Genomic DNA, 72,089 nt, shown 5'->3' with positions numbered 1-72,089 from the left:
TGGAGTCATTTTTAAATTCATTTTATTCAGAGTGCTGATTCATCAATGAATCACCTGGGGTAGCAAAGAAAACCAAAGACAGGGAGGGAGAAAGAAGGAGGAAGGAGGGAGGGGGAGAGAGGGAACCTATGCATCCAAATTAATATTATCCTTCTACTGTGTTACCCTGAGATTACACATTCATTCTTCTGTACCTCCGTTCCCAAATATTTGGGGGAAATTTCTATCTGGAACATATATATATATTTTTTTTAATTTTTTGTAGCAGTCTTTCCTGGCAGTAGGTCTAGCATGGGCTAGACCATCACTGATGCATCTATATCACACATCATGATAAAGGTTTAATCCTGGAAGGGACTTTAGAAGTCATCAAGTGTGTATCTTTAGATAAGAAAACTGGAATTCTGAAAGTTCAAGACACTTGACAAAGTCACAGAGCTCTCATTTACTTAAAAAATCAATGAGAGGGTAAGAAAGGGGATTTGAATCACTGCCACATTGAATTATTCAAAGTATATCATTCTTTTTCATTGGATTTTCTCTTTCATTCATGCCACAAATATTTACTGCGAGCCTTGTGTGTTGGGGGCACTGCCAGGGATATAGCAGTGAACAAATAGACAAAACATTCCACACGTTCATGGAGTTCATGTTCCAGGGATTCAATGTGATTTAAATTCTTGATTCTACTTTCCAATTCAGAGGTGGCTATTTTAACGATTTTCAGGAACCACCTAATTAGAATCAAAGATGCTGAACAAATTCTCTATTGACACAACTTGGTGAGTGTAGGAATTGCAAATATGAGTCAACTATTGATTACAAAGAGGAAACGGTGTACACACAAGTTTTTTAGGGAGAAATAATTAAGCCCCATGAAAAAACAGGGCTCCAACATGACATTCAGATTCAGCCGCCACATCTAAAACACAGGGAAGGACTGTTGGAAATAAGAGAAAACTAAGCATTTTTAAAGGCTTTACATCCGAGATAAGAAGACATTAAACTTTTGGCAAGCATCCTGGCAGCTAGCAGAATGGAACCACACACTGCCTGCAAGTGTTTAGCCCACAGCTGTTGGAAATGAAGAATGTCAAAATACCCAAAAGCAAGAATCCATGCACACACATCAAAGAAGCAACGTTCTGGGGGACACCCAGTGTCGAGTGGATGATTCCTGGAGCACCAGAGGAAAGGCAGGAAGGGGAGGTGCTGGACAACATAGAAGATGGACCAATCTTGATATCACATCTCTAACTTCAGCTGTGTTCATCCCCCCTGTACCACCGTGGAAAGTTGTCCCAGACATTTGAAAATTCATTTACTAGGACCCAAAGCCTGTTGCTGTTACTTCATTCTGCAAAAGGTGTGTTGTTTACTCCATGATGGCATCATGAAAACTCAGGCTGGGGTCCCTTTTCTCTTTTTCTAAAAGTTCTGCTCTTTTCTTTTTTCTTTTCTTTTCTTTTCTTTTTTTCTTTTCTCTTTTTCTTTTCTTCTTTCTTTCTTTCTTTCTTTCTTTCTTTCTTTCTTTCTTTCATCTTTCCTTCTTTTTTTCTTTCTTTCTAGAGTGGTGGGGAGGGGCAGAGGGAGATAGAGAATCTTAAGCAGGCTCCATGCCCAGTGTGAGCCTGACGTGGGACTTGATCTCACAATCCTGAGATCATGACCTGAGCATAAATCAAGAGTTGGGTGCTTAACCAAATGAGCCACCCAGGTACCCTCTTTTTTCTCATATTTACTGCACCAGTAGAAATAGTTATTTTTTAACCCTTAAATTAACCTTATATTATAAAGAGAAAACATTGTTTATTTTGAGAAGCCAATGTTCTGAAAGTTCACAAATCTATAGCTGTAGTTCTTTGGTTTAAGATGAAACATCACATTCTAGCCACAAGAGAGCAGCAGCTTCACAAAGGGGGCAAACATTTGTGTGACTTTCTAGAGGACAGTTTGAAGATTATGTCACTCAAAGCAGTATGGTACTGGCACAAAACTATAGACATAGATCAAAGAAGATTATGTCACAACTTGGAGAAATGGTGGGGTTATTTTTCTATTTTTCTATCTTTATGGAATTAGACAATGTTGGTTTTATAATTTCAATAAATATTTTCTACGAAATAAAACGGAGTGAATCTCTACTACAGCTTAGAATATGTGGCATGTGCCAAGCTACAGCCTTTCACATAAAATGACAAAGGAAAGTGGCAAAGCTGGAGAAAGCAGTGGAGAGATTATCCATGGACCAACTAAATCAGAGGACATATGCAATAGAGAGAGGGAGAAGGTGGTATTTTGTAAATTGCTGAGGAGAACCTAGAGAGAACACAAGACAACTATAGTCACAAGGCATAAGAGCTGCAGGTTGCAAGAGGCTGAATTAATACAGGTCAGCATGGCTTCCCAGCCACCGTGTATCCTGCCCACAAAAAGTCAGCTGGCAGGATTTGTATTATGTAATAAATTCCCAGAGGACAGCTTGACTACATGTGTAAAAACCATCATATTATCCTTTGACCCAATAATTCTACTTTAGTCAGAGAAGTACATACTATATATAATCACAAAAATTATTATATGAAGATGTCCATTTCAGGGTTCTCTATACTATGAACAAAACGGACATACTCTAACTGCCTCACAAAAAAGGGCTTAGTTGGGTAATTAAGTTGTGTCTGGATGATGGACTCTTATGCTCCCTTTCAAAAGGAATGTGCAGACCTAGAGTCAGGGATATGGAAATAATTTCTATAATATTCTGTTGAGCTAAAGCAAGCAGTTTGGGGCCCCTGGGTGGCTCAGTTGGTTAAGCATCTGCCTTTGGCTCAGGTCATGATCTCAGGGTCCTGGGACAGAGCCCCACATGGGGCTCCCAGCTCAACGGGGAGCTTGCTTCTCCCTCTCCCTCTGCCTGTTGCTCCCTCTGCTTGGGTTCTCTCTCTCTCTCTCTCTCTCTCTCTCTCTCTCTCTCTCTCTCTCTCCATCAAATAAATAAAATCTTTAAAAAAAACCAAGCCATTTATAAAATGGTATGTGTGGTATGGCTTAATTTTCACCTAATAAAATGTACAAATGCCAGGGAGACATCTGAGAGAGTGGTCTCCAGTCTGTTGATGGTGGTGACTCTAGGTGGAGAATTTAGGAAGATGTCTACTCTGTTCCTCATCCTGCCCCATGTAGCCTGAACATTCTAGAAGAGTCGGTGTGGTACCGGAAGGAGGCCTCTGGGACAGAGCTGCTGGGAAGTCCTGAGAAACCCCAGGATAACGGTCCATGGAGGCCCTGTGGATGGATTTGAGGGTGGCAGAAAGGCGTCAATGATGTGGAAGCAAAGAGGGATCCAAAGCAGTTTATGGCAAGAGAAAGAACTGTGACCAAGCAGAATTTCCGGGTGATTAGACCTAATTCACTGGGAGGCTGCACGGGATTGCGTGTCCCATTATTATTCATAGAATTCCTGCCATCATAGAACGCAGCGCGCCACTGGCACGGTCAGGCTAACCGGGATTTTTCTCAGTTAGCTTGGGGCTTGTGCAGGGAAAGGAAGTAGCAAAGCTAACTTTCTCAGGAGACACCACAGTCTTTGGAGGTGGGACAGAAATCTTTCCAAGCAACATAGAAATCGTTCCAACCCGTCCAGGTCCACAGTAGGCTGAAAACTATCTTGAATGGTGTGTGTCCAGCACTATGAGATATAATAAGTTTTTCTTTCCTAAAAAAGAGGGGACTATCCCTGTAACTATTATACTCAGCTTTAAAGTCCTCATCAATCAAAGATGTGAATAGTTATCTATTCTAAAATAGACTAGTTTAACGGTATAAACTTTTCTGTGGGGGAGAAGCTTCGGTGGCCCAATTACTAATGTGCCTGATTGAATGTTCTCTTTAGAGTAGGTGGAGCTAGCAACAGAAATGAAAAGCGTTCTCTCCTTAAAGAATTTCCAATACTTCAATAACACAGTTTATATCAGCTAAGTTAAAGGGAAAAAAGGCATTCTAAAAATATAACCTAAGTACACATTAACAGGAAATTATCTGCAAAATTTTTACCCCAAAGAGTTCCAACTTAAATGTCTAGGGAAGTGACATCCTAATTTCTAGAGGGCTTTCCTCCTTGATCATTTTAAAATTTGACTGCCAAAAGAAATAAAAAAGTAAAACCATAAAGCAAGGCCAAGCTGCAACAAAGGATCCTCAAACATTGATCCCATTTAAACATTTAAGAATGTCTCCAAGTGAAAAACAAGCATCTCTGCTCAAACCTAGTTAGAAAATGTTTGATGTTACAACGCAGATTTTCTATCATGCACTTTGCGTTAACACAGAGATACAACTTAATACAATAAGCATGGCTTCTCCCATTTGGGATTCTTAGAACATAAGAAATGTAGCATGCCGGCTATTTATTTGGTTTGAATGAATAGTGATGTACATATGGGATATGATTAAGATCAAGTTAGTCTATGACCATTTGCTGCTTGAAATTTTCCCATTCAGCAGAATCTATACATTGCTGATGTTAAAAATGAGAGGGTTTTTGTGTGTGTGACCCAAAAAAAAAAAAAAAGTATTTGTGTAATCTTCAAAGTGTTTAATTTGTATTAAAGCTAAATCCAGAGGCTCTGAAACCTTAGGGGCTCTCGATGTGGATTTTTGTTCTGGTTCACACACCTTGAGACAAAGGCTCATAGTCAAGATGTGGAGGAAAAAGACGTTTTTTTGTGTGCGAGATGCGGGGCAAATTTATTCCGCAGGCAGCCTGGAATGGGCTTCAGAAAATGGATAGAGTGTCTTCTTGAAGAAAGGGCCTCTAAGTAAACTCGACTGCCATTCAAAAGATTTGCTCTGACACTTAACAAGTAGTGCAGGAAGAAAGGAAAATCTGTTGTCAGGTTTGGGGTGTTTATCAGCCCCCCTCGAGACACTTGACCTAATGCTGTGGCCCCCCTAATCCGCTGATCTGCATGCCGTGGCCTCGCGAGCCTCAGCCCACAACTGCCAGCAAAATTGCCTGGAACACTTGTTCCAACACATTGATCCCTCAGTATATTGTGTGCGGCTCACCTACTCCCCCTCCTCCCCTCCCACCCTCCTCCTGCGGCTTCCCCTAAATTTAATTCTGCTCACAAATTGTGAAATAAGTTGTTTGGGCTGGATTTGTCGAGTGAATTGTCCCACTAATGAAACAGTCTGTTCATTATACAGTTGTAGGACGGAAGATTTAGCGCTCCCATACCCCGGGACCCGGGCAGGTTAACGTTTTTAGACTGACAGTTGACAAAAGAATGAATAGCTCTCTCCTGTCAAATCAGGCTTACAAACAGCTTGGCATACAAACAGTTACTGCTTGTGTGCATGTGGATTTAGGGTCCCCGCCTGCTAATGCCCCAGATTTGTAAGTACAAATTGGTTAGTCTTCAAACTGTTTGCGAAAGGAATAAAATGACCAAAAATTAGTTTGTTTTAGCCTTTCCCCCTCCCCTCCCCGCTCCTGCAAGTGAAACATTAAAAAAAAAAAAAGAAGAAGAAGAAGAAGAAAGAAAGAAAGGAAAGGAAAGGATAAAATAGTGTGTAGTGGTCTCATGGAATATTGTTGGGTTTTTGCTGAAGGCATCAAATTAAGCAGGACCATTGTTTGGCAGGAAACATTTTGTTCTGCTTGGGCACCCTGCTTCTCGGAAAGCAGCTGAAAATCTAATGGAATTAATTTAAGACGTGTGATTTTAAAAGATAGAGCAGAGAGAGTGGAGGGAGAGCTCAAAAACTTTCATCTCATTCATTTTAGTACCTGTTACTTCAAACGGGTTATAATACCTCCCCTCCTTCTAACTGCATTGATCTTTCAAAATGGGTCCTTTGGATTTCTGAATCTTTTCGTAGGCAATTATGTGTAAATTAGCCAAAACCCGTTTTATTTTTCTATGGTAGTTTGAATTGTTTGGTGAATAAGTTAAATTCCTGCAAAATCTTCGAGGATGCTGTATAGGGAGTCAGGTGAAGGTTTTTCTCACGTTATTTATCATCAGTAAGGTGATAGTTTTCATTCTGGATTGGGTTAAAAAAACTCGTTGGTGTATTATGACTATAACAGAATAGTAGATAAGAGTAATATATAGTTCTATCACTTTATAGGAGAAACAAACAAAAAAGGTAACAGACTAAGAATTTTTTTTAGATTTAAGGTTGATCTAACACCTCTGAGTTCAAAACTCTCCCCTTGGTCAGATACAGCCCCAGGATGGCCAACCCTGCAATACTAGGAGCTATCCTTTCATATATCAGGAAGTTCATTATCACATGTTTCCATGTGATAGGCCATTTTTAAAAATCAGACTTCTAGGCAATGTTGCAAGCAGAAGTGATGAGTTAATTCAAACATTCCTTTAAACCTTTTCCCTTATTGGTGCCTAAAACTTGTACTGATATTTTGAAGCATTAAGAGCTTCCAAACTCATGGGGAGTCTGCTTCTCCCTCCGCCTATGTCTCTGCCTCTCTCTCTATCTCTCTCTCTCTCTCTCTCTCTCTCTCTCTGTGTGTGTGTGTGTGTCTTTCATGAATGAATAAATGAAATATTTAAAAAAAAAAGAGTTTACAAACAGTAGGTATGATCATACCTCATTAATGTTCAAAGTCAGTGACAGCTGGCTACTGGCGATCTGAATAAAGCAAAAGCATGAGAGAGAACAGTGGATCAGCCTCCATCCCAAATAGGGTGCAGTCGTTTCATATGAATTCATCCAAGCCTACAGAGTTTGCTGCACATGTGAGCCCTTAAGCCAAAACTGGTCATTTAAATCTGGGGACACGAGTGGCAGAGAAAACTACAAACAGCTCAGAGACAACAAACTACCCTATGGCTGCACATAGAATAGACCTCTTCCCAGTTTCCAACACTCGCTACTATTCCCAGAGCATTGCAAACATCTTTCTGTAGCATCCATCCCTTTTTCTTCAAATGTAAGAATTTTTCCCTACTTCGTCAGGATGTTTTAGGACATTTCAAAGACAGAGGCCATGACTCGTGAAGAATTGGTCTAAAATATATTGCATATGTTGAGTGCAATATTTTTATTTTTTATTTTTATTTTTTAAAGATTTTATTTATTTATTCATGAGAATACACAGAGAGGAGAGAGAGAGAGAGAGAGAGAGAGAGAGAGGCAGAGACACAGGCAGAGGCAGAGGGAGAAGCAGGCTCCATGCAGGGAGCCCAATGTAGGGCTCGATCCCCTGTCTTCAGGATAAGGCCCTGGGCTGTAGGCGGTGCTAAACTGCTGAGCCACCCGGGCTGCCCAAGAGCAATATTTTTAGAGAGACATGGCATTTCCCCATGAATTTTGTAATGCAGTGAGCAAGCTATCAGCAAAGGCAAGAAGTTTTAGTCATCAGTCACCTGCTTGGGGCAGGCTTCTCCCTAACAATCCACTGAGATTGAAAAGAACCCAAGGATGATTGAGACCAAAGTTGACCCAAGTTCCATGCAAAGATTGAAGAAAAATGAATCAGTACTTAGGGCTGCTTATTGTCTTAGATACATAAGCTGCTAGCAGAAATATATTTACATAGCTAACAATAGGCTAAAATACAAAGCATTTTTAGTAGTTCTAAAAAGGTGACCCAACACTAAAAACAGAAAGCTAGATAGTTAGCAGGGAGGGATGGGTGTCGAGTGTGGGTCTCTCTGCTGAAGGAAATGCCATTGAACTACACATGCAATCTTCTGTGGTAGCAAATTGACTCTTCCAAGAGCTTCCCTGCCCGGTTGTAAAGTGGGAAAAGTAGTATCTCACACTGTTGTCGAGTTGAGTAATTTATGTGTAGCACAGTCTTGGTTGCCTGGTCCAGCAATCAAGAAATAGAAATAAAAACATATATTTCTGAGAAATCTCATTTGGCCGAAATAAAGAAATACTAGTGTTGCATGAGACACCCAAAAGATCCAATGGAAAGCAGAGGGCCATGACTATAGCTCATAAGCTAACCTGACTGGTAAACTCACTCGGCTGCTGCATTGCCAGGTAAGACTTAATTCATCGAATGTCAGTTCTGGATGTCTACCTCCTTCATTTCATAGGTGAGGAAACCAAGGTTCAAATTCACAAAACTCCGGCCTCCTGACCCCCAATCTAATAATATTCTTCATGCACATTCATTTAAAAGGAAATGCTGTGAAGGCTATATCCTGATTTGTCTTTTCAATGCATGATTCCTACTTTGTATGAAATGGAACATTTGGGTGAGTTCAGAGAGTTTTCTGAATTGACATTGTTTGGCTTCCCTTTGCCTGTTAGGTGTGTTTATGGATCTGTAAGAGCTATTTTTAGAAATTAATTACAGTGTCTATTTTTTTTTTTTGTCCACTTCACTGCAGAGGTGGTGGTTATTATTTTGTTACTTGTGAAGCCAAGTTAATAAAGCAAAACAAATCTGTTTGTCATTTAAAATCTTTTAAAAATGTAACATCAGAAATACATTTCTCTCTCTCACACATACACACACACACAAATGTATGTGTGACTTGAGAAAACAGTCCCTAATCATGGCCCCAGGGTGAAATGAATGGTGAACAAGAATGCCAATTAAAACAGGTTGTCTGAGAAATGTACTTGCACAGGTTTTCCAAGATCCTAAGTCCCCCCTGGAAACCTATAAAGGTTTTTGTTTTCTTCTTTGACATTCTCCTTCTGGGAAGGCTGCCAGACCAGCTTCACTGCAAGCACCAATTCAGCATGTAGACAAGGCGGCTGAAACAACTACCTCTCAGGGTTCAGGTTAGGCCATCAGCAGTTCCATGCTTGGGCTACCTCTTGCCTTGATTCGACACATTTCTCCCAAAATGCAAGTATTACAAACATCACAGATCGGCAGAGACTGTCTTTCAGAAAGAGAAAGCTAAAGGCCCCAAGACAAATTTCATCATTGGCCTAGTACCAGCCCATGGAAAATCCATGTAAACAGAGACCACTCTTGAACTAAGGATGGGGCCAGGGAATTAAATCTTGAATCAAAAGGAATATAATATAGGGATTGAAAAGAGAAACAAAACCAAAAATCAAGTAGATCGTGCAGAGAACATGGCTTTGAACTTTACTGCTGCTATGGAGAAGCTGTGCGATTTCTCTAGGTTATTTGACGAGCTTGTGCACTGGTTTCTTCGTGGATCAGGTGGGGGTGATAATACCTACCATGAGGCTGAAAGTAAGGATTAAACAAACATGCATAACACAGAAATAAGGTACTTATAAGACAGACTCTAGGGTTAATAAATGTTAACTGCTATTATTGGATAGTCTCAAGATCCTCCAGGGTCTTGCTCTTCAAAGTGCGGTCCTTGGACCAGCAGTATCGATAGCACGTTGCCAGCAATGCAGAATCCCAAGCCCCATCCCAGATCTGCTGAATCAGAATCTGTTTCAGTAAGACACTCTGATGATTCATAGGTACTTAAAATTTTGAGAAATGCTGACTACTTAGTACACACCTCTTTCTACACTTTAAACCCACCCCTTGAGGCTTGGGTTTGTAGAAACGAATGGAAGAGTCTTTGGCTAGGATCCCCTGTTTGCCAGAACACTACCCAGCAGTGGGGGTCATCAGGCTGGTTATTTAATGAGTTTTATGATACATTAAATCTTCTAGACCCCACGGCAATTTGACCATTAAAGAAATAACTTTTTTGAAGGTAGCCCAAAACAAGCCAACTCAAGCGAATAATGGGATTAGCGTGGTGATATTGAAATCAGAGTTGTACCACGTGAGTCTCTCTCCATCAATCACAACCGCTGTCCTCACGGCTGATTATGGCACATTGTTTCATCAAATTAAACACCAAAGGGATGTTGTAAGGACAACATATGGTCCTCTTTCAAAAGTCATTAGCCCGGCATTGCACGAGCGGCCTCATCCTGGCTCCCCTGAAACCTCCCTACATCAACACATTGAGGGTATTTGCTTTGGCAAAACAATGTCTCATAAAAGTGGTCGCTTTTAATGACAGGCTTGCTGTTGGCGGAAGCATGGCCAAGAGGCATGAGAGGTGAGGGAGTGGTGGAATCAGGGTAGGAGGGGAAAATCAGCTGCTCGTCTTTTTCTGGGAGAAAAGATGGGCGGATACCTGTTCTCATTTCTGCCATTCAGATGGGTACTGAGCCGCACGAAATCTATTTTTCACACACCCTGTTACACAGAGCAGACTGGGGATTCGTTTTAGAATCAAAACAGAAGTACCTGCATGTGGCTAAAAGACTGGCTGAGAGGATCAGGGAAATACAAATCAAAACCACAATGAGAGACCACCTCACACCAGTGAGAATGGGGAAAATTAACAAAGCAGGAAACCACAAATGTTGGAGAGGATGCGGAGGAAGGGGAACCCTCTTGCACTGTTGGTGGGAATGTGAACTGGTGCAGCCACTCTGGAAAACTGTGTGGGGGTTCCTCAAAGAAATAGATCTGCCCTACGACCCAGCAATTGCACTGCTGGGGATTTACCCCAAAGATACAGATGCAACGAAACGCCGGGACACCTGCACCCCGATGTTTCTAGCAGCAATGTCCACAAGAGCCAAACTGTGGAAGGAGCCTCGGTGTCCGTCGAAAGATGAATGGATAAAGGAGATGTGGTCTCTATATACAGTGGAATATTACTCAGCCATTAGAAACGACAAATACCCACCATTTTCTTCGATGTGGATGGAACTGGGGGTTATTATGCTGAGTGAAATAAGTCAATCAGAGAAGGACAAACATTATATGGCCTCATTCATTTGGGGAATATAAAAAAAAGCGAAAGGGAATAAAGGGGAAAGGGGAAAAAATGAGTGGGAAATATCAGAAAGGGAGACAGAACATGAGAGACTCCTAACTCTGGGAAATGAACTAGTTGTGTTAGAAAGAGAGGTGGGCGGGGGGTGGGGGTGACTGGGTGATGGGCACTGAGGGGGGCACTTGATGGGATGAGCACTGGGTGTTATTCTATATGTTGGCAAATTGAACACCAATAAAAAATAAATATTATTTAAAAAAAAAAAAGACTGGCTGAGAGGGAGAAGATTTTTCTCTAAGGATCAGGAGACACAGAGGATCATGTTTTGTGGTGGAAAGGCCCAGCCGAAGGGCAGCTTGGGCAGAAACCTTGTGGCTCAGGTGCCACCAAAAGGTGGGACCAGCCCAAGACTGAGTTCCAAGAGAAAAGTCATTAGGCAATATTAGCAGCAATGTTTGGTTGTTATTTTGCATTTATGTGGCTGGCCTTTCCTCCAAGGAGCATGAGCTCTCACCAAGGTGTAATTAGTGAACAGCGAGCTTCACAGCACCCCTGCAACCCAGCGTGGAATGGTGTCAAAGCCACCAGCCACCTTCCTCTCTCTCCCTACTGCAACTCTTTCTGCCACCCTCCCCTAAAAGCGCCCCCAAAGTAAGACGGCTTGGCCAACCCGGGCGCAGGGGTTCCATCAAGTCTGCCGCAGGGTATGTCAAGTCACACTGCCATATATCCTAAGCTTCACAGAGCTAGCTGTATGTCCGTTACATTCCAATAAAACTGGGGAAGATAAAAGATGACCATGGGGCACCTCCTACCTCCTGGTCTGTAGGTAGCCCTTGGTCACGTCTCACCGCACAGCTGCCACCAGCCCCAGGGGGCAGCTCCAAGTCCATAGCCCCTTCTGTGTCTGCTCGGAGGCAAACATACCCAAACACAGAGGGCATCTTTGAATCAGAGCCTGAAAAAAAAATTGTTTTTGCATTATTGAAAAGTGAGACTTGGTTGTTTTTAAAATTTTTCAAAATAAGGGCGCCTGGGTTGCTCAGTCAATTAAGTGGCTGACTCTTGGTTTCAGGTCAGGTCACGATCTCAGGGTCCTGGGATTAAGCCCCGCATCGGACAGGGAATCTGCTTGGGATTGTCTCTTCCTCCCTCTGCCCCTCCCCCTGCTCGCACGCACTTCTCCATTGACTGTCCTTCTCCCTCTGTCCAAGAGCAATGGCTGTTACTGGCGTGTCATGTATTCTGAAAGGGGTCCTGGATGGTGCTCATCAATGTCCTGGTAGATACTGGAATCTCCTCTATGATGCTGAGAATGAGCCAGAATGTGCCTGCTACATCAACCGTGGGGGGAATATCTCACACATACCATAACCTTTTCCCTTGGAAATTCAGAGGTTTGGGTTTTGTCTTGATTTGTTCATTTATTTATTTTTAACCCTGGGAGGATTATACAGTAGGGGTGCTATTTTACCCATCATAAAATGCACGTGATAAAACTCACCACCTTCTTACCAGGGAGGCAGAGAAAGCACTAAATAGATAGGTATCCAAGACAATAAAATCCAAGAGAGTGGTAATTTCCGTGACCTCAAAATTCTAAGTTATTTTCCTCAACCGATTGGAAATTTTTCAAATAAGCAGACATTGAAAAACAACAGGTAAGGTTGCTATCTGCCAAAGAAGCTATTAATAAAGTAAAAGGGTTCTTTTAACAAAAACAAAACAAAAACTCTCATCCACTGATCTGATTGAAATAGTTCAGCGTGGAGAGATTTCATTCTAAACTGGAGGGAAACATTGCATTTCTGCTGGGATAACACATGCATCTTAGAGTGGAGAGTGAGCCTTCCAACCCCAGGTTTAGAACACTACACAAATCTATGCCCCCAACTGTGACAGGGGCAGGACCTCGTGACCACGTTGTTCCTGGTGCAGGATTCATGGGAGCTGGTGCCTGTGTACAGTCTCTGTCACTCAGCTATAATAATGGATATGCTTAACCAGTTTAAGTGACCTTAATAAAGCTGTAACCCTGGTGTTTTGGCCACTTTGGGATCTACTGTCGCTGAAGCGTAGCAAACAACCAACCTGCTGGGGGAAGGTGCTACTCAAAACACCCCTGTAACGAGTTATTTTTTGGTATCAATTTAAAGCCCAAACACTGATGCAATTTGGCCCTCTTTCGAGCTGGCCTTCATCAGCCGCTCTCCCCATTAATTAACGTGAGTTGTAAGATGTTGCTAATGGCTACACATCTTGTAAACATGTTGGACTGGGCCTGCCCCTGAAGGCCCCACACTGTTAAGTGATATCTCAGCTGGGGCTGGCAGAGCCAAGATCCCCACCAGGGAACAGCCAAAAGGTGTGCAGCCTCCATTCAGCATCAAAACATCATGCTCCGAGAGCTTCCTTTCTGCTGTTGCTCCCATAGAGGTGACTGCCTTTTGGTAGTAATGAAAGTAATAATGAGGAGAATAAAAATAAAAAGAGAAGAAGGAGGAGGAGAAGAGACTTGCACTTACACTCACTAGGGAATGTTTCTGCCAAGGCTGAGTGTTGGGACTATGGAAATCCTGGTTTCTTCCCACTGGCATGAATAGAGATGTCAAGACTTGCAGAAAAGGAAGTCTGTGACTGTTCCTCAGTCTGCTGAGGTGGCTGGTCAGCTGCTTTTATAGGTTGCTACCTATAAAAAGCTAAAATCATAGCAGTGGCTGTTTAGAAACAGGTTTGCAAAACAGCTTTCAGACAGGAAAACTCTAAGCATGAAGAAAGGATGAAGAGGTGAAGGCCCAAGGGCTGCCATTTTGTTTGCTAACTTCATGCTTGAATTCTGCTGCAGGAGTGTGTTCAGTTTGGGGTATTAAGTGGTATATCAGGAAAGGTGATTGTGGATACCAAGCAGGGAGGAAGCCTAGAGTTACTGGAGGTGGACTCACCCAGTTTGCGTGAACTCTGATGGTTTCGGCACTGGAAATCAGGTGTCCAGGGAGACTCTTTGGTCCCAGACAGACCAGAGCAGTTGGTCACTCTACCTGGAGTCATCACCATGCATGGGTGAGAGAGACCCTAAAGACCATCCCGCCCAACTCCTCATCTTACATAAGAGGAAACTGAGACCCAGAGGAGCCCATGAGGCAGCGTAGCATAGGACTTGGGTCTTCTTGATAAATGATGAATATATCTACTGTCTTGTCATATGGGTAAAGTCAACAGACATTACTAAGTACAAACATGGTACAAGACAAAGGACTGGTCTCCAAGTGAGCTGACAGGGATTCTAATCTTGGCTTTGCCATTAAATAGGAACCCCAAGTATGGTAACTCCCACTTGCCTACCACCTTCAACTGACTATTTCATTAACCTGAATGATAGTTCTTTGAGGGAATATTAGAAATGGGTTCAGAAGTCAAGTAACTCACCTAATGTCCCAATAAGACATGAGATCTGAAGGCAAGTTCTTCTGACATCATGGCAGACGTTCTTCCCAGAATGGCACACTGGTACGAAACTGTGGACAACTTCCAATAGCTCATGGCTCCTACCAAATGATTCACCAAACGGGAGTGGCAGTTTGAAAAAGGATTATTTTCTATTTGTGCACTGCAGTTGGAGAGGTGCCCAAATGACTATATACTAAGAACTGCCTACTTCCAAGAAGGATTTAGATTAGCAGGATACATGTATTGACCTGAAATTTCTTTCCCTTTTTTTTCCTTTGTGACAAACTCAGCATCTGGTAGACTTTTTAAAATGTTAAAGCCACCAGTTTCTTATCTCCATCAGAGTCAGAATCTTAACTACATGAGGAAAGAATTTTGTTCACGGCAATAACCCCAGGGCACACATGCCTGGCACATAGTGGGGTTTCAGTATATATCTGTTGAATGAAAGAATGAATGTATAAATGAAATTTAAAAGGCAACATAAGAACAGTAAGTAATTTTATTATGCATTTTTATTTTATAATGTACTTCAAGTTTGATCACAAACCTGTTAGGGAGGAGGTTGATATCAAGGAGGCAAAGATATATCTGCCAGAAAAGATTTAACCAAAAAAATTACTGAATGGGATCTTAAACATATGTATGTGTCTTTAATTTCTGTAAATTAAATACTTTTAGTTATACTGAAGGAGCTTGCTATTTAAAGGAAGCATTGTGTGCATATATATGTGTATGTGTGTGTCTCCCATAATGAAGAATCTTTTCAGAAAAGGGACAATGACCATAAATTAATTTTCTAAAAAACTTTAGGGTTTATACTGGATTTGCTTCCAGTGAGGGGTTTTTTAAATGGTTGAGTTCAGTCTCACTTCTCTTTATGTGGTGACACACATGTAGGGAGCACAAAACTGAATGATGTATTTTATAATTATTTTTGCCTCTTACATATTTATCAAGCTTCTATTGTCAAAACAACATTAAATAATCAGAATTCTCCAAGCTGATTTTTAAAATAAATCTGTAGGTCTTTTCTATATGATTAACATTATTTTTCATTAAAAATCCTACAAACATATACAAGCACCTCTGCTTTTTATTTTTATTTTTTTAAGATCTTATTTATCTATTTGACACACAGAGAGAGAGACTGAGAGAGAGAGAGAGAGAGAGAGAGCACAAGCAGGGGGATCAGGAGAGGAAGAAGCAGGATCACCACTGAGCAGGGATCTTGATGAGGGGCTCAGTCCCAGGACCCTGAGATCATGACTTGAGCCAAAGGCAGATGCTTAGTGAACTGAGCCCCCCAATGCCCCACATCTTTGCCTCTTTTTTTTTTTTTAAGCATATATGTTATATTCAGGATTCCTCTGATACTCTAGATGAACTGGGTATGCAGCATTAGGGGTTTGGAATTTATGGGTAAAGCTTTCTACCACTTTCCAAGTTCTATGTTCCCTAACTATGAGTGCTTGAAAATGGTAACACATCTTTGAATAATGCATGTTTGACAGTGGACGATAAATAAGAATAAATCACAGAGCTTCAAAAATGTTGTTACCATTGTCTCAGCTCTTAAAGCACATTTTAGATGAAAAAGTAAACTCTTATAGAGAGTTAATCATAATAAAGCAACATGTCAGGTTTGATGGCAGGAGATCAGAAAGTAGGCTTAAATGTAGTATATGGTGTTTGGAGTTTATGTATAAATGTAATGGTCTGAGAAATAACTTTCTGATTGGATTGTACTGCCCTTCTGTGTTAGATGTGCTATTAAGATAATGATGGAACATCTTCTTTCTTTGTGGACACAAGAGGTCTAGTACCATAAAGAATTGATTAAATCTGTGACTTTTTCAAGGCAAACAGTGCATAAAATACCCATACTACAACAAGGAAATGTATCTAAGCCAGGTTAACAGATGCATGAAACCATATGAACTCTGCTTCTTTTGGCTTAGTCTTTATGTCTCCCTAGAACTATGACTAATCCTCTTTATTTGAACAACTTCAAAGACTCTGATTTGACACACATGGCACACATATAACAGACAAACTTAGTTCCTGCCAGCAGGTAATCAGAAGCAACAAAAAGGTGTGTCTTCATGAAGAATTGCCCTGTTGTCCAAGCCACCACTTCAGTTTCTCTGACAGAAATCTGCCCTGTCACAGCCCACTGCTCAAGGGCAGAAAGAAGCCCAGTTTGCAGAGGCAAAAAAATCAATCTAGTCTATCAGAAAACTTTTTGGAAAGTCATCAATTGCATCTCACGGTATTTCTACAAAATCTTGTTTATAATTCTCACGGTATTTATTTAAAGAAACCTATTAATTTGTGTATAACTATCTTTGTTACCAAGCACCTTACTTAGTTATCTTGTTGTTTCTAATATAATCTGCAAATAATTCCTTTGTCATATTTGTAGAGGTTTTGTTTTTAAGATTTTATTTATTTATTCATGAGAGACACAGAGAGAAAGGCAGAGACATAGGTAGAGGGATAAGCAGGTTCCTCGAAGGGAGCCCAATGTGGGACTTGATCCCAGGACCTGGGATCATGCCCTGAGCCAAAGGCAGATGCTCAACTGCTGAGATATCCAGGCATCCCCAGGATTATTCCTAATTAAAACTTTTAAAATTAAAAAAATGACTTAAATTTTGATGAAAAGCTCTTTTGGCCATCAAGAATATAATCATGGGATTGTTCTCTAAATTATAAATATAGCGAGTTTGGATGTTAGAGTTCATAATATCAAACTATCCTTGCACTCCTGTGATTTTCGCACTTTAATAAACTCCTGAATTCTATATGCTAATGTTTTCCTTCAGAATTGTACCTAAGGATATATAATATAAAAGAATAGGATTATCCCCCTCCATACTGATATTTCGATTCTCTTTGGCACCATAGGCAGGGGGGATGCTAGTAATAACTTTAGAATTTAGAATTGATTTGCTGAAAGCAAGTAATAGTAATAATTGTAGCTCACAGTTAGATAGTGTGTGTTCTGTGGCAGATGCTAGTCTAACAGCTTGGCATGTTTTAATGTTTTCCATCCTCAGAGCAGCCCTATGAGGAAAGCACCGTTGTCCTCATTGTCATGGTCACCATCTCTGCTTCTCAGATGAGGAAATGGAGCTTGAGTCATGTATTCAAGGTCACACAGGTAGTAAGTGACAAAGTCCAGGCAATTTGGCATGAGAGCATATGCTTTGATTCCCTAAGCCACTCATTTACTCCACCTGCAACGTGTATTTACCGAGTGACTCCTATTTTGAAGGCACTACACAATATTTTGCTTTTAAAGAAGCAAGTGAATATTGTGATGGATAGTTGAGTCTAAGTTATGTGTCTAATGCTTGCATCTCTTTTATTCAGGTAATATTTGTTAAAAAAAAAAAAAAAAAAAAAACTTTTCTTGCAACATTTCTGTCCTCCCTGATCCCGTGTGTCAGACTGAGGAAATATTAAGTTTAGCCCAAGAGACTAGCTTAGTCTGATGGCATCCTAGCAGATCCTGTGCAGGTATGCCCACAGTAATGAAGGAGAATTAAATATCCACATGAGTTTGATGGAGAGGCTGCAAGCAACACTGCCAGACACAAGACATCTTGTCTGGTAAAACTAGATCTAGTTAGATTAAGATGGACAGCAAGACACACCTGCTTGATCAGGAGAAAGGTAAAACACGGGGAGAAAGTGGTTCTTCCTCTCTGTCCAGAAAATCACTGAGCGCCAGCTCGAGGCAGAGCATGAGTGGGACAGTGTCTGGGAGGTGGCCTTCATCCCATATGTCTTTCCCTGCCTTAGAGCCCCTGTGGCATTTTTGAAGTGTTGGTCTTCGATCCTTCTATTACCTGGTTTTAATTAACCTCCAGAAGCCCCTTTGTCTGGGTGGCAGTGTCAGCTGTGAGGGCAATGAATAGAAGGCACCCCTGTCAATATTTTTTGGAAGGAGCCTTGTGAATGGGCCTGATGAGCCGAGGCTAGGGGGCAGGGCGGGGGAAGGAATGTTTCTTCTTTAATCCGGCATTTAATCACTGGAGCGGAAGACAATGAAGGCTCCTTCAGCCTCCCCGAGCCTGATTCCATTTGGCAAGCCCAGCCCTCTTTTGTCAGCCTCCCAAGGAGGCCCCACCTCCCCATGCTCCACACAAGATTCCCTTCACAAGTGTCATTGGGATGAAACAGCCAGGATATGTGGGGCTTGGGGACTGCCAGGCCCAGCCTCTGCTACCAGTGCTGGCCCATCCTTCACAGGCTTTGTTACTCTCTAGATCCATAATTCTATGAAGGCCATGATTTAATTTCCAGGCCCTTTCCTAGTTAGGGAGTCTCTCGTAGGGAGTGTAGCCCAGTGGGACCATTTTCTCTATATATTATTTTCCCTGAAAATTCTCATTCCACTAAAGGAGCTAAAGATGCCAGCTGGCTCATAGCATTGTGAAATTATAAACACAGTGGTACTAAAATCCAAGGACATCTCTCAACGACTTAAATGTCTGCCTTCCTCTTCCAGTCCTTACCTACTCTGCCTGTCGAGTTCTATATAATAATCACAGCAAGGATGCATCTCTGTTCCTTGTGGGGGTTTTTAGCCAAGCACTTTTTCATATTGCTATGTTGCTTCCATAATGACGATTTCAATGGCTAGATATGTATTTTATCAAGTTCATATTGTTGACCTTTACGCTCCTGCTGGACACATATATGAAGGAACGTTACACTACTGGTGAGGTGGCCTCAGCCCTGGTCTGCCTTTTTCCAACAGTGTAATCTGTGTACTTTTACCACTCTGAACATGAGGCTCTTCATTTATGAAGTGAGGGTAACAACAACACCTACTTCCCAGGGCCACCGTAAAATCAAAGAGATGATGAGCGTGAGAGTTGTTTCTGAAGCAAAGAGCCCATACAAGTGGTAGCTATGGCTAGCTGGTTTCTTTATGCCCCACACTAACAGTAGGATCACACTGAACATTTTCAAACACATACTGTTCAACTTCTTTTTAGTTCTTTGCCTAGGAGAGAGTCCAAGAAGTCTGATGACTGGATCAAACATGAACATTTTTATGATGTGAGATCTCAACCCTGAATCGCTACCTGATTTTCAGAAGACTTGTACCAATTTTCACTATAACCAGCTATATATAGATACAGCATTTTCCAAGGCCTCACCTGCACAGCAAATTTCCATTTTAAAGATTTTATTTATTTATTTATTTATTTATTTATTTATTTATTTATGAGAGAAAGCGTACACTCAAGCAGGGGGAGAAGCACAGGGGGAGGAGGAGGGAGGGGAAAGAATCACAGCACAGAGCCCTAGGAGGGGTTAGGGTCCTGAGCCGAAACCAATGTCAGTTGCCCAACCAACTGCATCACCCAGGCGCCCCACAGATTTTCATTTTAAAACATGTTTGTGGGGCCCCTGGGTGGCACAGTCAGTTGGGCGATTTTGGCTCCCATTGTCATCTCGGAGTCATGGGATCAAGCCTCACGATGATCTCCATCCTCAGCATAGAGTCTGCTTGAGATTCTCTCTCCCTCTCTCTCTCTCTGCCCCTCCCTCTCATGCTCTCTCTCAAATAAATAAATACATCTTTTTTTTTTGGAAAAGTAAAACATGTCAGCTAATTATAGAAGTAGCTGCCATGTCTGCTGACTACTAGTGAAGTCTGAATTTTTCATGAGTCCCCTTATGAAAAATAATTCCTCCTGTTTGTGATTGCTTAGCCATGTGTCAATAAGTGAGCTTTATTTTATTTTATTTTGTTAGATTATTTATTTATTCATGAGAGACACTCAGAGAGAGGCAGACACATAGGCAGAGGGAGAAGCAGGCTCCCTGCAGGGAGCCTGATGCAGGACTCAATTCCAGGACCCTGGGATCACCACTTGAGCTGAAGGCAGATGTCCAATCACTGAGCCACCCAGGTGTCCCTATAAGTGAGTTTAATACAGTATTAAGACCATTTTTAAGAGAATGTAAATTCCCCAAGGTTAGTGAGAAAAAGACTATATAAGGTAGAGAAATCCACTTGAGCTTTAAAATGTCACTCACAGGGGCACCTGGGTGGCTCATTTGGTTAAGCATCTGCCTTCAGCTCAGTTCATGATTTCAGGTTCCTGGGATTGAGCCTCTCATCCAGCTCCCTGCTCTGCAGGGAATCTGCTTCACCTTCTCCCTCTGTCCCTCCCCACCCTGTTCCCGTTCTCTCTCTCTCTCTCTCTCTCTCAAATAAATAAAATCTTAAAAAAAAAATAAAATGTCACTTACATATAAAAATGTTTGCAATATTCTGCAGGCATGGAGCTCCCAAAACCAAGATTCAATTTTCAACTTCTTTCCTGGCATGCATCCCTCTGCAATGGCTTATCCAGAGGTGGTGCCCGACCTGGCATCTTTGGTCCTTTTCTATAGTGTGGGTGTGACCTTGTGAGGAAGGTCAATGACACATTTAGAGTCTGACATTCTACCTGTGAGAAATAGGTCTGGAGGCAGAGGGACTGCACTTTAATTAATGGATTGATCGACAGGATTTATTAAGTGTTTTTAAGCAAGCATTAAAGCGTGGTTTCTACTCTCAAAGGAAACAATACCTGCCCAAACAACAATGGGAAACCATCAGAGAACACTGAACATACTTGGAAGTCCAGTGGTGTTGCCTCTTGGCACCACTGGAGACCAGGAGATAGGGAGACAGTGTAGCCGGAATGAGCAGCAAGTCTTCGGAGAGGAGACAAACATTGCCCTACCTTAGACCAATGACAACAGAAGAACAGACCTGAGGAGCTGGTCCACCTGAAGCATTTCATGGTTGGCCACTGTGTTCAGCTGCCCCTGTCCATGAGGAACTTCATATGGAGGGTAGGACATGGAGTTTGACAGAGACAGGGTTTGGAAATAAATGCAAATCATAAAACAGAGAGATAACTATGACAAAGCTCTGAAGATAGTATTATGGTTATAATACATGAGTGGTAGTTCAATGATATAATATTTGAGCATGGTATTATGATTATAATATCTGAGAATTTGCATTTTTTCATACTATTTGAGTAGAGCCTTACAATATGTGAATATGGGTACTACAGTATAAGATTGGACATGCATTATAGTATGTGGACATTGGGACTATCATAAAGCATTTGAGTATGGTATTAATATGATAACATTTGAGCATTAGTATCTGAGTATAAACATTTAAGGATTTCATTATAATTATAAGATTTGGGTTGCATCCTAGCCGTCTGACTTCACCATAACATACCTGAGTGTGTGTCTTCATTCGTGGGAGTGTAGTATTTCCTTGCTCACCAGGCTGATGTAAGAAAAATATGCATTGAAAGACACGTTTGTAACATTTACTTAATGCATTACCATTTTTTAAAGAGATTTTATTCATTTATTCATGAGAGAGAGGCAGAGACATAGGCAGAGAGAGAAGCAGGCACCCCACAAGGAGCCCGATGTGGGACTCGATCCTGGGACTCCAGGGTCACTCCCTGAGCCAAAGCTGACACTCAATCACTGAGCCACCCAGGCGTCCCCTGTATTGCCATTTACAAAGCACTTCCACTATCCCCTGGCTTGATTGAGCTTTATGTTTCATTTTACAGACTAAAACACTGAGGTTCAAGGAAGTCCTATGATTTGCCTAAGATCATAGGAGCCAGGTTAAACCTACCAGAAGCCTACAAGTCTACATAAAATGGTACTTTATTTTGTATCTACCATGTATGTGCCAAGCACTGTGCCAGCCTTGTTCCTTGCAACCTCATGCAACCCTCCAGCCTCTCTCGATGAGAGTTTGGTCCTGCTCAGCCCTGGTTTGTAGAACAACACCAAGGTTGAGGGAGAGAGAATCAGTTGATGACACAGCAGGAGGAGCTCAAGTCTGTCTGACTTCAAAGCCTGTGCTCGCTTCACAACATAACCAGCCTTCCTGGGAGATGATAAATCATATCTTAGATGAGTGATGCCCAACTGCTGGACTGCATGGGGAGAGCCAGTGGGCTGCCAGGCCCACCTGAGGGAGGGGCTCTCTAGCTCTCTGCAGAAAGAGTGGGCTGGAGACCACAGAGGCCAACAGCATTCAGCTATAGTTCAATCCCAGCAACAGTTTGGCTCTGAAATGTGCGTCCCCACCTACACCACACATCAATGAAAAAGGAGCCAAAACCCTGCTACTTCTCATTTCATTTGGGGCAGACAATAAAGGTGAATCATGACCTAAAAATGTTTTACCATTTGAGCTAATCAATGAAACTAGGTTATTTGTTCAAGGTAATAATTCTATTTCTTTTTTTAAACCTTAAAATACACATACACAAACAAAGTATGATCATTTATGAGTTTACTGCTAAATCAGTTTAACACAAGTTTCCGTTTCTTTGTGTTTGGCTCTCTGACTATGGTGTGTTTTGTAAAAGTCTAGCAAAGTAAAGTAGCAGTGAACCAGGTAAGATGTTTTTAGTAAAAATGTAAATGTTCTCACCTTCTTTAAATACAGAAATTGTATCCTTCGGGTTTAGAGTTCTGCTTTTAAAAATGTGTGATTTATTAAGAAGGACTTGTCTTTTCACAGAATTTCATATTAATTTGCATTCCTTCCTTTCTTGGGGGTCGCAGCAACATTTTGATTGTATTGATCATCTGAATTAAATATAACATGATTACTGATTTTTGTTTCATTCCTTAGCACGCAGTACAATTTTAGAAAGGCCATGTTTGAGTTATGATAATTGCAAATGACTCTAGGTAAACATTTAATATTTTAAAAACTCAGAATCTTTTTATAAGATTTCTTTTTTTAAAAAATTGCAGTTAAACTACTAGTTCTCCCATATCCAAAGAGAAGCTGTTAAAATGTAATTTGCAGTTACAAGAGGAAATTGAGGGTATACTAAATTAATATCGTATGATACCAAATTAATTTGAAATATATTATCAGTTTTCCTTTTATTTACAATTTACATTTTATTTACAATTTGGTGGCTTTTTAAAATTCTATTTCTCCACGTCTGTTATTACTTGAGCCTTACGCAAAGAAATTATAAAATGTCTGTTAAAACCAGAGATGATTTTGAAATAAACTGAAAAAACAATTTGTTTCATGAATTGCTTCATTAAGAAAGTGAGTTTACAAAGCACATTTCAATTTTCATCGGTAGATGATTAGCATCCGTTGAACATGGTAGAGAACAGGTTGCAGAATAAGTTTGCTCTGGGAAAAATACGTTGTGGCACAGCTTTAACACAAATTTCTTGCATTCTCAGCTGCAAGCAGGAAAAGGACGTGCATGGATCACAGAGCCTAGGCCTGTGGCGCTCTGGAACAGCAAACGGCAGCCCTTTGTAAGTTTTATTTAGTGGCCTAGCAAGTCCATCGGACAAGCACAGGAATATTTAAAATAATTGAAATAGTTGATTTCTTGAGTTTCAGAAACTTTCCCACTGTATTTCAACAGCTATCAAATTACATAGAAAACTATAGTGACATTTTGCACAAAAGCGTGGTCTTATGTGCATAGATTTTTTCCAAATGTACAGTCATTTTTTGCTGGCTGGGTTCAGCTCAGAGTGGGAATATCTGGCTGATGACTAAGGTTCTGAAGGGAAATGTGGAAGCGAGTGTATCTGTGATTGTTTGCTCCCTGTAACCATACTGACAGCACTGGAGCATAATGCTGGTGACAAAAATAAAATACAAGAGAGCTGCGGAAGCCCTTGGGGAGACATCAGAGCCCAGGGAAAGACCATCTCTCCCTGCCAGGCTCTGTCTCTGCCAGGTTCATTAGGACACTGTGCCAAGGGGGTGACGTTTCTTTGCCCATCTTTCCCAGTTCAGCTCCCAAGTTGGGAAGAGAGGGGCCAGAAGTCCATGGTGACAGGCAGGCAGACAAAGTTAGCCCTTATGTTCACGCCAGTCTCAGGATCTGGTGGGAAATGCACCTGTTTGTCTTGAATGCCTATGGCTTCCTCTTTTCTCATTCTTGGCACCCTTTCTTCTTCTTAGCTCTTGGTGAAAGATCTGACACCTTCCTGTTTTAAGTAATTGGGTTACCTCTTCTATTTAAATCCAAAATCCCTATATCCTAAATACATGGGAGGGGGACTAAGCCATTGTCACCCGTGAAAGCATGATGACATGGATGGGGGAGGTAGAGCCACCCACACTGGTGACCAGGCTTGCTCCAGCCCCAGGTCTCAAAGCTGTGGGGGCCTCATGGGGGTCACCTGATTTGGCCTTCAGCTCTCAGCCTTGAGGCAGGCAAGGCGTCCAGGCCTGGTGATGACCTATGTTTGCCTAGTTGGTACCTGTTGGAGGAGCATCAGACCCCAGGCCGCATCTCTTGGTGCGGTGAGCTTTCTCCTTGTAGCTAGCTAACCAGTAATCTCTTCCCACAGACTTGGTGACTTTTAACACTGCTGCACTATGAAGAAACAGTAAAATTCCAGACAGCTGGAATTAGACACCTCCAGACAGGTGGTAATAGAACAGGCCTGGCCTGTGTGGTCCAAATGGAGAGAGTGGATTAAATGACCTCTTGGAACCTCTCAACTCTCCAATTCTGTGATTCTGATAAGCAAGATCTTAATAGTTAGGGTAAATATTGCCTTTAAATGAAGAATGTAGAGATCGCCACCTGGCTTCCTGCCCCCTGGCACCATCCACACTCTAGTTTTGCAGCCAGAAGATATCCACCTCTTTCCCTCTCCAACACTTATGCCCTGTTGTCTCCAACTGTTACTATTTCAAATTCTCTCTCGAGTCTTTAGCTTCTCCTTCCAGTTATTGTTCCTTCCACACACCTTCTGTCTCCTCCCCCACCACCTCAGGTCTGCTCTTAGGAGCATTAATATGAGACCAGCTAATCAGCCGAAAATGTCATTGCACTGGGCCACCACTCTGCTCCCCAGCTGGCACCCCTCCTCCTGTCTTGGCCCTCCCCTCTGCTCACCTGTGCTTCTCACTACCCTCCCCAATTCCAGCCAACCTCTCCTCGTCTCTGAGCTCATCATGCTACACTCTGCTTGCTCTGCCTGGCCTTCACTCGTACTGTTTCTCTCCCTGGCAAATCTTTCCCCTTCCTTATACCTTTCCAAGTGTTACAGTTTTAACTGTGTCCCCCTGGAAACCATAGTTTGAAGTCCTAACCCCAGGACCTCAAAGTCTGACTGTATTTTGCCAAAGTGTCTTTCAAGGAGTCATTAACTTAAAATGAGGTCATTTGTGTGGGCCCCAATCCAGTATGACTGCTGTCCTTATAAGATGAGATTAGGACACAGATGGGCCCAGAGGGAATGCAGGTGAGGACACAGGGAGAAGGCGGCCATCCTCAAGCCAAGGAATGAGGCCTCAGAAGAAACCAGCCCCGCTGACACCTTGATCTTGGGTGTCTAGTCTCCAGGACAGTGCGAAAATAATTTCTGTTAAGCTCCCCACCTGTGGCACCATGCAGACTAATCCATCAGGTCAGCCATTCATCGGAAGGGCTCAGTTCGAGCCCTACATTCTCTAACTACTCTTGTCCACTCTGTTCTTTCCTCTAGATATCGTGTTGGAACCATGTAAGCTGAGCAAAAAGACAAGTGAGGAGAAAACAGTAACACATCAGCAGCAACTAGTACCATAGTTCCAGGTTGGGTCAGAAATCATGGGAGTTGAGTTGATCCAAGGATCGAGATAAGCAAGGAATTGCAGGTACTGGTAATGACAAAGTGTCATGCCCAGTAGCGTGCTTGTCTATCAGCACTTACTACATTGCATGTTTGATCAGTCCCTCAGAGGGGGCTGTTAACAATTCTCTAATTATTCCACTTGTCCGGGCACCTCCCAGCTACCACACTCACTACCCAGTACATAGAAGCCTCCAGCTGGGCAAAGGAAAGGAGATTTGCCAAAGGGCTCATCTATTCAGGGCTACAAGTTGAGGATGAAGGCTGAAAAAGAGAAGTTTAGGGGCACAAGAGGCTAATTTATATCCCAGGGATAGACACTTGGGCATACAGCAGAGCAGAAAAACAATGCCCTCAGAGAGCTTCCCGACTAGCAGGGGGTTGGAAATGCTCCAGGGGCCCCCAAGGACACCACATCTATTCCCACAGAAAAGTAAGGAGAATACACGACACATCCCCAATCCAGCTTGCAAAAGTCTGTTTTAAGGTTAGAGGGGCACCTGGGCAGCTCAGCGGTTGAGCGTCTACCTCAGCTCAGGTCGTGATCCTGGGGTCTTGGGATCAAGTTCCACATGGGGCTCCCCGCAGGACTGCTTCTCCCTCTGCCTGTGTCTCTGCCTCTGTGTGTGTGTGTCTCTTATGAATAAATAAAATCTTTAAAAATAATAAAGTTAGAAATGGGTCAAGTAAACTTACATCCTTTATACAACATAACTCTCTGCAGTCATCAAAAACAAAAACCTCGGGATCCCTGGGTGGCGCAGCGGTTTAGCGCCTGCCTTTGGCCCAGGGCGCGATCCTGGAGACCCGGGATCGAATCCCACGTCGGGCTCCCGGTGCATGGAGCCTGCTTCTCCCTCTGCCTATGTCTCTGCCTCTCTCTCTCTCTCTGTGACTATCATAAATAAATAAAAATTAAAAAAAAAAAACCTCAAACCAAAAAACTCTGAGGTACCCTTGAGATAAGAAATTGACTTCAGAAAAGTTAAGAAAGGAACAAGGTACATAACAGTTTGTATAGTATGTTTCCATTATGTAAAAACGGACACACACACACACACACACACACACACACACACTTACATGTGCACTTGCATATTAGAATAATTCTGGAAAGTTACACAAGAAACAGGAAACACTGAGTAACTGAATACACACAGACGTACAAAGAAACTGAAAGACTGGGATAGGATGATAACTTACTTTTATTGTTATTTTTTTACTATTCCATTTTATCGCATATATTACTTTTTCAATTAATAAAAAGTAAATATCCATACTTGGAAGGAATAAAGTCTATTGAACCTTTTTTTAAGTAGGTACCACACCCAGTGTATGCTCAACATAGGACTTGAACTCACAACTCTGAGATCAAGACCTGAACTGACATTAAGAGTTGGACATGTAACCCACTGAGCATCCAGGTGTCCCTGAACTTTTTATCTCATCCTGTATTCGAACCAAATTCCTGATGGATTAAAATTGTTCAATTTTAAAGCACTAAGTACAATTGCAATCTCTAATGAAATCATCAATTCAGGCAAGAATTCTCAGTGGATACTAACGCCAATAGGCAAATTTTGTTAGAGGAACAGAAGCATCACAGTCTCAAAGCATCACCCCACAGATTGCTCTTTAATTGCAGAAGAAAATGTAAACTGATCTCTGGATGAGAAAGAATGCATGCAAGCATAAAAACAAAACGAGAAACCCATCTCTACTACACACACACACACATACACACACACACACACAAACATAGAACAGGTCTGACCGCACACAAATACAGATTTTCTTTTTCACAAGAAAATTCCACTGTAAGACCAATTAAAAGCAAATTGCAAAATCTGAAAAGTACTATGACCAGTACAGTAAATCGGTATATGTATTATATAAAAACCTGACACAAATTGACTTGTTACAAAATAAAACAGGGATGCCTGGGTGACTTAGTTGGTTGAGCGTCCAACTCTTGGTTTCCACTCAGGTCATGATCTCAGAGTCACGATCTCAGGGTCATGTGGGGACAGAGCCCCACATCAGTGTCCATTCTCAGTGCAGAGTCAGCTTGAGATTCTCTTTCCCTCTCCCTCTGCCCCTCTCACTCATACTTTCTCTCTCTTTCTAAAATAAATAAATAAATCTTAAAAAAAAATAGAACAACAAGGAAATTGACAAAGGAAAAAAGATATTTCACAGGGCAGATATATGACAAAAGGAACAATTTAAAAAAATAAGACTTACCCTATCATCAAAGTAAGGCCAAGTGAAATAGAATTGTATGTTTTGCTTTCCGAAGTAGCCAAAATTTAAAAATAATGGTATACTTAGACTCTAAAGAGAATCTAGCCAATGAATTTAAAAATTGGAGCACCTGGGTGACTCAGTTGGCTAAGTGTATGCTTTCCAGCTCAGGTCATGATCTCAGGGTCCTGGAATCAAGCCCCACATTGGGCTCCCTGCTCAGCAAAGAGTCTGCTTTTCCCTCTCCTTCTACCCCTCCCCCTTCTTTCTCTCTTTCTCTTTCTCTCTCTCTCTCTGCTTCTCTATGTCAGATAAATAAAATCTTTAAAACAAAATGTGAGTTGAAAAAAATTTATTCTAAAAAAAAGAATTTAAAAATAGTTCATATACATCAACTCAATAGTTCCATTTCTATGACACTCATCTAGAGAAATAAGCCAAATGCAGATGAAGCTTTATTATCTAGGATATCCATCGCATCATGTTTATAACAGCTAAAAATTAGAGGGCATTCAAACATCCAGTAATAGGGAAATAGTTCATTGCAATACATCCCTACAAGAGAGTATTTTCCAGCCAATAAAATTAGGATTTTGGTGAGATTATAAGTCAAAAAGCGGCAAACAAAAACCATAGAGTATGATCCCTATTTGGACTTTAAAAAATAAGCATTAAAAGTGTGAATGCTTTGGGGTACTTGACTGGCTCAGTCAGTGGAACATGTGACTCTTGATCTTGGGGTTCTATGTTGAGCCCCACATTGGGTATATGTATAACTTAAAAAAATAAAAATCTTTGGGGCACCTGGGTGACTCAACATCCAAATGTTGTTAAACATCGACTCTTGATTTCACCTGAGGTCATGATCTCAGGATCGTGAGATCGTGCCCCTGTCAGGCTCCTGGCTGGGCATGGAGCCTGCTTAAGATTTTCTCTCTCTCCCTTTCCTTCTGTCCCTCCCCTTGCTCACATGCTCTCTCTTTCTTAAAAAAAAAAAAAAGAAAAGAAAAGAAAAGAAAGAAAGAAAGAAAGAAAGAAAGAAAGAAAGAAAGAAAGAAAGTTAAATTTTAAAAATAAATGTGAAAGGTTAGCAATGATTATCTCCATGTAGTGGGTTTACACATCATTTTTATGTTATTTTACTTCTTTGAATTTTTCAAACTTTTAATATTCGTTTTGTAATAGAAAGGTTTACACAATAATGGTAACAACAACATTAAAAACTAAGTATTGGTCATTTCCTATGTGCCTGTCCCTATGGTAAGCATGTTACCTGTGTTATCTCCTTTATATTAATCCTGTGTCATAGGGATTCTTATTACTTTCACTTTGCAGATAAAGAAACCGGGGTCAGAAATCAATGAGTTCACAGTTTGAAGAATTTTTACTGGTGAAAGGAAATGCTTCTGGTAATTAAAAATTAATGACTGTTTTTTTGTAATGCACAGAGAAAAATATTGACAGTAAAACGTTAACAGTGATCATCTCTGGAGATGGAATTTGGGGGAGAGTCCAGTATTTTCCTTTGTGTTTATATTTTTGATAATAACCATACATTACCCAAATGATAGAGGGAAATGATAAAATGTAGTGATGCTGATGGTTAATTTGGAAAACTAATCATCATGTAAAATGTTAATTAGAAAATGTATTTTGAGTTCCAAATATTTGAAAATTACAGCCCTTCATAGGCAAGGGGCTGATTGGATTATTTTTGATGACCCAGTATGTTTACACGGTAAAATCGTAGTACTTCTTCAGTACATACCAAGTACCTCTTTGTACCTGTCAAAGTGCTAGCACAATTTTTTGAACGTGGACTTCTCTCCATAAAATCTATTGATAAAAGTGGCAATACTAAAAGAAATGTACTGGGAAGGATTTTTTGAACTAGGAGGCACAGTGACATGACAAGGTAAGCATCTTGTAACGTGCGCTGACCCCCAGCTGAGTCATCCTAAGACCTAACTCAGCCTTGCCTATCATTTGGATTCTTTCCAACACCTTGGGTGAAGAAAGCCCATGAATGTGGTACATCAAAGAGAAGGAAACCAAGCTCCCTTCTTAAATCCAAAGCTAGGTCCAAAGATACTTGCTCAGAAGAGCCCCTGCTTCCTATTGTGTTTTCACTGAGATGTTTGCTGTGATGGAGTATCCCCTCTCTTCTCGTTTCTCACTCTCTGTCTACTTTCCCTACTTCTTGGTCACCAGCCTCAGGGGACCAGGGCAACTCTCCTCCCTTGGTCCCCAGAAGCTTGTACCACTTCTAATTTGTCTCCTGGAGTCAGGAGCACTACTGGGAGCCCGCGGGCACCCCCTAGGGGAGTCTACTAGCTTGTCCCAGAGCCTACAAATCTGGTTTGGTTTGCAGAGAAACATTGCCATCTAGTGCAAGAAAAAACAGTGTACCCAATTCTTTTCTTGAGCTATGGGTATGATTGTGGATCGAATGTTTCTAGTGCCATCTCATTTTGGGTTGTTGTTGAGATTTATCTATTTTAGAGAGAGCGCACACTCCAAAGGAGGGGCAGAGGTAGAGGGAGAGAGAAACTCCAAGCTGACTCTGTGCTGAGCTTGGAGCTTAATGTGGGGCTCAACTCAGGTTCCGTCTCATGACCCGGAGATCAGGACCTGAGCCAAAACCAGGAGTCGGAGCCATAACCAACTGTGCCAGCCAGGTGCCCCAAATGCCATCTCACTTTTAGGCTGAATCACATTTAAAATTTTCTAGAAAAAGTTCTGATAATTTTCTTTCCATGTTAAATGTTATACTTCAATGAATTGAAACAAATGTAATTGCTACTTTCCTACAGAAATCTGAGATAGACAGGGAAGGAAATCAGGAGAGAATAAAGGCATTTTTCCTTTATGATCAGTTTGGGATTCCCTTCATTTTTACTGGTACTTTCCCCTTGTCTATGTACATACTGTGATTTCCTTGTCAAAACTCCACTTAGTCTGGCCCCATGGGCTCAGAATACATAGGTGTTGGTGTTAATAAACCTTCCTGGTGTGGTATTCTGGATTGGTGATCCCGTTTTGGAAATATGCTATCAAGAAATTATTGTCGAAATAGAGATGAGTTGATGGGCCCAAATGAAGAGAAAATACTTGAGATTTCTGAAAATCACAAGGGCAATAATGAACATTATCATATGTGTCCCATAGGCCTTGGCAGAGCAAGCCTTAGAAAGTTTTGAGTAAAAACAGAGGGAGGTATAGGCTTCAGTGGAGGGTCACACAATGGAAGGAGCCCAGGTCATTGGGTCACCCTGGAGTTGAGTCATCCCCTTATAGGACCACTTGGATTGAACAGGAGCATGCAGCCTCCGCAGAAAACCCAGGAAACTGTAAGATGCTGTCAATTCCAATTGACTTCTTGTGAGTTGTTAGGATTGGATTCTTGGTCTCTTAGGGGATACTTTTCAGTCCTGGGTCCCTGCCTGCCCACAGTGACCACAAACAAGAAGAAAGGAAACCTCAGAGAAGGAAGATCCCAGGAACTTTGTGGATAGCGCCAGAGTTCCTAAAGCAGAAGGACAATTTAAACCAGAGACTCATCCAGGGGAAGGACCTCCACCATTCTGCCCTGACTTCTCTTGTGCTCATAAAGGGACATGGTCTGGCCCTGCTTTGACCCCATAGGTTTGCAGGAAGGCCACGGGGGCCTAGAATGGTGAGCTCCAGGCTGGGATCGGCCCCTCCAGCCTCCCCCAGTGCTTTCTACTTCAGAGCAGTTAGGGGGGAGCTATTCTCTAGAATGTGGCTGGCCTCCCCTCCCCCAGCCCAGCTGATCTTCTCTGTTTGCCAGACACCTGTTACCTTAGAGATAGAACTCTCCATAGGGTTCTGAGTGGTCAGCTGTGGCCCACGGGCTGGCACTCGGAGGCAGAGCTGTGGAGCCCTACGCAGCCATGGAGGGCCCACCTTTGGCCCCCGGATTCTCTTTCCAGTTCATCCTGGAGCTCATGTCACATGTACTTTCTGGAAGCTGGGGACATAGCCCAAGTGTCCCTGTGTTTCCCTGGGGCGATGCTGCTATGTACTGTGGTGCTGGTTTTCCTAGAGAAGAGACAACTCACTCTAAGAAGTGTGAAGGCGCTGGGCAAAAGGTGTTCTTCCCATGGTAAAGCCCGTGGAGGAGGCAGTGAGAACACTGGACAGATGACACCAGCCAATGATGCCCTCAGGCCGCCCGGGGTGGAGGCCAGTCCTCCCACATTGTAAACCTGCTCGTCAGCAATGAATGCAAACCTGAGCAGGCTCTCACTTCGGGACACTGTCAACTTTCTGAAAAAGGCACAGATGGGCCAGCCTCCTAAACTTCCCTAAGTCACTGGTGAAAAAACCCATCTTAAGGGTATCAGAGAAGGATGGAGAACAACTTTGGAAGAAAATAATGGATCATTTGAGTAAAAACACTCATTTTCCAGAAAGTCCAGAACTGCTCAACCAAGGAATTTCAAGATGGAAGCAAAGAGGTCAGGAAAAGGAGGGGGGAAAAAGGCTGGGGCAGTGGACAGCAGGCATGGAGGCGTCCCGAAAGATCCAGCCAGCCAGGGGATCCCTGGGTGGTGCAGCGGTTTGGCGCCTGCCTTTGGCCCAGGGCGCGATCCTGAGGACCCGGTATCGAGTCCCATGTCGGGCTCCCGGTGCATGGAGCCTGCTTCTCCCTCTGCTTGTGTCTCTGCCTCTCTCTCTCTCTCTGTGTGACTATCATAAATAAATAAAAGAAAAAAAAAAAAGATCCAGCCAGTCCCAGCCCACAGGCCCTGGGCTGCAGGCCGCCCCTCGCCTGACCTCCCTGCAGATCATCAGGGTGCCGGGACCTAGGGAGTCCAGCAAAAGTGGGGAGCAGGACACAGCGATCACCCCGCCCATCAAGCACAAGGGTGTCACTGATGATGCTGGGATCAGTGTGTCCCTTCAGAGCTCTGACCAGGAACATCAAGAACTAGCCAGACAAGCGTGGGAAGAAAAGCGAAGGGAATGAAGAGCTTAGACAACAAATAAAAAGTCTCCAAACTGAGGAAGCATCTTTGCAGCGTGAAAATTCACAGCTTGAAAGGGAGATTCAGCGGCTAAAGCTGCAGCTTCAAATTCTGCCTGAATTACACCAAGAACACATCCTGCAACTTCAGAGAAAACTGGCGGAGGAGGAAATGCGGCACCTGCACCCGAGAGGAACCTGGCCAGCCTGTGGCGAGGCACGAGCTGCACGCATGTGTCAGATCCGCAGCCTCTGCGGGAGGCCGGCCAAAGACGCAGGCAAGGAGTTGGGGAGGAGCACCTGCCACTGTCGCCAGAGGGCCTCTTCATGAGAAAAGCGGTCCAGAAGGCTGGGTGGCAGCTGTACTGACCCAGAGGGAGCTCAAGGAGCTAAGAAGTGATCGCAACGGGCACCTGCTCGCTGGCCGACGTTGAATCCAAGCAGCACTGAGTCTGCCCCCTGGACAGGTGCACGCGGTGAGGCCTCTGGGCCCCCGAGCTTACATCCTCGCCAGGGCCAGGGCAGGGCAGGGAAAGGAAGGGGGTGTGGAAGAGGAGGAGGAGGAGGAGGGAGATGATGGGGGATGAAAGCTCTCAAGGCCAGCCTGTAGCTGGTTCTTACCGTGGGAGGGACCCTCTGGCGGTGGCCTCAGCAGGGCCTGACCCGTGACCGAGCCTCCCGGCAGCAGCTTCGGAGCCCAGCACGCAGCCAGCGGCCCTGGTGCTGAGGCTGTGGTCCTCGTCCCCTGCTGGCCCTGACGTCCCCACTGGGACTGAGAGGCTGCACTCTGTCGGCTGGCAGGGTGGCCAGAGTGGAAGCTCTGAGCCAGCTTCACCTCTGGAAGCCTCTTGCCTTTTGGCTGCGTGTGATCATTTCCACGTTGGGTCTTCTTTGGTGGCTGGACCAGCATCCTCACTGCTGACCCAGCACAGCCTGGTGGTTCAGAGTCTGACTCCTGGCACCGTCACACGCTGTGTACCCTTGGCCTGGTCACCTAACCTCTCTGTGCCTCAGTTTCTCTTACATAAAATACGATTGCTAATCAATAGTATTCGCTGCGCACAGTTGGTAGGAGGTCAGGCTGTGACCCTGGCTCAGTGCTTAGGACAATGCCTGCTCTGAGCAGATCCCATGTGCTTGTTTTCTTGTTGAGCAAATGGAGCTCTGGTGGTGAGATGAGCCACCCAAGGTGAGGCAAGTGCATGGGGACCCAGCCAGCCGGTAGAGGTACAGGAGGTGCAGCCAGCCTGGTGTGGATGGTTGAGCGGAGTGTGATGGCAGCGCAGGCTGGGTGCTCAGGGAGCTGGGGCAGGTCTGCAAGAGGTAATGGCAGTCATAGGTCACCTGGTGCAGGCTCCCAAGTCACCAGGATTCCCTGAGCCGTGGGACCCGGGGTTCTCCATTTGCCCTTCCTCGGGCTCTCAGGAGTGGGGCAGGGGCTGGGGCATCAGGGTGGCTTAGTCAGTTAAGGGTTTGTCTTGGGCTCAGGTCATGATCTCAGGATCCTGGGATCAAGCCTCGAGTTGGGCTCCCTGCTCAGTGGAAAGTCTGCTTCTCCCTCTGCCCCTCCCACCTCTCATTCTCTCTCTCTCTCTCTCTCTCTCTCTCTCTCTCTCTCTCTCCCCCAGCCCTCTCAAATAAATAAAATCTTTTTTAAAAAATTAAAATACTTTATTGATAAAAAAAATGCTAACCATCATCTGAGCTTTCAGTGAATCATAATCTTTTTGCTGGAGGATCTTACCTTGATGTTGATGGCTATTGATTGACCAGGGTGGTGGTTGCTGAAGGCTGTGGTGGTTGTGACAATTTTTTACAATAAGAAAACAATGTAGCTTGCCACATCCATTGACTCTTCCTTTCATGAACAATTTAATTTCTCTATAGCATGTGATGCTATTTGAAAGTATCCACAGACCATCTTTCAATACTGGAGTCATTCTTTCAAACCTTGCCACTGTTTTATCAACTGTTTCTGTAATATTCTTAACCTTTTGTGGTCATTTCAACAATCTTCATAGCATCTTCACCAGGAGTAGATTCCATCTCAAGAAACCATTTTCTTTGCTCATCCGTAAGAAGCAAACTCCTCACCTGGTCAAGTTTGATCATGAGACAGCAGCAACCAGTTCCATCTTCAGGCTCCACTTCTAATTCTGTCTCTATTTCCACCACATCCATAGGTACTTCCTCCACTGAAGTCGTGAACCCCTTAAAGTCATCTATGAGCATGGGAATCAGCTTCTTCCAACTCCTGTTCATGTGGATATTTTGACTTCTTCTCATGAATCATGAATGAGATCTTAATAGCATCTACAATGGTGAATGTTTTCCAGAAGGTTTCAATTTGCTTTGCTCAGATCCATCAGAGGAATTGCTGTCTATGGTGGCTAGAGCCTTTTAAAATGTATTTCTGAAATAAGACTTGAAAGTCAAAATTACACCTTGGTTCATGGTCTGTAGAGTGGATGCTGTGTTAGCAGGTATGATAACAACATCTCATCCATCTCCATCAGAGCTTTTGGGTGGCCAAGGGCATTGTCAATGAGCAAGTAATATTTTGAAAGGAATCTTTTCTTCCTGAACAGTAGGTCTTAACAGTGGGCTTTAAATAGTAAACCATGTTGTATACAGATGAGCTGTCATCCAGGCTTTGTTGTTCCATTCACAGAGCACTGGGAGAGCATATATAGCATAATTCTGAAGGGCTCTAGGATTTTCAGAATGAAAATCAGCATTGACTTCAACTTAAAGTTACTAGCTGCATTAACCCCTAACAAAAGAGGCAGCCAGGCATTGACTTCTTCTCTCTAGCTATGAAAGTCCTAAATAGAATCTTCTTCCAATATGAGACTGTTTTGTTTACATTGAAAATCTGTTGCTTAGTGTAGCCACTTCATTGGTTATCTTAGCTAGATGTTGTAGAGAACTTGCTGCAGCTTCTACATCAGCATTTGCTGCCTCATTTTGTACTTTTATGTTACGGAGATGGCTTCTTTCCTTAAACCTCACGAATCAACATCTACTAGCTTCAGACTTTTCTTCTGCAGCTTCCTCACCTCACTTGGCCTTCACAGAATTGAAGAGTCAGGGCCATGCTCTCAGATCAGGCTTTGGTTTAAGGGAACATTGTGGGTGGCTCTGTCTTCTATCCAGACCATTCAACTGTGGTGCTTTTTTTTTTTTTTTTTTTTTTCATTTGTGTCCTCACTGAAGTAGCACTTTTAATTTCCTTCAAGAACTTTTCCTTTCTATTCACAACTTGGCTAATCAGCACAAAAGGCCTAACTTTCGACCTGTCTTGGCTTTTAACGTGCCTTCCTCACTAGCCTTAATCATTCTAGCTTTTGATTTGCAGGGAGAGATGTGTAACTCTTCCTTTTGCTTGAACACCTAGAGGCCATGGTAGGGTTATTAACTGGCCCAATTTCAACACTGTGTCTCAGTGAATAGGCCAAAGGAAAGGGAGACAGACAGGAACTGCCTGTAGGTGGAGTAGTCAGAACACACAACATTTATACAACTAAGTTCTCTGGTCTGGAATGAGTAGTTTGTGACACCTCAAAACAATTACAATAGTAACACCAAAGATTACTGATAAAGATCACCATAACAAATATGACAATAATGAGAAAACTTGAAATGCCGAGAATTGCCAAAATGTGAAACAGAGATACAAAGTGAACAAACACTTCTGGAAAAATGGTGCCAATAGACTCGATAAACACAGGGTTGCCACAGACATTCAATTTGTAAAAAATGCAGTATCAGGCAGCCTGGGTGGTGGTTTAGTGCTGCCTTCAGCCCAGGGCCTGATCCTGGAGACCCGGAATCAAGTCTCATGTCGGGCTCCCTGCATGGAGCCTGCTTCTCCCTCTGCTGTGTCTCTGCCTCTCTCTCTCTCTCTCTCTCTCTCTCTCTCTCTGTCTCTCATGAATAAATAAATAAAATCTTTTTTTAAAAATGCAGTATCTTCAAAACACAATAAAATGAGGTCTTCCTGTAAAATTGGACACCTAGACAAAGAAGAAGAGAGTTACAGACATCATGCTCCCTGATTTCAAACTATATTATAAAGCCATAGTAATCAAACCAAAATGAAAAGGCAAGCTACTAGATGGGAGAAAATATTTGCAAATCATGTATCTAATAAGAAGTTACTATCCAAAACATATAAAGAACTACAACTCAGTAGCTAAAAAACAACCAATCCCATTTTAACTAATTTTAATTCTATTTTTCCAAAGAAGACACACAGATGGTCAACAGATACATGAAAAGGTGATCAACATCACTGATCATCAGGAAAATGCAAATCAAAATCACAATGAGATACCACCTTACACATGTCAGAATGACTATTATCAAAGAGACAAAAAGTAATAAACACTGACAAAGATGTGGGAAAAAAGGGAACCCTTGGTCATTGTTGCTGGAAATGTAAATTAGTGCAGCCACTATGGAAATAATATGGAGGTTACTCAAAAAATCAAAAATAGAACTACTGTATGATTCCACTTCTAGGCATTTATCCAAAGAAAATGAAAACACTAACATGAAAAGATATCTGCACCCTCATGTTCACTGCAGCATTATTTACAATAGCCAAGACATGGAAACAACCTAAATGTCCATCAATGGATGAATGGATAAAGAAGTTGTGATATATATGTGCAATGGAATACCATTCAGCCATGGAAAAAAATAAAAACTTGCTACTTGCAATGATATGGATGGACCTTGAAGACATTAAGCTAAGTGAAATAAATCAAACAGAGAAAGACAAATATATGATGTCCCACTTAAATGTGGAATCTAAAAAAGCAAAATAAAATTGAGCTCATAGAATAAATTGGTAGTTGACTGAGGTGGGGAGTGGGGGGAAGAAATTGGTAAAAGGGATCAAAGGGTACAAACTTCTAGTTATAAAATAAGTCACAGGGATTTAATGTACAGCATGGTGACTATAGCTAATAATACTCTGTTGCACATTTTTAAGTTTATAAGAGAGTAAACTTTAAAAATTCTCAAATTTGTATGATAATGGATATTAACTACACTTATCATGGAGACCATTTTGAAATACATACAAACATTGAATCATTATTGTGTTATGCACCTAAAACTAATAACATATGTCAATTATACATCCATTTAAAAAATATCTATATTATGCTCAAAATTAATTATAGGTATGTTTTAAAAAATCACATGTGCAAAGTAAAACTTTAAAATGTTCAGGAGAAAATATAAAAAATATCCTTATAACATCAGATGGGGAAAGGCTCTGGAGCCAGGCTGCGTGAGATCCAATCTGAGCTCCAGGACTCACCAGCAGTCAAGAACCTGGGCAAAGCATCACCTTAATTCCAAAACCAGACAAAGACCCCACCATAAAGGAGAATTACAGACCAATATTCCTGATGAACATGGATACAAAAATTCTCAACAAGATACTAGCCAATAGGATCCAACAGCACATTAAGAAAATTATTCACCATGACCAAGTAGGATTTCTTCCCGGGACACAAGGCTGGTTCAACACCCGTAAAACAATCAATGTGATTCATCATATCAGCAAGAGAAAAACCAAGAACCATATGATCCTCTCATTAGATGCAGAGAAAGCATTTGACAAAATAGAGCATCCATTCCTGATCAAAACTCTTCAGAGTGTAGGGATAGAGGGAACTTTCCTCGACATCTTAAAAGCCATCCACGAAAAGCCCACAGCAAATATCATTCTCAATGGGGAAGCACTGGGAGCCTTTCCCCTAAGATCAGGAACAAGACAGGGATGTCCACTCTCACCACTGCTATTCAACATAGTACTGGAAGTCCTAGCCTCAGCAATCAGGCAACAAAAAGACATTAAAGGCATTCAAATTGGCAAAGAAGAAGTCAAACTCTCCCTCTTCGCCAATGACATGATACTCTACATAAAAAAACCCAAAAGCCTCCACCCCAAGATTGCTAGAACTCATACAGCAATTTGGTAGCGTGGCAGGATACAAAATCAATGCCCAGAAATCAATGGCATTTCTATACACTAACAATGAGACTGAAGAAAGAGAAATTAAGGAGTCAATCCCATTTACAATTGCACCCAAAAGTATAAGATACCTAGGAATAAACCTAACCAAAGAGGTAAAGGATCTATACCCTAAAAACTATAGAACGCTTCTGAAAGAAATTGAGGAAGGCACAAAGAGATGGAAAAATATTCCATGCTCATGGATTGGCAGAATTAATATTGTGAAAATGTCAATGTTACCCAGGGCAATATACACGTTTAATGCAATCCCTATCAAAATACCATGGACTTTCTTCAGAGAGTTAGAAAAAATTATTTTAAGATTTGTGTGGAATCAGAAAAGACCCCAAATAGCTAGGGGAATTTTAAAAAAGAAAACCATATCTGGGGGCATCACAATGCCAGATTTCAGGTTGTACTACAAAGCTGTGGTCATCAAGACAGTGTGGTACTGGCACAAAAACAGACACATAGATCAATGGAACAGAATAGAGAACCCAGAAGTAGACCCTGAACTTTATGGTCAACTAATATTCGATAAAGGAGGAAAGACTATCTCCACTGGAAGAAAGACAGTCTCTTCAGTAAATGGTGCTGGGAAAATTGGACATCCACATGCAGAAGAATGAAACTAGACCACTCTCTTTCACCATACACAAAGATAAACTCAAAATGGATGAAAGATCTAAATGTGAGACAAGATTCCATGAAAATCCTAGAGGAGAACACAGGCAACACCCTTTTTGAACTCGTCCACAGTAACTTGTGCAAGATACATCCACGAAGGCAAAAGAAACAAAAGCAAAAATGAACTATTGGGACTCATCAAGATAAGAAGCTTTTGCACAGCAAAGGATACAGTCAACAAAACTAAAAGACACCCTACAGAATGGGAGAAGATATTTGCAAATGACGTATCAGATAAAGGGCTAGTTTCCAAGATCTATAAAGAACTTCTTAAACTCAACACCAAAGAAACAAACAATCCAATCATGAAATGGGCAAAAGACATGAAGAGAAATCTCACAGAGGAAGACATAGACATGGCCAACATGCACATGAGAAAATGCTCTGCATCACTTGCCATCAGGGAAATACAAATCAAAACCACAATGAGATCCCACCTCACACCAGTGAGAATGGGGAAAATTAACAAGGCAGGAAACAACAAATGTTGGAGAGGATGTGGAGAAAAGGGAACCCTCTTACACTGTTGGTGGGAATGTGAACTGGTGCAGCCACTCTGGAAAACTGTGTGGGGGTTCCTCAAAGAGTTAAAAATAGACCTGCCCTACGACCCAGCAATTGCACTGCTGGGGATTTACCCCAAAGATACAGATGCAGTGAAACGCCGGGACACCTGCACCCCGATGTTTCTAGCAGCAATGTCCACAATAGCCAAACTGTGGAAGGAGCCTCGGTGTCCATCGAAAGATGAATGGATAAAGGAGACGTGGTCTATGTATACAATGGAATATTACTCAGCCATTAGAAATGACAAATACCCACCATTTGCTTCGACGTGGATGGAACTGGAGGGTATTATGCTGAGTGAAGTAAGTCAATCAGAGAAGGACAAACAGTGTATGTTCTCATTCATTTGGGGAATATAAATAATAGTGAAAGGGAATATAAGGGAAGGGAGAAGAAATGTGTGGGAAATATCAGAAAGGGAGACAGAACATAAAGACTGCTAACTCTGGGAAACGAACTAGGGGTGGTGGAAGGGGAGGTGGGCGGGGGATGGGGGTGAGTGGGTGACGGGCACTGAGGGGGACACTTGACGGGATGAGCACTGGGTGTTATTCTGTATGTTGGTAAATTGAACACCAATAAAAATTAATTTATTAAAAAAAAAAGAACCTGGGCAAGTTACTCTCTGTTCTCTAGTTTCCATATCTGAAAAATCAGAATAATAATAGAAGAATTTGATGAAGTCTTTTTCAGAACTCTCCTCCATTTTGTTTGTAGGTCATAGCAGCAAAGAAGGAATCCAAATAAATCCAGTGGACAAGTTGGAGAACTTCACCACATTAGGTTATAATCCCATGTGTCTGAACTCCTCCCCTGAAAGTTTAAAAAGTTAAAAACTGATGGAATGCAGAATGTTCTACCCTGCACAAGAGCCACCAGGGCTGATCCTGACTTCAAAAGGCAGCAGCAGGGAAGGGGGCTGTAACTGTAGCATTTACTATCTTGCCAAATATAGCCAATAAAATTTAAATCACATGAAGTTCAGTTCAGAATAAATATGTTTCTAATCTAAGTGTTTTCATAGATCCTCACTAATGCTAACATTCTTGACTTGGGAGGCACTTGGAGTCTTCTCTCTGCGAAAGGAAGGCCCCTGAACAAAGTTGAGGAGGCATGTGGCCAAAAAATTTTATGATATGCTAAAATATGATATGTTAAAATGATATAGCTAAAATATGCTATAATTTTATGATATGATAAAAAATTTTATGATAAGCTGCCACAGAGATTTAACTACTTCTGGCAATCCTAAGAGAAAGTAGAGAACAGGAGTAGGAAGTTTAGATTATCTGTGTATAAATACAGTATTTTAAAAAAAGTAATAACAGAACCTACCTCAAAGCATTGTTGAGAAGATTACATGAGCAATATGCATAAAGCATTGAAAACCGCCTGACACTAAGTGCTTTATGGGTTTTTGTTGCTGTTATTGTTTTCTGTTGAAGTAATTACACCTGGTTACAAGAGACAAGTGTGTTCTATTTGGCAAATCTCTGCCTAACAAAGTCCAGAAATTTTAAGAAGGAAGGAAAGGAAAGGCCATTCAATCCTGGAAGGTAACAAAGAAGGAAAAATAACAGAAAAACATAATGGAAGGACAAGAGTTCAAGATCTACTCATCAAAACCAAACAAATATAAATGAGTTGAATTGCTCTATCAATCATTTCAATCAATCATTTTATCTGTGTATGTCCCCCCATCCCACCACCAAACTGCCTCCACCAAGCATAAGCTCCATGAGGTGTGTTTTTGCCTTCTTTCTCTCTGCTACACTTCCATATTATAAAATGTGCGTGCATCATGGGTGTCCAACAAAACTCAGTTGATCAAGGACCAGAATCTGCAACCTTGATGCTGCAAGTATGGCCCAGATGATGTATTCTTTCTCTGCTTGGAGGCACATTTTCTAGTAAGATGCCATAGAAATCAGAAACAGTGAAACAGATTTCTTAGAGGTCCAGCAGACTTTGCAATAAGACTTTCCTTTATACTCCTCGTTTACAAGTATTTATGATTCCTTCGTTTTTAAAAGTAGTTCTTTAATTCCATACTACTTTTATGTCATGTTTTTCAAAGACTGACAAACTGCAATGTACAGGATTACAGTTCACTTGCTAAAACCAGTAACATTGCGTATCTACAACATTTTATGTTTTTGACACAGTAAAGGTGTGGTTTTTCTGTGCTAGTTTTACTATTTTACCATCCTTTTCATTAGAAAATTTATTACTATCATTCTAGCTGTATCAGCCAGTTGAATATATTTTCAGCATTGCCTGCTTTTGCAAGATGGTATTTAAAATACTGAAGAATTGACTTTTTTTTAAATCCTGTGAATTGAACCTGAATTTCATTTCTGACTAACCAACTAGCAATACTGCCTTGTCATCTAAAGTTAGTAGGACTCCAGGAGTTTGTAAAAACATCAGTTTGGACAAGTCACCCAAGTGGGAGTTTAATGATCTGCAAAGTTCTGGGTTTGCTATTTCCTTCTCAGTAAACTTTAAGGATTTATAACAGACAACCAAATCACAGATTTGAAGACTATAAGTTAGAGGAATCAGTTGGAATTAGGACAAGGTTGAATAAGGAGCATAGATGGCCTTTCTTGCCACCTTCTTGACTACTTGAGCTCTTTCCTACCAAGATGAGAAGCTGGATTTTGTTTCTGGTTTCACCCTATCAGTATCTGGTATATAAATAAATTAATCTCTAGGATGCCTGTGTGGCTCAGCGATTGAGCGTCTGCTTTTGGCTCAGGGCGTGATCCTGGAGTCCCAGGATCGGAGTCCCACATTGGGCTTCCTGCATGGCGCCTGCTTCTCCCTCTTACTATGTCTCTGCCTTTCTCTGTGTCTCTCATGAATGAATAAAATATTTTTAATTAATTAATTAATCTCCTATTGCTTCACGGATAATGCCCGTAACAAACATTGATTTTCTTGTCAATAGTTTGAAACTTCTAGTAGTAATAGGATAAAGGGAGTGTGAGCAACCCCTCTAAAATAGGCCTTTCAAGGTAAGTGTTGGTTTGGTCAAGTACTGGGACAGCTGGGTTTAAGATCTCAGTCTATGAGAATCAAGTGTCACCAGTAGGTGGAGTGCTTGGCCAGAAATTCATGGGGGGCTTGGGGATGGGATGTTGGAGATGGAGAAGGTTGCCAGCTTAGCTATTAAGTGATCCAAGCAGGTCAGAGGATGCTCCTGATCCAGATAGTTTAGCAAATATCAGGAAGTGGGTATTTAACTAGATGAGACCCAAGACTAACTGGAAATGTGGGACATAGTGAAGGATGACACCACTAAACCAGGGCAGTCCTCCACAGAGTTCCAAAGACACCTCTTGGGCAATGGAGTCCTAATCTTTATTGCACACTGTCATAGCCCCCTGAGCCAGGGCCCTCTCCATCTGGCTGGCTGATACCCAGAACACACCATGATGTGGAACTGTGGATTCCAGCCACCTACACTTCAGCAGGTTGCCAACAGATGCCCAGCTCAGCTGAACATACAGGCTTGGTGGGATTCAGGAAGTTAAGGCCAGTGTGTCCTCTAATCACTGGTTCTCCATCTGGTACATAAATCTACACATTCTACTATACTGGTTGTTTAAATATTTGTGCCAGTTTGTCTCCCAAATATCCTAAGAGGCTCCTCCCTCTTGGACATGTGCTTTGCAAGCTGGGATTTTTGCAAAAAAAGTTAATAAACTGTCCATTTCCTTTTCCCTTCTTCCCCGTGCCTCACATTACCTCACCAGGCTTATACACCAGCCCCCTAAGGCTTTGAGTAGCATGAGCTTGTTCCTCAGAGCATGATCAGGTCCACATTCGCTGAAAAAAAAATTGAGTTTCTTGTAACTCAAAGTTAGATTAGACCCTGAGTGATGATGACCTTCTAAATGGCCAGTCACCCACTTCTGTGGCATCTCTAAAATATGTCTCTATAACCACTGCATAAAGGATGCCATTCCATTTTTATATTCCAATTCTGAGTCTGCTTCCAGTAAGAGGAGGTGATATTGGCTTGGATGAATGTGCCTCTGCAGTTGGCCCTGACAAAAATTGAACAATTGTGCTTGGAGGCTGCTTACTGTCCATTTGTGAATATGCTGTTCCCTGGTTATATTGCTTTGGATAAATTAAACTCCAAGGTAGGCTGGAACATTAATATACCCAGAATTTGAAGATATGACAAGTAGGTTTTAAGAGAATGAAGGTTGACAAAAAATTCTTTTGTGGATAAAGTCATTGAAAGGAAAGTCTCAAGTTTTTTAAACTTAGCCAGTGGCTCAAAAAAATCTTGATGCAAAGTGTAATGGCAAAGATTGTGACCCTACTGTATTTGCTAGGCAAGGTCAAGGTATGACAGGAGCACCTTCCCTTGTTGCTACAGTTCTGAATAAACCAACCATGCATCTCCCAGGGCTCCATTTGGAAACAAAGAACTCAATACAGGTTCTGGCTTGGAGGGAAAGAATCTTGGCTTAGGTAATGGAAATAACAAAGCAGCCAAATCAATGCAACAGGTCAATGTATTGAAACCACTGACAAGTTGGAAAAGCAAAGGAGTTCTACTTTGAAAAACTAAAGAATGTTGAATGGATTTGCCAAGAGAATATGGAAGAAGATTGTCCTGTGTTGGGAGTACGGCGTCTTGCTTTTGGGAGGAGCTAAGATGGCAGCATAGTAGGAGGACCCTACGCTGGTCTCATCCCTCAAACACAACTAAATAGACGTCAAATCTCTCTCAATACTCCAGAAATCAACCTGAAGACTGAACAAACAGACTTCACAACTGAAGGGAAGGAGTATGACATCACTGTACCACAGATGAAGCTTTGTGATACCTAATGAAGGCGACCTATGGGAAGAACCAGCGCAGTATTAACAGCCTGAGCCAGCAAAGCAGTAACATCTGAATTCTTCACTCCAAATCTTGGGCTTAATTGTAAAATGCTCTGTGTTATTCTTTGAAGACATGCTGGTTGGTTTCAATAAGCAAAATGCACACTTAAAGTGCCCATTGCAGAAATTTCTTTATTTCTCCAATAAGTTTAAGTTGGGATCATTATTCCTTACCTACAGTATTAATATCCAGTGGATTCACTTTGGAAATGAAGAGTCACATCTTGGGAGTTCACCAGGGGGTTGCTGGACAAGGTGTGTTATGTAGGACACGAAGGTGAAGACTCTAAAAAGAAATGTAAAGACTTGATTCACTGAATTGAAATACGATCCTGTGAAATATGATTACAAAACATTTTAGTGAGTCTTACCATACATAGGTGATAAGGGCAGGGGGGAGAAAGTACAAACAGAATTTTTCAGTTCTTACTTTATTTTAGCTCCCTGCCTTGTGAATAGTGTACACTTCTATCTCATTCAAGAAAGGATTTAGGATAAGATTCATATTTTTGGAATGTAATAAGTTGATACTTTCCTTGCTGACTTCAATTCTTCTTTCAACACTTTTATGGATATAACTCCTATACTTCCTAATACACTCATTTAAAATAATAAATTCAATGTTTTTAGCACATCCATGGAATTGTACAACCAGCCTCATTATCAATTTTAGAACTTTTTTCTTAAGATTTTTTATTTATTTATTCATGAGAGACACACAGAGAGAGGTAGAGACATAGGCAGAGGAAGAAGCAGGCTCCTCGCAGGGAGCCCAATATGGGACCCAATCCCAGACTGGGATCACACCCTGAGCCAAAGGCAGATGCTCAACCGCTGAGCCACCCACGTGTCCCTAATTTCAGAACTTTTTTTTATCACTTTTTTATCCTTGTGGGGTTCCACCCACAACCATTAGCAATCACCCCCGATTTCACTCAACCCCAAGCCCTACACAATCAAGAATGTAGTTTCTGTCTGTATATATTTACCTGCTCTGGATAGTTCATGTCAAGGGAATCATATCATATGTAGTACTTTCAGACTGGCTTCTTTCACTTACATGTCTTCAAAGTTTATCCATTTTGCAGCGTATATTGGTACCTCATTCCTTTTTATTGTCAAATAATATCCTGCCACATGAATATATCACATTTCATTAATCCATTTGTCCACTGATGTTATGCATAATGCTGCCAGGAATGCTCGTGTACAAGTTTTCATGTGAACACGTTTTCATTTCTCTTGGGTATATACTTAGCAATGGAATTGCTTGTGTCATATGGTAGTTCTGCATTTAACATTTCAAGGAACTGCCAGACTCTTTTCCAAAGTGGCTGCACCATCAATACTTCTTATCTTTAAAGTTTCTCAGTGTTCAGAGATTTGATCACTGTTCAAGTAATTTTCCTGTTTTTCTATGGCTTTGTTTTTTAAATCCATTAATCCCATATGGACTTCATCCTATTGTAGTGACCATCTAAATTTGGATTTTCCTCTAAATTCGCAGCCAGCGATTCCAGAATCATTGTTATGTAATCTTTAATTTCTTCATTGATACTTATTGTCTTCTTTTAGATTTCACAGTTATATATTTAATAAACTATAATTCTGCACTGTTTATGATGTTCCATTGATCTATCTGCATACACCCAAGTTAGTACCATACCATTTTTATAACTCTAACTTTGTTTTAATGATTCATATGGCTAATCTCTCCTTATCACTCTTCATTTTTGGAATATTTTTATTATCTCAGTTGAATCTTCAGAATACTCGCACTGACTCTTTTGGAAAAAATGCAGTGGGGATTTTTATCATTATTGCATTATCTTTATAAATTAACTTGAGAGAAGTCATTTTTAGAATATTTCATTCTTTTACCTTGAAATATGCTATTTCTGCAGAAGAAATTTCAAAACAAGACTTGCAGTTGTTTGCTCTTTGGACTGAAGGAGAAGGAAAAATAAAAAATGCTTCTGGGGCATCAAGTCTGAGGGACCAGAGGGAGCTTAGTATGAGACAACAGAGTATTGCAAAGGACTATTAAAAAGAAGAGGGCAGATTTTTTTCAGTGCTGCTTTGGAAGGCAGAGAAACAATATCTCATTACCAGGAGACAGAGTCAACCATATATAACAAACCATTTTACACAGAAGCACTCTCTAGAAATGAAAAAAATCTGCCATGTAAAGAGGTAAGACCTTCATTTCTGGAGGTATTCTCGTTGAGGATGGATTACCAAGTATTAAGAAGATGACCTTCCTGTGTTGAGTCCTGCTGTGTTGGGTTTGTCCTCCAAGTGGGGGTAGCTTTAGGATTATTCAAACAAGGGATTGGAATTCATGAAGAAGAAATGTAAAAGAAGATAGGAAAAAAGTTATGACCTTTAGATAGTGCTGAAAGGAAAGAGAAAGAAGAGCTATAGGGAGAGAAAGAGATGATGTAATTATTAAGTAAACACGAGAGAAAAATCACAGAATCAAGGACCATAGAAGGGTTGGCTAATAGTCAAGAACCACACAGAGCATAAGTAGATTAAGGCCTTGAAAGAGGCCTTTATAAAACCACTTTAGGGGCTTAAGACATCACTTTGGAGTTTCCGGTATTCTATTTTATGGAGACAATTATATACAAGAGAGATCCTCAAAAAAAAATTTTTTTAATTCTACATCTCTTAAAACTATCAAGATTTTACTTACTGGAGGAGGTGAGGATATCACTATAGAAGAAAACCATCTCAGGAAAGGGGAAGGGCTGGTTTTTAGCTCAGAGGAGGAAAAATATTTCAGAATCTGGAAAGAAGAACAAAGGATGTGTCTTAGCCTGGTTTCCTCAGAGACAAGAACATGAGAAAAACACATATCTGCAAATCTTTTGCTAAGATTGTGATCCCAAGAAGCAGCAGTGAAGGAGAGTGACACACTGGGAAGTTCTCTTATTGAGTTGCTTGACCCCACAAAGCACCTGAGAGGCCATTGGACACACATCTCAGGACTGTCTGTGTGGTGTGAGAAAACAGGCAGAATGTGTCTGCACCCTCCACTGGTCAAAGAATACTCCATGAAGCATTAACTCCCCAGCACTTCCAGGTTGTGTTTATGAGGATGCCAAGGGTTGTCTGCCTTGTTCCAAGCCAAAATGACAAGAGAGAAGCCTTAGCATAGAAGGCAAGAGGTGCTTGCAGGTTGCCTTCAGGCACAGCTGGTGGGACCCATGGCAGAACTATTTACCACAGCGGTGACTGGAGTAGAAAACAAGTATGGCTGAAAGAAGGTGGAGTGGTGCATAACAGGTGCCTGCTCCAAGATTTTTGCAGTTTAATAAAACATGTGTTTCTATGAACAGAGTGATTTAAAAATGGAGACCAGGTTCCTGGCTCCTCCCAAGAAAATAAGATGCAAGGACCTCTTCCAAGAATGAGGGCACTGTGGTAGGAATGAATATTCAGTATAAGTAGAGGAGAGTCATCAAAGCCACTGAGCAAGAGCAGACTGGAAGGATGGTCAGATAGTGCAGGGGTCCATTGAAAGCCAAGCATTAATGAACTTCTGGATCTTTGCATTGTCTCCACAAGAGGAGCTGAGAAGGCAGTTGTGGGGGCAATCCAGGTCTGGGCTGGTATGGTGTGTACAGCAAGGGCTGGGTGGGGAGTCATCAGAGTGGTGGGGAAGGCAGCATGGAAGCAGCTGATCACAGAGTCAAGAGTGGGTGAAACAGATGAAGTGAAGCCCAGGCACTGCCCACATAGACATTTCCATGAGGGTAAAGCAGAGCAGGAGTGGGGGGAGAGAAAGAACAAAAAGGAAACAGTGACAACTTGAAGGTGGAACAGAGCCACATGCTGATGACAAGGTCTAGAGCACAATCAGTGCTAACAGATGAGGACACAAGCCTCAGTATCCTGCAGCGGAGTAATAGGGATGTTCTGATTGACATATAAGAACCTGGAATGGAAAGAGAAAACCTGAGATACATCCTGAAGTTGCCCAGGATGGTGTAAATCCTAATAGAAGATACTGGTAATGATCTGGAGGCGGTTATGGAGTGGTAAGACAGACTTTGGATGATAACACGTGGAGAAAGGCTGTTGGACAGAGTGGAGTTAGAGGCTTTGCTTTAAAAGAGTTTAGAGAATGAACATGTTAATTAACAATCAAAGCAGATACTAAAGTTTGAAAACAAAGCAAGATTTGCCTCAACGCAGACTTCTAGCTGGCATTATTTCTGCAGGATAAGTTGGAGAGGTGTGTAGAATTTCACTCTTACTAAGTGCACTGAGTGTTATTTGAATGTGGTATTGGGAGCCTACATCGCTCTTGTGGGAAAGAAAGAGAGAGAGAAGAAAAGAAAAAGAAGAAAGAAAAGGAAAGAAGGAAAGGAAGGAAGGAAAGAAAGAAAATTAGTCAAGGGCAAAACTAGAATTCAAGCCCACAGTGAACAAACACTTGTCCACTACCTTTGACTCCTCAGCTGAACAAAGCAGGAAGCCTAAGGTGGGGTTTTGTTAGTTTTCCCAAACTCATTTTTGCTAAATCCCCTTAAACAGTGTGACATAGGTCACACCAACACTAAATGTTTTATAAGTGAGGGTTTTAGAAAGACAGAGATATAAACCCTGTTGTAAATGTTTAACATGCTACACACACAGATCCAGTCATATTCATCAGCAGCTGTTTGCTTGACCTTCAGGTTTCCAGGGAGGAACCCATCTCCTCACGCTCTGTGTCTTTGTCCCAGTGTCCCCCGCTCAGCAAGAGGTCCTGGGAGGTATCGATGTCCTAACAAAGAGTAATACTGACCACAGTCACCATTGTCCATGGCTCCTTTTGTGCACAGCTCATGCTTAATGCTTCATGTAGTTTCTCTTAGTTATAAAATACCTGTGAGCATGTGATGGTATCTTTCTCCTACAGACGGAACAGTCCAGAGCTGCTGTGGGGATTCAGCAATGTCCTCGAGGCGCCAAGCTTCCCCATGGTCCTGCTCTGCCCTCCTCAGTGACAGGATCTGCTCCTGCAATCTCTGTCTGTTCACCCAGGAAGAAGCAGCAGAGGAGGCAGTTACCAGCAAACAGCCACTCACCTGGTATTGGCCAGAACTTGTCCCTGGTATGTCATTCAGGGTTCAGGTTGGTTATAGACAACAGAGTCCACTCTAGTTGGTTTTAAAAACAAGGAATTTCTTAAGACATACGGATAGTTCTTGAGTCATGGGGAGGGCTGAACAGGCCCCAGGTAGAACTCAGAAAGTCCCCAGGGAATTAAGCTGTGGAGGGAGCTGCTGCCTCTTCCATAATCAGGAAGTTGAAGTAAGAGGCCACCTTCTACAGCAGGAAGCCAGGACCACAGACATCAACTCCAAGTCATGACACACATCTGCCATGACCAGGAAGCAAGTCTATCAGAAAGCACCAGCTCCTGCATAGGCCAATTCTGCTGAGGCCGATGTCAGCAAAAGACATGCTGAACTCTCTTCTTATTTCCCACTGAACTCAATTCCTAAACAAAGTCCCATGGTCCTCTCTCCATGTGACTTAGTTCCGGATCAAGGAGAAGTGATCAATAAAACTTAAATCCTATCTGGAGCTGCAGCAGCAACGGTAGTGGAAGACTGCAATTTACGTATTTTGCAGATGCAGGCAAGAGAGAAAGGCACTGGGACAGAGGTTCAGTGTGTCATACTCCGGTATTAGCCACAATTATTCTGGAAAGTTGGGACAGCTGGGCTATGCTTGGTCAGCTTTCCCCTCCTCTACTCTCAGGATTCCTAACAACATATATCATCTCATCGAATCCCCACCTCAACCTTTCAATGAAGTATTGCTATCCCTTTTGTAGATTAGGAAACTGAGGCTCATGAATTTTAAACAATAACGTTCCAGAAAGTAGTGGAATCATGATTTGAGCCAAAGTCCATGTCCGTCTGTTCTCACACGGTAGAATTTATATGTTTGCTTTGCTAAAACTAAATGCTGGGGATAGTGGATTCACTCTTCTCAATCCCCTTCCTCCAGACTGATTCACTGGCCTTCAAAGAGCTGAATAGGCTTGGTACTCTCCCATCTTCAAACCTTTGCTCTAGCAACATTCTTAATTGCTTTAGTAGCTTGGTCCCATGGATCATCTAAGATGCCAGATGACCTGGGTGTCAGGACTATATGGGATAAGGGAGGAGGAAACCTTCATCCATCAGCTCATATCCTCCATTGGCCAAAGACTCACTCTATGAGGCATTATTGTCTTTTTTCTTTATATCCGATTACTCAAATCCTAGCCGTCCTTGAAGGCCCAGATCAAATGCTACCCCTCCTCTACAAAGACATCTTCAATTTCCCTGCCAACAAGCAGCTCCATCTTCCCTGTAACTCCCATGTATTTTCTTTGTACTTCCCTTCAAACATTTCTCATATCAATTTATATAACTACCCCTTCCATATTATAGCTTCCTTGAAGACAAGAACTATGACATTGCTTTTTTTTTTTTTTTTAAGGTTTTACTTATTTATTCATGAGAGACAGAGAGAGAAAGAGGCAGTGACATAGGCAGAGGGAGAAGCAGGCTCCATGGTGGGAGCCCAATGCAGGACTTGATCCCTGGACTCCAGGATCATGCCCTGAGCTGAAGGCAGACACTCAACCACTGAGCCACCCAGGCGGTCCCAATGACATTTCTTTCCGTTGTACCTTAAAGCTCTTGGCACAGCACGTGTATATGGTAAGGGTTTACTAGATAAATAATACAAAAAAAATGAATTTCCTTAAAGAAGTGGTCTCTTCTTTAAAATACTGGATAATCAATCTCTGGGTAATTACAAATCAACTGCTTTAGTTTCCCTCGTGTTTTTCATTAGTGAGACATTCCTCCATCACCACCATCCATCTGATTTCTCCAGTATTTACTGACCCCCTCATCAGTAACATATACAGAATATTTTTTACATATTTCCTTGCTTTGTGGCTCTTAAAAAGTGAATGAAAAAAAAAAAAGAGGGAGAGTACAGGACATCTTTGGAGTTGAAATGAATTCATTTTCTCTTTGAAACAACCACAAGAGGACAGTTTTTACCCTAGTTCAGGCATTTGCATACATAACAATCCATCAGGCCAAAAAGAGTAGAACAAAGCATGAAAGTAAAAGCATGTAGGAATTTTCATGCTCTACACTTAGCCCATTCGATTCCCGCTACAGTAGAATTTCTTTCATTACTGTCGGCCCTTTGGGGTCAGCACACAGCACCACTCTCCCTATTTTCTTCTGGAAACTTTCCACTGTAGAACCCCAAGACAGTCACCAGCACTCACCAAAGCAGGTTCCGTCCTGCTGTGTGGGTAATGAAGCTGGTGGGCCGGCAGCTTCCTCCTGGTTGCCAGGGGAACGACCAGGGCCATTGGCCCTCTGAAAACGGAAAAGAACAGCAAGTGCAAGACCACGCATTCCATCCTGCCTTGCAGATTAAACCAGCTGTCAAGCCAGAGTGAAGAATCAAGCAGAGGTCTGCCGACTGGAAAAGCAACCCTCACGGTGGAACTCTGAGATGTAAGTACTTCCTCTGTTCTTTTTTGAAAAGCATGTCTAGCATGACGGGTAGTTTTTCATAGCTTCAGAATTTTTGCTCCCTGGCAGGCAAGTTCTGTGACCCTGTGAAGAGCCACTTTGGGCAACCCCTTTTTCTCACAGAATTTACATTTCCTGAACATAATGTACGCTTACGGGTGGCTTTCACCACGAAACAATTTTTTTTAGGCTTCCAGGCACATGCATTGCTCTTTACTGAGATTTTGCCTTTAAAAGGAAATGTTTTAGTGCCTTCAGCAAAGAGTGAAATGGTCTTCTCATTTAGTCTCTAAGCAGATAAACTCACTTAGGCTAATATTATATAAGAGACATCTTCATGGAACCTGGGCTTCTTGTTTCTATTTAAAATATTTGGCTCTATTTCCCTGTCCATCTTCAATGTGAAATCATAATTACATACGAGATGACCTCTTTCCTTATTGTGATCCCAAACAGAGAAAACTGGGAACTCTCAAAACATCAGTTTATATTGTTCCTTTGCTCTGTTTTTATCTAACAGTATTACATTTATTGCTTTTTTACACACTGCTCACTGGAAAACATAGAAAGATAAGAAGAAAGTATGCTTAGATGAGCATTAGCCATGGATTGGTTAACTTTTTAAAAAATGTGTCCTTTTATTTAAAAGTGAAAAATTTTGATAAATACTGTAGTTGAAGGCAAGAGGATAGGGGGTTTTTCTTTAGTTCAAACCTATAGCCTTACACAGTCTGCATAAATATTCTATCAGGTTGAGCTAGCAAGTAAGATGCTGGATATATGAGCATGAAGCTCAGGAACAGTTTGGGAGATGGTTCATCATCAGCATATAGACAATATTGAAGTCCATAGATTAGCATGCAATCAGGAAAGGAGTGGATATACACAGAGAAGGGAGCCAGGCACTGAACCAGAGGCAGCCAACAATGACAAGGAAGAAGGGGGATGCCAAAGAGACTGAGAAGGAGCAACCACTGAGGTAGCAGGAAAAACTGGAGAATATGGTGTCAGGGAAGAACAGAAAGTTCTTTGCTCAGAGAGAGAGTAATGGTGGAAAGAGGGCAAGCAAAATTAGATCAGGAAATTAACTACTGGATATGGGCATGTTGGAGGGTGGGAGTCACCAGAAAGATGAGGACAAGGGTTTTAATGGGGTGATACTAATAGAAGCCTGACTGGAGTAGCTTAAAAATCTAACACAAACAACATATGGGCTCTCTCTGTACAATTACAGATTTGCTTATAAGAGCTTGTTTTTAATATCTTTTATGGTAGACTGGTGTAGCCCTATAGGAGAAACAGGTTTGAGGCAGGCAAGAATAGCCATTCATGTCCCTAGCTACTACAGTTTCATGCAACAGGTAGGATTTAAAGATGCTTTGAGACGAGGCTGGTTTTTTAGCAGTTGGGAAATAGAAAACACTCCCAGACACAGGGAAAAACATAAGCCACATGAAGGAAGTCTCTCTCTCTTTCTCTCTCTCTCTCTCTCTCTCTCACACACACACACACACACACACACACACACACACACACACACCCCAAGCCCTTTCAGGACTTCCTCCCACAATATTTCCTGATGCCTCTCCCTTCCAGTTTTGATCCATTTTCCATAAAAGGATCATTTCCTGTTTGCGTCTCTGAATTGCCTGGCCTCCAAGGTCATCAAGAAAGCCAGGATCTTCTTGTGGCCAAAAGGGCTAAAGAATTCATTTGGAGTCACGCCTAGACATCATATCATGGGTACTCAGTTTGGCCCAAATTGTGATGCCCAGATGATCCACTGGAGCTCTGCTGTTGTCACAAAAGTAATCTTCAAGAAGTCAACGAGATAAGGAGGCATTCTTTTTAAAAAAAATATTTTAGGATAGTTTTAGTCTTAGAAAAATTGTGCAGATAGCATAGAGACTATCATGTGCCCCACATCCCGTCTCCCCTGTTGCTACATCTCACCTCATTATGCTACATACATTTGTCACAATTAATGAACTAATATCAGTACATTACTATTATTAACCAATGTACACATTTTTTTTTCAGATTTCCTTAGAATGCCCTATTTCTCTTCCAGGATCCTTAGCCATAATTCCCAGGAGGCATTTAAAGACCCTTACAAATCTTTTAAGAAAGCAGCAATGTTTGGAGCACCTGGGTGGTTCTGTTGATTGAGTGGCTGACTCTTGGTTTCTGCTCAGGTTGTGATCTCAGGATTGTGGGATTGACCCCTGTGTCAGACTCTGGGCTTGGTGTAGAGTCTGCTTGGGATTCTCTCTTTCTCTTTCTCTCTCTCTCCCTCTGTGCCTCCCCTGCTCACATGCACACTCTCTTTCTCTCTCTAAAGTAAATAAATCTTTTTTTTTAAAAAGAAAGCAGCAGGGTTTAAATTGCTTTTGGTTCCAATATTTCTAACTGAAACCACTAAAGGAAATTTAATTCTTACTTTTCTAAAATCAAATTGTTGGAATAGTTGAATACAGATGAAAGGGAAAAGCTTAAGGCTTACGTTGTGAGGAAATAGTTCAAGGCATTTTATGGGACTGTAATAATGTATAACACTAAGTGGAAGAGCTTACTCCTTTTTTATTGTTTTGGAAACAGGTAATTAAAATATTAAAGGTTTGCAAGCTTTTCTTTTCCCCCCCTCATCTCTTAGCAAAGGGATTGCTCTGACTCATTCTCCTTGGCAACCTCACATTCATATAATATAGGCCCAGTAATTTCAGCAAAGCTGTTCCAGGATAGTTTTAAAAACTGGGTGCTTAAATGTTGGGTTGTGGGGAAGTTTGCAGTAGGGGTTATTATAACTCCTCAACCGGGAGCAATTAGGGCAATGGCTTCTAATGCTCACGGCTATCTGTGAAATCAATGCTTACAAACTCTGCTCACTCTTCCCATAAGGCCTGGATGGGTGTGTGCAGTGAGGTAGAAGGACAGGGATCTGGGGCCTTGACTTGGGGCTCATAGTCCCCATTCCAGGCGACTGTATTTCGCCCTGTGTCTCCATCAGACTTACAGGAAAGTTCCAAGGCAACTGCAAACCTAGGTGGCACTCATTGCTAAAGCCACAGAGGTTGGGGATGTTTCATAGGATTTTTGCCAGGTGTCACTCAATGGCTTTAGCGGGGACTCATAGACAAGGCTTAGGATATCAAGTTCATATTTCCCATCCTCTCACCCATTCACAAAGTCTCAATATGCCTGCTTTGTCACAGCTAGGGCAAACACCAAAATTCCTTCTAAAAAAGATGAATTTTGTTTGCTGATTTGATAATGTGATGCACTCCACAATTCTAGGAGGTGAAAGGTAAAAGAAGAAGCAAAGGATCAACGATATGCATCTTTGGTTTAGCTAATGTAGGGATCCACTTGGGTAATATAAATATTTATGGAATGCCTCTATGTATCTGTGCTAAGGACTGGGGGAAAAACCATAAACAAAAAGACCAGAGTTTTGTCACATCAGAAACCTGACCTACACAGCATACCAACAGCAAGGGGTCCAGCATCCAATTTAGCAAATTAGCAGGTGAAATGAGTACCCGGCTGAGCTCAATGCTTTCAAAACAAAATGCCTGCTTTTCATTTGTTTCAAGTTGGTTCTTAGTCCAGTCTAGAAGCTTCTGAGCCCATTTCCATTATTAAATACATTTAATCTCAAAGCAGTAATCCATGGATCCTTGAAGAAATCCTGACTTCAACCAACCAATGAGCACAAATACAGTTAAATGAACATTAACCGCTTGTATTTTGCTGGTCTGTGCTTCCACCTACCTGATACAGGTCCTTGCCTCCTTTCCTAACATTGGTTTGACATAGTAGAGTCCCCAGGAATGTCTTACCCGTGCTCAGAAATTACGTTTTCACCTGATTCTGTCACCTCCACAACTGGATGTTGACTGTCCCTTGCCTTAGCCATAGGGCTCCCCACTGATTCACTACTTGAAGCGTAATGACCAGGGGAATCTCCAGTCTGTCCTCCTGGAAGGGCCAAGTGGTGTTGCCTGCCCCTCTTTCTTTATTGTGCCATAGCTCTCTGCACTCCATGCAGAAGTGGGGAGAAGGACTCTACCCCTAGCTCAGTGTCACATTTTGTCATCCAGATAGGGCCACTTGTGCCCCACCTTTCAGAGTTCTTGAGAGCAGTCTGTGCAGCCTCTGCCTACAGCTCCACTGGACTCAGCCCAAGGCCTTAATTAGTCTGGGCTGAGAAAAGACAAGTGCCATCCTGTCCTTCCACTCATCCCTGCCCCAGGCCTTCACACATCATCTTCACGCTTCCTTCTTTCTTCCTTGACAGTTCCACACATGCAAATAACTACTGGATACAGGCCCCCCTGTGAATTCATGAGACATGTCCAGATGCATCTGTTTAGGCTGGGCTGGGTCCAAACAGCATGACGACTCTGGACAGTTTTGAGCTTGGTATTTCAGAAAACAAGTAATGGAGTTGAGGATACAGTTACCCCAAGAGCTTATTTATGATCCAGTTTGGTGAGAGTAATAAGACACAAGAAACAATTAGCAAATACTGTAGGGCTGTAAACAGAGTTGCTAGTGCGTTTGGTCCAAAGGGTGGTGTGATATGGGTGTTTTGTAGTTTCCTCATAACCTCCTTATTAGTTTCCTATTACTACATAACGAATTTCTACAGAGTGGCTTAAAAGAAATTCATTCTCTTATGTTTCTGGATGTCAAAGTCCAAAAGCAGTCTGACTATGCTAACAGTCAAGGTGTCGACAGGGCTTATTCCTTCTGGAGGCTCCAAGGGAGAACCAGTTCCTTGTCTCTTCCAGCTTCTAGTGGTTGCTGGCATTCCTCATCTTGTAGCCATATCACTCTCATCTCTGCTTCTGTTGTCATGTTGCCTTTTTCTTCTCTGTCTCTTCCTGTTTTCTTCTTAGAAAGACCCTTGTGATTACCTTGGGCTCATCCAGATAATCCAGGATCTCCCCATCTCAAGATCCTTGACTTAATCACATTTGCAAAGTCGTTCTTGCTCTGTAAAACAACATTTATAGGTTCTAGGGATTAGGACATGCAACCTTTATGCAACCCCCACAGTATCTAGCAGGAATAAGAAGAGACCGGAGAGAAATTGTTTTGATCAAAGTCTATACCCTGCTGCTCCTTTAAACATTTACACACATTTAAATTAGCAGAAATCGCTGGACACTTCTTTCCATTTACTAGATGTGCTCACTAATGATTTCAAGGCTTCCCATTCCCCAGAATTACAGAAGAATATTTGCAAGTCAGAGTTATTTGTTACAGGAAAAATGGTGCAAAGAGGCATCTTTGCTTTACGTTGAGCCTGTTCTTTATTCAAATTTTTGAATAAGTAGTAAGTAGTGCATTAAAAGAAACATTAACTTTCTATTCCTTTGGGATGGCTTTTGGGATGCCCTGATAGAACATGTAAATTTATCCCTATTATCATTATAATTCTGACATTACAAAATATCATAGCTAATAAGTAATACTATAATACTATGTATATCATAGTATACTTAGTAGTAATAGTATTTCATGAATAACACTAATAGACTCTATATATTTCCACATGCACCCTGCTTTACTCATATTATATCCTAGTGTGGTAGGGATTATCATCCCCATGGGATGATGGGAGAAATGACTCAAAAAGTCATTTCTGAGTGGCCCACATGCACAGTGAGTTGAACATGAACCATCACAAAAATACTTTAAATTGTGTCCTCTGGAGACCCGAATGGCCTGCTTGATGCTAATTTTGCCTCAATGCCATCTTATGGAGGCATGAACTTTTGTTTCCGCCTTTTTCTAGATGAGGAAATAAATCAGATGATAGTAAACAGTTTAGCTCCTACTATATAAATCCAACACGATACCGATCATCTCAGAATCACGGTGAACTCCACTTTGTACCTCTCACAGTGAACTGTGTCAAGTTCAGTGACAGGGAAGTGCCCTTCATCAACAGAGTGTGCACACGGTGGTGCCTCCAGAAGTAGACACTTGGGAAGGCATGTGAAAATTCAGTGGCTCCTAGGGGGTGTGCTGTTGTGGAATGCGAAGAAAGAAAAGACAACCCTTATCACAGTAAGAAAACATTGAGGAGAGACCCAAATCAATGTGGCTTTCAACATTATTAGGATTTCAAATATTAAATGACAAAGCTATCACTCCTCTTTTAAATATCGTCTTTCGCAGTGTTTATCTGTAACCTGCCTCCTGCAGTGTGTTTGTGGGACAGAGACAAAGAAAAGAAAATGCCCCAAATCCTTTTTCTCAAAGAGCTTCTCAAGGTCCTGCACCTAATGGGTCCCCCATGAGCATCTCATCCACCTGAGCCATGAGCCTGCCCTTCCTCCTTGGCCTGCCTGGGAAGGGTGATTGTATAGCCACAGATGAATGGAAACCAGACCTGAGAACAGGAGATCTCTCAGTTCTGGGGTCCTTGAGACGAGTCCCCATCCCACACTCCTCCCCTACTTATTTAATCCTTGCTTTCCCTCTAACAAGGGACAAGTAGGGATAAAGCTCAAAGTGCAAATATCCTTGAGCAAGAACGTGTTTACTTAAATCCATATTAAGGTTTCACCAAGTGCCATCTAGGGCCCTGTATGAGGGTGGGTTTTTTGCACCAGGTATCTGGATGAGCCCTGACCAAGGAATTAAGAGGAAGGCATAGCAAGGGGACCCTGGGGATGGGAAAGCTATTGTATCCACTTCAGAATCTTGCCTAGAACTTGTCTTTCCAGCAGCTGGTCTTACTGCCAGCCTAACAAAACCACCCAGAGGCTCCTGACTCAGAAAATGAACTGTGCCTTTTTCAGGGCTGTCGGGGACAGAATGGGCATCTTCAGGAGTAGAGTCCAAGGCAAGCCATGATGGGATGCTAAGAACGAAACCGAATGCTTGCCAGTGCTGCCCACTTGGGATTTCCTGCTTCCTACACCACCTGTTCCTCCTGAGGAGTTCAGGCAGGTGTCCCTGGCTGCATGCCCACAGCAGGGCAGGAGCTTTGTCCTCACCCCTGCCTGTTGAATCCTCCTCCCTCAGTCCCCTGCCCCATCCCAGGATTCTGGATACCGAAATCGATTTAGCTGGAGAGCCTGGAGTGAGAAGTCAGCAAATGCAGAAAGAAAATACAAAAAAAAAAAAAAAAGTTCTGCTATTTAGAACTAATTGTATTCTATCTCTACTCCAATTTCATCTCTGACCAGCGCCTAAATGACCTTCCCTATACAGGGAACTAAACAGGTCTGCCCTGCTTACAAACTTTCAGCACCTCCTTTTTGCCTCTTCCAGGGGCCTCCAAAGGGGGTGTTTGCATCCAAGGGAGCACACAAACCAGGCCAGTGGGGTAGAGCTGAACATCCTCCAGCTTTCACTCATCTCAAATTTTATTTTTTTAAAAGATTTTATTTATGTATTCATGAGAGACACACAGAGAAAGGGGCAGAGACACATACAGGCAGAAGGAGAAGCAGGCCCCATGCAGGGAGCCTGACATGGGACTCGATCCCAGGTCTCCAGGATCAGGAGGCCCTGGGCTGAAGGCAGTGCTAAACCGCTGTGCCTCATCTCAAATTTTAAAAATTCTACTCTTCATGTATCTGCTTACAATGCAGATAATATAGAAATATGGTATTTATAATGTTCTTACAAATAAAAGGTTTCATCTATTGGGGAGGATTTTTTTTTTAAGTTTTTATTGATGGGGTGAGGATTAGTAGGGTTTGGAGACTAAACCCCTGAGCTTGGCTGGCAAGGTCCTGTGTAACCCTGCCCTGCCCACACTCCAGCCTCATGGGTCCCCAGACGCGCCACGCACTACAGTCTCTGAGATTTTGCTCAAGTGATCCTTCTATCTGCCCTCTCCTCATGCCTGGCCCTAACAGCACCCATTTGGGGAGTCTTTTCCGGGTCCTTCTGCCTAACGCTTGCTCTGTGACTTTAAAATCACTCATCAATCTCATTGCCCTATAATTAGTTGCCTACTTGTTTGATCCCAGAGTAGCTGCTGAACTCCTGGGGCAATTCAATTCATTGGACCCCTGGGGTGAGTGAGGCCATCTTACTGCTCTCAGGGTTAGCAGCACTGGGCACCTTTGGGATAAAATACACTTCCAGAGTAAGGTGTAGGTCTCACTTTGTGGGATACACCCCAAATTCCAAATTGTCACCTTTCCTGGAATTTCCCTCATTTTCGCTCCCTGAGAATCTTCAACTACTTGCAAAAACACCCTTTGAGAACTGCATTTGGGAGAGACACCATCCTAACCTAGCTCCCCAAGTCGTGGCTTTGAGTGGGTTTCGTGGGGTACGTGGCCACTAGCTGTCTTCTGCCTTTCTTCCCGTGTCTATAGTTCATATTTCTCTTTCAGACCATGTGTTTCTTGCTGGAGCATCTCATTAGTCTATGGTCTTATTTTTCAGCTTCTTCAACAGAGTCTTTTCCCTAAGTGTCTTTCTACCTTTAAAAGTGAAAAATCCTTTTTAATGTCAAATTAAACTTGCTTCTCAATGAAAAACTTGAAATCACTCTTAATTTTTAATTGCAGTTAGAATCTGGAGAATTCCACTCTGTTTTTCCACAATTGTATTTTCTCTCTTTTGTGTTGAGACTACAGAGTTCAAAACATCATGATTCAAGAGGTTTCAAATCTGTTTTGGGCAAATGGTCCAAACAGTATCCTCCCACCGACAGACACACTATCTCCTTACTAGTAATGTCTTCTTATAAACAGAACTAGTGCGGTTTGAAACATTCCTTTTGGAGCCAAGTATAAACATTATCTAAACGTTGGGTGTAATCCTAGATTGGGGAGGAATCTGTGTGGAACTTGTTTTGAAGTAACTGATGTCTGTATCTGCTCAATTCAGAAATCTTTGCTTTTATGCAGCTAATTGCTAGTATTAATTGCTGTTGAGATTTCTTCAGTTGCAGAACAAAACTAATAGTTGAACTGATTCTGAATAGTTGCTGTGGTTTTCCAACATACTCAGTGATTTAAAGGCTCGAAGATTTAATGATCATACATGGTTTTCTGCACCTTGCCTGAAAAATTTAGGTGGGTTGACACCACCTGGTCGTTTGTCATCATTGCATAAAGCCATTTATTATGTCTCACAACCTAGGCAGGTCGTTACTGGCGCCCACCAGTACCCATGCCATCCATCCTCTCCTCTTTTGGCATAATGCTGGACTTCATTTTCAAACTGCCTGCAGAGAGGGGTTGACATGTGCCTGAGTTCTGGTCGGTGAAATGTGAACAAAAATTTCTGTAGAGGATCCAAAGGCCCAGGAGATGATAGAGCTATGGATGAAAGCTTGAGTCCCTGTATGACCATGTGGAGAAGAGCACACCCTCCCCATCCCCACAGCTCCTTAATGCCATTACATCGCCACATAAGGGGCAAATCAACCTTTGCCGTAGGTCCACTATGTATTTTTTCATGTGGGCAGATTCCAGCACAACAGAAGCAGAACAGCACAGACATGTCAAATTGCCCCTGTCCCCTACTAAGCCGCTGCCCATCCTGGGGGTGGGGAGAGGGCTCATCTTAGGACATAGGAGGCAAGTCCTAATGACAGAGCACACAAAAAGCTAGGATGCTGAGAAAATGATGTGTCAGGGCAAGTCACAAGGTTTCACCCCATAGGACTATTTACCTCCCCTCTTGCACCGCCATCCCCACAGCCCATCAATCTCTCTGCCCTACTCCTGGGTTTTCAAATTCTGATCACCCTATGATAATTACATAGGTAACTTTTCCTTTTCTTTTTTCACTTTTACTGCCCTCCTCAGATACTTCCTCTTCCATGAAGCTTATGACACCTTCCATTTCCAGGCAAAGTTAGGGGTAGACTTAACACTCTGTACAAAATGTTATAATGATCGTCACACCATGTTGTGGTTGTTGATTCAGGGGTCTCTTCTACTGGTGTAGAACCCCTGAGGGAGCTCTCATTGCCTTTATTCTCAGTTTCCAGCACAGTGCCCAGTATATAGCAAGTATTCAACAAAGGTTTATTGAATGAATGAAAAAAAAAGTTTACCAAATGTCAGTGTCTTCTTCGTTGCTTGTTAAAGAAATCCAATTTAGACTGGTTTGAGTAGGAAAAACAAAAACAAAAACAAAAACTTGGTTCATATATTTCAAAAATCAAGGAAGGATGTCAGGCATGGCTTGATCCCAATTCTCAAAAAAGGTTGTTAGCAATGTCTCTTCATTTCTTGTCTGTTCTTCTCTCTGCTAGCTTCATTGTCAGGCAAGCTCACCCCTTCTGGAGATAAGACTCTGGTCACCAGTAGATCAAGATTTCCCTTCTAACAAGATGGGCAACCCCCAGAGGAAAAAGTTTCTTTCCCCATAGTACCACCCCCACAACAGTCAGAGGCCTAGCTAGGGGAGGAAAAGGGTCAGGGTGATGTATCTGTGCCCATTCTCCTTATGCCATACTGGAATCTGCCCACAAATGAGTAAATGCATAGTGAAACTAGGGTGTTCGCAATCCAAATCTAAACAAATTAACAAATCTAAAGAAACAAATCTAAAGAAAGTAGTCCAGGGTAAAGCTGAAGGAGAAAAATCTCCAACTAGCATCTTTTTGGAAACCCCATCAGCTTGTTACCAGGGCCATCTATCCCGTTCTGTGCTCTATCAGGAGGCTTCATGTATCTAGCCTCCTGGTTCCAGCCCTGATAACCAGAAGGCAGGGAAAGGCCACCCTGAGGTCCAGCCAGGGCTTTGACTGCAGGGGGTGGGGGGCCCGAGGGGCCCGGGGAACTGCTCACAAGTCCCTTTTATGATCTCCAGCCCCACTCGTTTCAGGAAATCAATGTCCATTTCCCTTCCTACCTCTTTTATTCCTCCATGAATGCCTCTGAAAGGTATTAGCACCTGCAAGAATAAAGTAGACATGTTCCTCACCAAGCTCCAGGCTGATGGATAGATTCTCTTCCACCTCCCTGTCCCCTCGGGCTGGGATCAGAGCAAGCTAGGGATATTGCTGACAGCTTTCCTAGTTCTGGGATGAAAGGGTTACCAGGGCATGAAGTCCCAGAAACCTCCAGTGGAATCTGGGACAACTGATCATCTAAAATTATCTTGTAATTAACAAATTAGTCACTGCTCCTTACTAAGTGGGGTAGTCACCACCACATTTTAAAACTATTTAAAACTGTTAAACCCTGTGTTCAGGAAGAAATCTGACCCTATGCATTCCTCAAAGCCCTTCTTTTATTACAAAATGAACCAATGAATATAGCCTTTAAGAAAGCCCTGTGCCGAGTTCAAAATAAACACAAAACTCTATAAAGTACCATGCTCAGCCCCTCAAATGGACTTTAACCTAGCTCTCCGCTACGTCCCTATAACTATTCATTTGTTCAATTGGCCTTTCTCAGTTCCACCTTATTTGTCCCCTTCTGCCGATAAGCCCTTGGAGGGCAAGGGTACGTGTCTTACTTGTCTTTGTTTCTTCTGCTTGCCCTTGGCACATGGCCCGTGCTGAATCCTACCTGACTCCTCTACCTTTGCATCCTCTTCCTCCCCACTGCTGCAGCCCCTCAATCCTCACCTGAAAGGCCTGGAGGCAGAATCAACTCCCTTAGAACACAAGTTCCAACAGCTCGTTGTCTTCTGGGCTGTGTCCCCAAGGCTAGCAAGGTGCCTGCTGCCTGAGGAACTCCCCATTAACGTTTGCTGAATGAATGGAGTTATGATTGCTGTGAACCAATATCTCACCTGCTCACATATACCTGGCTCAGCTTATTTTTAGTCTCCCGGCTCTCCAGGCACCTGCTGATGAGCTTGTGCTTGCAGCCCGTCTACCTGACCCCGGCACTTTTAGCTTTACTTCCCTTGACTTCTCTTCACCTTGCTTTGCCACCTCATGGCCTCATCTTGCACCCTAAGTGTAGCATGTCCACCTCGCCCCTTTCCTGCTGTCACCATTCTCTTTGGACACATGTTCAGCTCCTCAGACTGACCCACCTATCCCTCCCCAGCACTTCCTGCGGGGGCCCTGCCACCAACCTTGGACTTTCCAAGTCAGAGGTCTTATTTTAAGTATTTTGCCAAACCCATGGTGCTTTGTACATGCAGATTAATTCAACTATGTCTTTGGTCAATTCAGAGGAACTGAATTGTACCTTTGGTCTTGTATCTCTTGGTCAGGCATCAGCTCACTCAGGGGAAATGTCCTTATTTTTGAAAGACTAAAACCTGACCCTACTTCATAATGTATGTCTCATTCCAAGCTCACCATAAAAGAAGACCATGTATCTATGATATGCCAGGTACTTAGAGCATTTTCCTCCAGATCAGACATTGGCTTTGCTCCTTCAACTATGCATGCGCTCCTACCTTATTTAGATCATTGAACGCTACTGATATATTGCTTAGTTTTGGAGGCCTACACTAAATTATTTGATAAAATCAATTTATAACATTTATTCTGGAGAAGGAGCAGATGAGCAAGTTCCTTGTGATTAATTGGTGCGTGTTAGCGTGTTCATTATCCATCAATACACTTAAAAATCTACTCTGATACTTCACATTTGTAGGAGAGCAGGAAGTATCAATGGACCTCTAAACAGATTAATATGATGGGGGGGCATGTTTGTCTAGTTAGAAATTAAAGTTTATCATTAACTAAATGTTTCACTGGTATTCATGCTATGCTGTTTAACAGGTAGCGCTTGGGGAACTGAATCCAACGCGGAACTGTTTGTGTCCTAAATTCCAGAAAGTCAGATACTGAGGGGGGAGGAGGGAATGTGCAGGTTTCAGAGGTTGCCAGGGATTCAGTACAAGGAAGACAATGTTTGGAGAATGTGCACACTCAAAGCACTACAAATCTCTGCCCACAGACAGGGTGCACCGGGTCTTATCTCGGGCACCCTGTCTTGCTTGCTGTTAGTGTGTTAGCCTGTCGGCAGACATCACAAGTTTTATACCTCAGATGAGCAGGTTGTTTGCTGCCTCTCCTGAGGCCCTGAGCAAAGATCATTTCTGCACTTGGGCTCCATGCATTGCCTGCCTTTAATAAAACTATGAGAGAGAAAATTATTGTGGGTTATTTCAGGAGCTCCTTTTTTATCAGTGGCATGTTTCTTAAGTAGTCTCTACACCCAACATGGGGCTCAAATTCACGAGCCCGAGATCAAGAGTTACAGGCTTGAAAAAAAAAAGAAAGAAAGAAAGAAAAGAGTCACAGGCTCTCTATGGACTGAGCCAGCCAGGCACCCCATAAGCTGCATATTTTTAATGACAGCCTGTATGCTTTTCTTTCAGGTGAGCTTCAGGGAACTGGCTTGCAAAGAGGAAACACATAGTTGCCGGCCCCCGCTGAGACCAGAATGGCACCACCTTCTGGGCACAGCCTCCTTCTGACCAGTGCACTGGGCATCTTCATACTCCACTGCTTCACACGAGGGCAGAAGAACAGCACACTCATTTTCACAAAGGAAAACATCATTCGGAACTGCAGTTGCTCTGCAGATGTCCAGGACTGTGACTATAGTTTGGCCAACTTGATGTGCAGCTGCAAAACTGTCCTGCCTTTTGCAATAGAGCAAACCAGCTACGATGGCCATCTGACCATCTGGTTCACGGATACATCTGCACTGGGCCTCCTATTGAACTTCACACTGGTCCGGGACCTGAAGCTTTCTCTGTGTGGTACCAACACTCTCCCCACTGAATACCTGGCTATCTGTGGTCTGAAGAGGCTTCGTATCAATGCTGAGGCCAGGGGTCCATCACTGGAGCAGAGCTTACTCATCTACAACAATGGGGAAAGTGAACCCAGAGAGAAGATTATGTTGTTACACAAAGGCTGGCAAACATGTATGTACATCTCCTTCTTGGATATGGCACTTTTCAACAGGAAGTCATCCTTGAAGGCATACAGTATTGAAAACGTTGCCAGCATTGCCAACACTTTTCCTTACTTTTCTTACTTTGAAACTATCCCAATTTTAAGCAACAAAAGCTATGTGGTCACATTCATTTACTAACATTGAAACAGGCTCCAAACACCAAGAACTGTGGCCAACTATGCATAAGGTGAACAAGGAATCTGGAAATAAGGCCTTGGGTACCCTTACCTACAACTTCACCTGTCTGCCCAGCCCTATTCACAACAGAGCCACACCTACAACCAGCCTTCTCTTCTCCACTCTCTGCCCAACCATGGGAGGTGTTTTGAAAACCAAAATTAAAGGAAAGAAACAAACAAAAACTCAGGAAAAAAAAAACCAAACCCAAAACAAACAAACAAACAAAACTACTTGAGTCCAGAAGGTCTTAAGAACCAGCCAGAGGCTGTGGAGAAATGTCAGGTCAGAAACAGAGAAAGCAGTGCACACCAAGGACTCAGCAGAGGGGGATGACCCCCAAGGAAGACATCTTCCTTCAAAACACTGCCTTGATTTTTTTCTGCTTCCTTTCATTACATTGACTAGAATTCCCCTAAGAAGAGAAGGATAGGATTCCAGAGGCTTCAGGACTGTGAGTTCCACAAAATGATTACATTCTCTTAGACTGATATTTTGCTAAAAATCTTGCTAAAAACTTGAGCGCTGTGAAAGGGGAGTTTCGAGAGTGGAACAGGCTGGGTTAGGGTAGGACCTTCACCAAATGAAAGCACTAGGTTTTGAAGAGTGTGATACAGAAATGAAAAGCAGAGAGCACAAAAACCAATGGCATATTGGCACCAAAATTTTGCTTAGGGCAAGCCCTAAACCTGGAGAGTTTCTCTCTTTATCCTTTCTCTTTCATTTATTCATTTTTTGACTTCTTTGTTGTCCCTTCTGTACCATTTCACCTTTCTCCTCATTTTCCTCATCTGCCCTCTCCCCTTTATCCTTCTGCTCCAGAAATAAGAACTTAGATTAACACCATTAGAACTGAATTTAACACTACTAGGGGCTAGCCTGCAGAATCTAAGAATCATTTATAATGTTATTCTTATGGGCAAAAATGCTCATATTACTAACCGATAATTACCAAAAGATCTTTTAGGGCTCTTTTTAGGTTGTGCATCATACAATTTACAAAAGATTTTTTCCATTTGATGTTTAATTCTGGAAAGTTAGGGTACTTTGTATGACATGGTTGACACAAAATGGTCTTAGATGTGATGACAAAAGGAACCAAGGCAACATAGTTAAAAAAAAAAAAAAAAAAAAGGAAACTGACCTTAGTGTACAAAGGAAAATTTTCCTTGCAGAGATTCAATTTACCACCAAGATAGAATGTAAAGAGTCCATGGCAATCATGATACAAATGACCAAACTCACAATGCAAGGAACTAGAAACATAATTGCATTTATAATGTCATAACGGGAAGAAAGATTTTTTATTATAAAGTAACAGGACGTCTTGGGGTTCATGATTTCAGATCACATTTACCACATTTTTCTCTTAACCTTAACATAGGGCACCTGAAATAACCTGAAATATCCACATTCACTTAATTGGTGGGGGATTTGGCCACTCAGGCTAATTAGCATGAGTCCATAATGTCAGTGTTTAAATTAGGCCAAAACTAAGATCAAAGTACGAATTTTAATAGAACAATGCAATGACCTCATTACTGACATTGTATTTGAGAAGTAAGTTTAAAGTGAGAGAAAAAGACAAGGAAAAAGATGATTTGGAAAAGGAAAGGCAAGAAGAATATAAGTGAAAGGATGAATAATAAATATATTTACTATCATTAGTTACTGAAAATGTAAAAAACTGAATTTTAATGGATTTTTATTAATAAAGTATAAAATTAAATGATTTAGAAATTATGAGCATCTTCATATGCATTATCTTCCATTTGGTGGCATTGAATAGTTTCAAAGCTCTTTCACAAATGTTGTAAGTGATTCTTGTAAGAAATAATTGTAGATCAATGGAACTTAAATCAATAGAAGAGGAAAGTTAATTTAGTAATAAATCAAGCTTGCCTGATTTATTTCTGGCCTGAAAATATGGTTCAGGTTTCACTGACAGAGGATAAATAAGGAACAGTGAAAATCCACAGCACATACATGGGGGGAAGGACACTTGGTGTTCAGTGGAGGGTGAGGGCTGGTGAGACACCAGGGAGCAGTGGGGATAGTGGCAAATTGAGAGTATTGCCCACCCTTTGAAGGTCCACAGCACCTCAGCTCTAGCTGTGGGAGCATATAATGGGGCCAGATTCCATCTTTCAAGAAAATTAGGAATCCCAGGTTTTTATGTGAAACCTCACAATTTGTAAATGTTAACAAACTATTTTGCCTTTTTGTTTGTTGCTTTCAGGAACACTATGTGGTCACGACCATGTCAATGGTCCCCTTAACCTTGGGGCTAGCCATTTGTCACCTCTGATTAGTGGTATGCTGGTAAGTTTAACCACCAGCTCTCCAGAAAAAAAAAAAAGTACATAGATAAATATGTACATAAGTTTATTATAAATTTTGCTGATAGAAAGTTTGTGTATCACACAATTTACAAAATGATAATAAAATATACATAATTAATTCCTGAAGAATGCTTTTGGTGATTTTTGGCAAATTCTTGTATCCAAAGCTAACCTAGGGTTGTGACTGATGAGTGCATATAGTTAGTTCTGGCATGAATGCTGGCTGATATTTTTATTTATGTTAGGAGTAAGAGGGAAATTAAAAAAGATTTTTGTGGGAATATCATTTGCTAGTCAATGATGTAAGCAAATTGCTGAATCAAATAATATTTTTCAAATACTGGAAAGATATTTCCTTAATTTTGAGGACTATTCGAATGTTAAGGCTATTGAAATGATACACTTTTATGTTTAATCTGTATTGTTAACATTTTCTCCAGCACACTCAACATAACAACAAATCAAACCCTGATATGTAGTGTTTTCCAATGTTAATGGTGTAAATACTGACATCATAACCAAGAGAAGCCACTGAGCACAGAATTGAGCAAAGATATGCAGTAGGACATGATTAGATAGCATTTCTACCTACAGATGCAAGAGGCACAAATAATCTCAAGAACATAAATAATAGTAAAATGCAGTAGAATAATGAAGAAGTGGTAAGTTTTGAGGAATATCTTTTTTTATATAATTAGTTTTAAGCTTTTATAATTTAATTTTTAATAATGACTATTTAACAATCAGCTTGCAAAATTCCTGAAAAGTTAACAGTCAGCTCTGGTGAGCCAGTGCAAGAGAGCTCCAGTGCCCCACTGACTGGTAGAAAGAGATGCAGAAGGAACGGAGTGAAGACAATGACCTCAGGGTTGTGGAAGATCACTTGCAGTATTTTTTTAAAGATTTATTTATTATTTTAGATGGACAGAGTGTGCACATGTCCTTAAGAGGATGGTGGGCAGAGGAAGAGAATCTCAAGCAGACTCCCTGCTGGGTGTGGAGCCCTCCCCTGGGCTCAATCTCAGGACCCTGATCTCAATCAGGGCCCTGATCTCAAGACCCTGAGATCATGACCTGAGCTGAAATCAAGAGTTGGATGTCCAAATGACTAAGCGACACAGGCACCCTCTCTTGCAGTATTGATATGCCTCATTTCCTCATCTTTCAGAGCTACAGGTGGGAATTTTAGGAAATTTGCCCTCCCCTCCCATGCAGTAGCTCACTCTTCAACATCTAGAGTCAGGATCCTAAAAGCCCTTAGGTGGGAGATGGGGGGTGGGCGGATAGTGAGGGATCTAAGGCCTTATGAGAAACAAGAGTTCAGGGTTAAAAATCTTGAGTAAACCTATGAAAGGCTCCTGAAAGGAAGGAAGAATAAAAGAATCAAGAAAAGCCATTAATAGCCTTTTACACGTTAAATTAAAAATGGGAGTTGGACAATCAATTTCCATTTCCCAGAGTCCATTAATAACTCCAGGATCTCTTTTTCCAGAATCTACAGAAGGACGTTTATAAATCTGATGGGATTTGTTATAGGAAAAAAAGATGTGAAAACAAAAAGTTGTTTAATGCTGAGCCCTTTTTCTGTTCAAAATTTTTTTAGGGAACCCTGGGTGGTGCAGCAGTTTAGCGCCTGCCTTTGGCCCAGGGTGCGATCCTGGAGACCCAGGATCGAATCCCACATCGGGCTCCCGGTGCATGGAGCCTGCTTCTCCCTCTGCCTATGTCTCTGCCTCTCTCTCTCTCTGTGACTATCATAAATAAATAAAAATTAAAAAAATTTTTTTTAATTTATTTTTTTATTGGTGTTCAATTTGCCAACATATAGAATAACACCCAATGCTCTGTTCAAATTTTTAATGCATTTTAAATTTAACAGAGTCCGTAGTCCCAAGTCACAACTCAGAATGACACATGTGTCACCAGGCTACCTGATGTAGCCTACAGGAAAGCACTGAGGGGGAGCTGGCTCTGCAGGAGCACAATGTATCATAAAGCCTCATTCATTCGTTCATTCATTCATTCAAGACACAGAGAGAGAATCAAAGAGATAGACAAAGGGAGAAGCAGGCTCCTTGCAGGGAGGCTGATGTGGGACTCTATCCCAAAAGCAGGATCACGCCCTTGCCAAAGGCAGACACTCAACAACTGCTAAGCCACCCAGGCGTCTCAAGCCTCACCAATTTAAATGATACAGGCACAACACCACACAGGCGAATAAATAAAGCGGTAAGAACAACTCAAAAACAGATGCCCCGTTTAAAAGAATCAGCACATGTTAAGAATAAAATCACAAATCCATGGGAAAAGAAATTTAATAAATGGTGTGAAGAGGAGAAAAAGGGAAGGAATTTTAATAAATGGTGTGCAGAGGGGTAAAAAGATCAGAAGGATATACACTGGGCCGCCTGGGTGGCTCAGCAGTTGAGTGTCTGCCTTTGGCTCAGGGTGTGATCCTAGGTTCTGGGATCCAGTCCACATCAAGCTCCCCTCCAGGAGCCTGCTTCTCCCTCTGCGTATGTCTCTGCCTCTCTCTCTGTGTCTCTCATGAATAAATAAATAAAATCTAAAAAAAAAAAGTATATACACTAAAATATTAATGGTACTGCGTCTGGGTGATGATATTAAAAGTGATTTTCATTTTCTCCTTCCTGAGTATCTTGATTTTCTAAGCTTCTCTGAATAAACGTAGAATCACTTTTGTAATAGGGAAAACCCAATAAGAGCATTTTTATATAAACAAATGTTAGAACAAGTGCTTAGTACCTAAAGCAAAAGCCTGACCTCCTAAGCAACATCATAATGTTAAGTT

General features: G+C 41.9%; 1 protein-coding gene and 1 pseudogene across 2 annotated transcripts; both read left to right on the top strand.

The window, feature by feature from the left end:
- Nucleotides 1-32,006: 32,006 nt before the first annotated feature.
- On the top strand, nt 32,007-68,098 carry EPCIP (exosomal polycystin 1 interacting protein). Of its 2 annotated transcripts, XM_077879027.1 has the most exons (3): nt 32,007-33,611; nt 52,782-52,866; nt 66,172-68,098. In XM_077879027.1, the coding sequence occupies exon 3, from the start codon at nt 66,237-66,239 to the stop codon at nt 66,894-66,896; it is 660 nt and encodes a 219-aa protein (XP_077735153.1). In that variant the 5' UTR covers nt 32,007-33,611; nt 52,782-52,866; nt 66,172-66,236; the 3' UTR covers nt 66,897-68,098. The 2 variants fall into 2 exon arrangements, with proteins under 2 accessions (XP_077735153.1, XP_077735152.1); XM_077879026.1 differs by lacking the exon at nt 32,007-33,611 and having other exon boundaries at nt 52,109-52,866.
- Nucleotides 42,225-47,437, top strand: LOC144301567 (microtubule-associated protein RP/EB family member 1 pseudogene; annotated as a pseudogene).
- Nucleotides 68,099-72,089: the final 3,991 nt, after the last annotated feature.

The sequence above is a fragment of the Canis aureus genome, chromosome 30 (genome assembly GCF_053574225.1).
Source record: "Canis aureus isolate CA01 chromosome 30, VMU_Caureus_v.1.0, whole genome shotgun sequence".
Lineage (NCBI taxonomy): Eukaryota > Metazoa > Chordata > Mammalia > Carnivora > Canidae > Canis > Canis aureus.
Note: the sequence above shows the minus strand (reverse complement) of the source record. Positions and strands in the feature narration are given on the sequence as shown.

What these genes read in the sequence shown, in the direction of transcription:
- EPCIP (XM_077879027.1), top strand. Translation starts at nt 66,237, where the DNA reads ATGGCACCACCTTCTGGGCACAGCCTCCTTCTGACCAGTGCACTGGGC.